The 60,948-nt window shown below is 45.2% G+C and overlaps 1 protein-coding gene across 2 annotated transcripts; it reads left to right on the top strand.

Annotated features, from left to right (window-relative positions):
- Positions 1-1,736: 1,736 nt before the first annotated feature.
- NPFFR2 (neuropeptide FF receptor 2) lies at positions 1,737-46,043 on the top strand. Of its 2 annotated transcripts, none has more exons than XM_039541328.1 (6): positions 1,737-1,818; positions 34,581-34,640; positions 36,546-36,669; positions 37,337-37,676; positions 42,888-42,987; positions 44,950-46,043. In XM_039541328.1, the coding sequence occupies exons 4-6, from the start codon at positions 37,349-37,351 to the stop codon at positions 45,794-45,796; spliced, it is 1,275 nt and encodes a 424-aa protein (XP_039397262.1). In that variant the 5' UTR covers positions 1,737-1,818; positions 34,581-34,640; positions 36,546-36,669; positions 37,337-37,348; the 3' UTR covers positions 45,797-46,043. The 2 variants fall into 2 exon arrangements, with proteins under 2 accessions (XP_039397262.1, XP_039397261.1); XM_039541327.1 differs by lacking the exon at positions 1,737-1,818 and adding an exon at positions 2,013-2,098.
- The last annotated feature ends 14,905 nt before the right edge of the window (positions 46,044-60,948 follow it).

Here is a 60,948-nt window from a genome sequence, read left to right as displayed (position 1 = left end):
TGTATAATGAAATAATATATCCTATAAGATGCACTTATTAAACTGGAGCATTGCTTTTATACAGGAAACACCCCTCCCTATGTGAGTCTAATTGCAATCCTACACTCCTTTTATTGTCTTGGCATGGATTTACCCATCTAGTGCATTCCAAAGCAGTTCACCTGCACAATGGGTGCCCATGCATTTTGTGGGCACAAGTTTTTGCAGCCATCTTGGGAAATTTGTCCTACAATAGGTTGCTGTTGTACTGTGTCTTACATCACGGAGGGCCCCACCTCCATCAGGGATGGATCCTCAAGGTGCTTCTGTAACAAAAAAAAATAATGTATTAATGTATTAGGAGAGAGACAAGATGGGTGAGATAATATCTTTTATTGGATCAACTTCTGCTGGTGAAAGAGACAAGCTTTCGAGCTAACACAAGAGCTCTTCTTCAGGTCTGGGAAAGGTACTTAGGGTGACAAAGCTAAATACAAAGTGGACCAGATAAAGAGTTAACACATGTTGCAAGTGACCATTCTAGGGGCAGTAGGCAGTTAGCACCTCTATGGCTGTAGGACAAAGTGGGGTTAGTGGGTTACAGATTGTTGTAGTGAGACATAAATCCAGTGTCATTATTAAGTCCATGATTTTTAGTGTCTAGCAAAGTTATGAATGTAACTGCCCAGGCTCGTCTTTTGAAGGTGTTTGTGCAGGTTTCCTTTGAGGACAAGGACTGAGAGATCAGATATGGAGTGATCGCTTTGTGAAAAGTGTTTGTCCATGGCTGATGGGATGATTTTGTCTTTTATCATTTTTCAGTGTGAGTTTATTCGAGACCGTAGTGATTGTCTCATTTCACTTAGTTATCGAGGCATTTAGTGCACTGGCTGAGGTACACCCATGGATCTGGAAAGGTGTGTTGTGGGGGGTATTGATCATTATAGCGGCAGAGATACATCTGCAGGTTTTGAGTCTGTTGTTATGGCTTTGGCTAGTCGTGCTGCTTTGAACTGGTGTGTCCTGGTCTGTGGGAATCTTGCTTCTGAAGATGAGCTTGGAGAGGCTGGGCAGGTGGCTGACAGCCAGAAGATGGGGTTTGGGAAAGTTCTTTCAGGATGTGGTTTATTTACTAATTATTATTGTTAGTTAGAGAGAGATCCTTCAAATTCAATATACTTGCTAGCATGTCTTGGAGGAGAGAAGACTGAGGAGGGATCTGGTAACAGTCTTCCAATATATTATTGGCTGTTATAAAGAGGATAGTGATCAATTGCTCCCCACCTCCACTGAAGGTAGGACAAAAAATGGGCAGCCTGGGAGATTAAGGTGACATCATAGGATTTTTTTTCTAACTCTAAGGGTGGTTAAGCTCTGGAACAGGCTTCTAAGGGAGGCTGCAGAATCTCCATCACTGGAGATTAAAAACAGGCTGGACAACCCCCTGTCCGGGATAGTTTTAGTTTACTTGGTCCTGCCTGAGGGCAGGGGAGCTAGTTATCAAGTCTTCTCAGGGTCTCTTCCAGCCATCCCTTGTCTGTGATTCCCTGGCTAAAGCGGGAGCTGGAGTAGTTAATGCGAAGTGGCTTTAGAAGCACAGTTGGCAGAGAGGGAAGACAGGCGTTAGGCAACCAACACCGCCTCCCTCCCTTGCTCGAGGGGCGGACTAGACCCTTGCTAGGAAGATGGGGTAGATGTTGCCTGATGTTCGCGCTCACTCTCCGCTCCCCACCGCACACCCGACTAGGAACCCCCAGCGCAGCGCAGCGGAGCGGGGCTCCGGCCACCCCTGGGTGCGGAGGGAGGCGAGCTGCGGAAGGACGCGGGGGCTGCTGCGGGGTGAGTGGGGGCTGCACCGGGCTGGCTGGGGGGCGGGCACGCCGGGCTCTGGGTCTCTCTCTGCGGCATTTCTCCGCCTGACTCCCTCCCTCCTCCGCTCCCCCAATACGGGGCAGGGCCGCCCGCCCCCCAGGTCCGCCCCTCTCCAGTGCTGCTCAAATGCCGGCCCCGGCAGCGGGGCAGGGCTGGGGGCCCCTCGGCTCGCCGCGCAGCTCCCGGGCCATGGAGCACGTGGGGCCGGGCCAGCAGGGGGACGCCGCGGAGCCCCTGCGCTGACCAGGTAGGGTGGGCCCGGGGAGCCGGCAGCCGGCCCCACGCGTGTTCGGAAACTCGGCCGGAGGAGCGCGGGGGCCGGGGCCGGGGTGTGCCTGCGGGGGGAGCCAGCGGATCACACCGGCCCCTGCCGCCGCTGGCTGGCTCCCGACTCCCGTCTCTCCGCGGCGGTGTGCGGGGCAATCCGTGCCAGCCTTGCCCACCGATCGGTCCGGCAGCGCTGGCTCGGCTCAGCGTCTTGCTGCCTGGACCCGTGAGCGGGGTCCCTCCAGCCCTGCCGAGGAACAGGTCGGAAACCCTGACAAAAGCTGGCGCGTCTGGCCATCGCCGACCCCCAAGAAAATGTTTCACGCCTGCCCCAGGGGGGAAATGGCTCGGAAGGGTCAGTGTGCCGCGATGCGTCCTTTCCGCTTCTCCTTGACACCTTCAACTTCTCCAGGTGGCTGAAGGGGGTTCACGTCCGGTAACGGACTCTGTAATTTTTACATTTAAATACAGTAGAGTGAGGCTGGCAAACTGTTATCCTTCGGGTTGATCCACGCCCAGCTTTTGTTCTACTCTAAGGAACTGGGTTTATACAGGGATACAGTTACATGGAGGTAACTCCCCCAGCGTGGCACAGTTATACCGTTACAAAAGTGCTTATTTAGGTCTAGTGATCATTGACAGAAATGAGCTATGTGGGATCAGCACTTTGATGCTGGTATATCCGCTGCCACACTAGATGGGTTGCACCCCTGGAACTACATTCGATTCTAGCCACTCTAGTTTATTTAATTGGTGCAAAAACTGGGGGAAGACTAGTCCTTGTGAGAGTGTGACAATGGTTTAAAAGCACACCTGTAGCTAGTCAGCTATGAAGAAATCAGACAGTGTGTCTGTAGAGAGCTACAATCCAAAGGAGCTGTCGGTTTCATTTCATGTGTTAAATAATATATGGAGCTCTGGGTTATCATCACCTGGACTGGCAAAACTGATGTATTTGCCTGGAGATGAACGATAATGCTTATTTGCGCCGGTCAGGCAATGTGGCTGTTTTCCTGTGCTAAACTGTGAATGGCTACAGGTGTATAGGGTGGAAATCCCCATACTTGAAATGTTTTTTATATAGGGCTGATCCTCAGCTGCTTTGAATTGGCATAGAGGTACGGGCTTGCAGCAGCAGAGGATCCAGCCCATAGATGTGCACTTATTCAGGGGCAGCTGTATTATTTACTTTGGATTCAGTAGAACAGGAGCCAAGTTCTGCCGTACACACTAGGCTTTTTGTCCTGCCACACTCGTTGTAATTCATTAAAATGGACCTATCCCAAATGTATAATGGTGCAAGTGAGCATTGAAAAGCAGCCTGGAAGACAGCCATTAAAACAAGTTGGTGCTATTGTTCTATATCATAAAACATAATACTTTGTACCCAGCCTGACATATTGCGCATTTGCCTCACAATATGCCTTTAGGGGGTGATTTGAGCATTCAGGTTATCTTCTAAATGGAGAAGAAAATGTTTTCCATTTCCTATCTTTCCTTTTATTTGCATATCCATGGTTACAAGCAGCAGGCGAAACACACCTAGCGCTTAAAGGCTCCCTTTGCTTACTATCTTCTAAATATCAGTTCTGATTACATCGCAGGAGCTACAGTGTACAGTGTCACCAAACAAAACAGTTACAGATTCTGGGCGGGAGTCCTACTGCTGTCACACTGGTGTAACTCCATTTACTTCCCTGGATTTAAGGGCACAGGTGTAAATGAGAGCAGAATCTTTCAGCAGTTCATGGACTGTCAGGGTGAACTCTATGAATTCCCTCCCCCCAGTATTTTAATCACAAGATTTCTGTGTGACTCCTTTATACAGGATACAGTGGAGATCACAGCAGAATGCACAGAAAACTGCCCACTGGTATTTTTCTGAATAGTTCCTGTTACAAACTGTTTTATAAATACTCTGGGCCTGACCCTGCTCCCATACTTAAATTGTGAACTCTGTGGGTCAACTCTCTTCACTGTGTGTGTGCAATGCCGAGTACAGTGGATTCCTCATCGTTTGCAGGGGCCTCTGGCTGCTACTGCAATACATACAGTAATAATGTTAATTGAAATTCATGGCAAAACTCCCCTAATTAATTGTCTTTTTAGTTTCTAATGTGACATGTCACTTGGTGATTTGCTCCAGGAGGAGGTTATGAGAGTGATTTGCTAGTGGATCGCGCATATGTCAGACAATATAGTGTGTCAATACGCAGCTGAGTAAATGGTAAAATGTGATGACACTTTTTGGCTGAATTACTTCTAAGGACATGGGCTGATACCTTGACACCATACATGGTTTACCAATGTTAAAATAAATTTGTATTCGTGTTCAGAATTCACATTTTAATCTGATAAGGTTCTCACTCCTCAGCTAAGACCAGATTCTGTCATCATTTCTCATGTTTAGTAGTGCCTTCCCTGGGCTTTGCATTTTGAGAGGAATGCAATTCATTTTGACAGTTCAGAATTAGACCCTTTTCCCAGCTCTGTTTTTACATAAGCGAGCCAGTGGCGCTTTTTATGGCCAGAATCTAATATCTTTTCTCACACTGAGAAGTGATTTAGTCCACAAATAGTCCTAGTCACTACTGACGTATAGTGGGACTACCCCAGATACTCTTCAAGAATAGCTGGGGTATAGCCTGTTCTACCCTCTCCTCCATTACATGCCCTCAATAAACCCCTTATGCTGGGGGATGCAGGGGACAGAGTAGATCTGTTGTGGTAGCTATACAGTGCCTGGGGACCCCCCTTATGCCAGAATTATTACCTAGGAGTGGTTCCAGCCCCTTTATGCCACGAGGGCCACAGGGCACTGCAGAATCTGAGCTCTCGTGGCATCACAACTTTTGGTTCTTAGAAACAGCATCGGGTTTTTAACAATGAAGATTTCCACTAGAATGTTTATTTCTTGGTGCATGGGGCTTGTTGGTTAAAAGTTACCTTGTAATAGCTAAATTACATCCAAATCCTTATCTTTTCACATTATATTCTCTCTCTTCCATTCGTCAATCCAAACTTATTAGATACTTTCTATAGGAATAGTGATATACACTAATATGGGACCTGATCCTGCAGCCCTTACTCCAGTGAGTTGGCGTCGTTCATTCATACTGTGTGAGTGCAGAAGGAAATGGGGGTACTTGCAGAAATAATATTTGAAAGTTAAGGTTAAAATGCTGAACATGGAACATTGTACACCTAGATCAGTGGTTCCCAAATGGGTTTGTGAACCCCTGAGTGTTCACAAAATGTTACAGGGGGTTCTTGGGGAAAAAATTCCCTCATGGTGGACAGAGTTGTCCCTAGGGACCCCGGAGCCCCTGGACTTCCAAGAGCTAAGCAGACCAAAGCAAGCAGATCTGAGGAGATTTAAACTTCAAGACTCCTTATAAGAAATGGAAAGGGAGGTAGATATTTTTTGCTGTTTTTAAAATTAAATAGGCAGCTAGTATTGTTTTAAAAATTATTATGAAGAACAAGTTTAAGCTTTGTTGTAACATGCGTTGTTTGCCTGGACTGCTCAAGACCTGAATGCTTGTGTAGGAGGAACTCTTTGAGTTGGCTTCTTAAATTCCCTGCATGTTGTTTCACATCTGATACTCCTTGATGAAACATAAGAGCCTTGTCTTATAATAGGCTTATTCAAGGTGATACAAGCTACAAAAGCGAGATCTTGGAAGAGTGTTGCCGTTTTCATAATGTAATAAAAAACCTATAATGATGAATAATAATTAATAATAAATAGTGTGTAATAAGCATGTCATAAAAACAAATTTTATATTTCCAAGATCACTGCTTTTTATAATTTATACTCTGGTAAAGGAGGAAAAACCCTGGAAATATTCGTTTTTAGGAGGGGGGTTTGCGAGACTTGACATTTTAGTGAAAGGGGTTCGTGGGTTGTTAAAGTTTGGGAACCACTGCCCTATATGAAGCTGAAAGAAGTCATTTTCACAAGGTCACCTGTGTAGCACCTGATCCTGTAAATTGCGGAGCACCTTTAATTTCCATTGACTTCAGAAGTAGTTGTAGGTTGCTTAGCACCTCACAGGCAGTGCTTTGAACTGGATCAGATCAAGACCCTATTCATTCTAAGACAGGTTCCAGTCAGCCAAGTGTAGCAAATGAGCCAAGTATTTAATGGTATTGATACAAGAGGGTTTTTTTCAGCTGCTGTATTCTGTGTTGGAAATACAGTATTATGGACATTGCCCTGTCACCTGAAGCAAGGAAAAGATCGAAATTAAACGTATTTAAATTAGAACAGGTAATGCAGCAGAAAAGGTTATGATCAGGAGAGACATGTTGATGACCTCCTGAGGTCCCTTCCAACCCTGAGATTCTATGTTTCTAGACAATTAAAAATACTATTGATCCAAACCATGCAATTACATTTTCTCGTTGCTGTCCTCAGATTACACTCCTTATAGAAATCAAAGCAGAGGGCACTTTGTGATGACTGGGGTGGAGGGTGAGAGGAGACAGGGGAAGGCCTAAGTTTATTGCTAAGTATCTTCTCCTTTGAATTTTTCCCATGATAACAGAAGTAATTAAAAGGCCATCTAAGCTAACGATGCAAGAAACTTAACTCTCCCACTACGTAGCCTTGGTTTTATCTTTCGTTAGGTAGATGACTGAATAATTACCTCCTCGGGCAAGCTGGAATTTATAGGTTCATAAGGGAGACTGATCGTGAACAACATTGGAATAGCAGATCCTGGGCTCGAAGGCCCCAATCCAGCAAGATACTTAGAGATGCCCAACTTTCAGCAGGTGAATTGTCCCATTGATGGCACAATTCACCTGCTGAAAATTAGGGCACGTACTCTAAAGGTCTCGTTGTGCAACCCTTACTTACACTGCTGGATGTTTATTTACACAAGGTCTCCTTAAAGCCAGTAGGACCACTTGCAGGAGTCTTCACCAGTGTAAGGATTGCACAATCGGGCTCTCAATAATTCGGTGCTAGGAGGAGAGTGTTTCGCCAACAGGTAGCAGGAGTGTCTATGGGAACCCCTGGTCACCAGTCCTATATTCTGTATGTGTGTCACAGGGCACACCACTCACCGCTTCCTCCTGGTCACTCTAGGTATTAGCATTTAAAGTGACCCCCCCATCTCTCTTTCTCTCTCTCTCTCTCCAGTCTGCAACTCCTCTCTCGTCCCAGGAACCGCAGCGTCCTCTTTGTGACTCAGCCCTCCAGTGTTTTCCCCCCATTGTGGGAGGAAGGGGTATACTCCTCCAAATTCTGTCACTCCCACAGTGACCCAAGCAGTCTTCCAGTTCACTGCCCTGCCTGTGCTACTTCCCCAGTGGCCAGGGACCCTCAACTCAGCAGTTCAGGGCTTTCCTCTCCTAGCTCTCACTGCTCCTTCCCTGGACCGCTTCCTTCCACTCCTGGCTCCCCTCCTTGCTCTGGGTGTACCAGCTCCAAACCCTCCTCCCTCTTCCCAGGGAGTCACTGCCCTTTCCCAACACCAGCCTGCTTGCAATCAGTCCCTGCTCCTTGACTCTTCCTTGAGGCCCCAGCCTGTGGAGTTAGTAGGCCTACCCGGCCACCTTAACCACTTCCAGTCCGGTGCGGGGTGGACACCCCATCACAGTGTGCCACACACTTTACAGTGAGACTATTTCTGTTTTAGGGAGTTTTAGAAAATGTACGTTAGAAATATTGCCATAGCTCTCCTGTGGTCAGCCTCTTCGGCTTTCTCTTCTGCGTCCAGCCTAGCCAGTTCGAGTTTGTTAACTGTTTCACTGGTACTCATTTTCCTGCTTTCTTGTGCTGGCCACACCCCTCTGCAGCTCACTGACTGGGATGCACTCAGCTCAGGGCTGCTTGGTTAACAGAGACTTTCTAACTAGCTATACCGGAGAGGTAGAAAGAAAGAAAACAATTCAGCTTGTAAATTCCTTTTGCTGGCTATTTGCTCACAGCTTGAAGCCTCCTCTTAATAAAGACCCTTGTTAAAAAAACTTAACACCTCTGCCCTCAGGCTGCTTTCTAAGCAGCTAGAAAGGAGAGGGAAAAAAATCCTACTGGCTTTTGGTTCTTAAAAAATCCCTCTCCGCAGCTCACCATGTCAAGGTTTCCTTCCCCACTCTGAACTTTAGGGTACAGATGTGGGGACCTGCATGGACCCTTCTAAGCATAATTCCTATCTTAGATCTGGTAACGCTGCCACCAGCCAGAAATTCAGTGTCTGACGCACTCCTTGTCCCCCCAAAACCTTCCCCTCCCTGGGCTGCCTTGAGGGACTTCAATTTTCTGGTGAACACAGATCCAAACCCCTTGGATCTTAAAACAAGGAGAAATTAACCATTCCCCCTCCTTTCCCCCCACCAATTCCTGGTGAGTCCAGATCCAATCCCCTTGGATCTTAAAACAAGGAAAATCAACCAGGTTCTAAAAAAAACTTTTAATTAAAGAAGAAAGGTAAAAATCATCTGTGTAAAATCAGGATGGAAAATACTTTACAGGGTACTTAGATTTATATAGCCCAGCGAAAACCCCTCTAGCCTTAGGTTCAAAGTTACAGCAAACAGAGGTAAAATCCTCTCAGCAAAAAGGAACATTTACAAGTTGAGAAAACAAACATAAGACTAACACGCCTTGCCTGTGCTACTTACAAGTTTGAAACATGAGAGACTGATTTAGAAAGATTTGGAGAGCCTGGATTGACGTCTGGTCCCTCTTAGTTCCAAGAGCGAACAACCCCCAAAACAAAGAGCACAAACAAAGACTTCCCTCCACCAAGATTTGAAAGTATCTTGTCCCCTTATTGGTCTTCTGGTCAGGTGTCAGCCAGGTTTACTGAGCTTCTTAACCCTTTACAGGTAAAAGAGACATTAACCCTTAACTATCTGTTTATGACATAGGGAGTTTTAGAAAATGTACGTTAGAAATATTGCATATTTTTTAAAGCTAAGCCTCTATTAATTTTTCACATTGTTATAAAAATCTAGTCCGGTTGTTCTGTGTCCTTATGTTAAAAAAGAACTTTCATCTACCCAGATAATCATGACGTCCTTTACAATTGAAACTGCAAATCTACTGCATGAGAATCTCATTAGAATACAACTTTTTCACTAGTAATTAGGAATACCCAAAGGCAGGAAGTGGTCTCTTGTTTTAGTAAGTGATTTTAGGCAAGCAGCAGAAGCCACTCCTTTGGTCAACTTAACTTACCCTCTTACATTCACGTCATATATAATTTGAAAGCTTTTTATGTCTACTTTAAGATGAGGTATGATGTGGAGCTGTCAGGTGGGACTTTTACCAAAGAAACAGGAATAAACACCAACACATTAAAATGACCACTTTTGAAATATTTGCATTCATTTCTGTTAGTTTAATGGTTCCATGTATTATTTCAAGACATAAACATAGATTTATTTGTGATATCAAAGCCTCACAAAACAATCTAAAGGGTAAAACAAAATCTAACAATACATCTGTACAGGTATCATTGGAATGTAATAGCACTGGTGACATTTCTAGTCAACATCATCATTGTCATCTTGTTCATCATCATGATCTCTGTCGAGAGTGCATGGGTTACCACAGCCTTCATTGCCTTGGCATGTACACAGTTCTGTGCAGGGAAGATTGTTCTGACTACAGACACAGCTGATTGTGCAGCAACCCCTACTTATACAGTCAGAAATAAGGTCTCATAGAAGCTCAGAAGCTAACTGTCCCATGAAGAAAAGAAGAATTAGCTTATCATCCACATTTTTCCATCTATGTTGCAATGGTGATCCAATATCTGGCTTACCTATGTGCAAAGACATCCAAATCTTTGTTTGCCAAGATGCTTTTTTGATATGCTCTTCAAAACTGTCCTCACATAGTGAGTTTGACCAGTGACTTGTCCTTTTTGATGGCTAGATTGAGGCACAAGCAATTCTGGTCTCTGTGGATCACCTTTTTTCTTGCTGTGGTCATACAGCACTACTACCAACTTCCTTGCTGGAGCAATTGCAGCTCGTTCATCACTATCTCCCAATTTGACAAGATCTCTGAAGCGGTAACTCTCTTTGGTTTGACAATATTAAATATAGATTCCCCCCCCCCACCAAATAGGGATGACACAGAGTCACATGCTGTCACTGCGTGTATAGCAGGAAGCATGTTGTGGAAGTCAGGAGTGAGTGCATCACAAGTATGAAGCGATGCTAGTCAGTTGTGCTGGTAATAGTGCACATTCCAATCCACGTTTTATCTATGTGGTCCATTTTTGGAAAGTAGTGATCAGCATGGACCAAAACATCTGTAATAGGTGACCTAAATATTATGGTTCCTTTGACATCAAGCAACCCAAAAGCCATATTGGCACATACAGCATGCAGAAGCAGTCTTGTGCCCACTTCCTCTTGAGTACTGTGCAGGTCTTGGGCTTCTTCAACATCTCTACCGGTGGTGGACTTTGCTATTTCACCATTGGAAAAGCTTCCAACAAGAAGGAGAGTTTGTGTTGAGAAAGCTTCTACGCTGTCAGGTGCATTTTGAATCATACATTCACAGAGGAATTTTACAAGTGACCGCTTGTTGAATGCCACGTTTAGAAACTTTTTCTATGGAGGCATAGAGCATCCACCAATCACCTGATATTACTTGCATCCAACATTAGATTCTGTCCAGTGCTGTCTTTCTGCAGTTTTCACAGGGTTACTGTTCTCATATTTGTCAAACACTTCACATACAGAGGTGGCTTTGCCAACTCCTTTAGGACCTACCTTAACTACTTAGCAGACAGTTCATGAATGTGTGGAATTTGTCTCCAGCTACATTTGTAGGACAGCCATGATATCTCTGATGTACACTGCCGACTCTTTGTTGTATGCTGTTAGCGCATGGATTCTTTTTAGCTTAGGACATCAGGTGGAAGCTCAAGTCAGCGTTGTCTGTTCTTCTTGTTCTATCAGCATGGAAAAGGGACATAGGCAAAGGTCCTATTGGGTGACTAAGAACAGTTACCATTGAAACATCATCTCTTGCTAAGGACAGGGCTGTGCAGAAAATAATTTCTTGACTGATGGCTGCTGTGATTGTCTCTCCCTTGCCAGACTTAAATTTAGTCTTTCTGGCCATGTCAGCAAATGTTTTGATATCAGACTTCATGACCGGGCTGAAGAAGCTACCTGTCCTATTAGAATCAAGTGCACCTCTCCATTTGTTTTCAGTAGAGACTCTTGTACATCTGATATTACATGCAGTCCAGTAGATGTGTCAATAAGCACCTCTGGATGTGATTCAGGGTTAAATGGGTTTGGTATATTATTGATGAAGTGGTTGGTAAAAGATGCAACATACTCTTCACCTCTCTTCAGTGCAGAGGCAAAGACTTGTTTGTGGACCTTGTCTTTACTACTACTTGTTAGGCCACATCTTTTTCTCCTAGTTTTTGCATATTCATAATATGAAGCAGTGTAATGTCATCTCTAACACTAATAGTGACCCAGGCACAAGTGTCAGTGAATTAAAAAGCTAGCTTCTTGAATATTTCAAAGGCTAGTACTGCATGCACAGGCAATTACAGATTAAAACCTTCTATGAAGACTAGATCCTACACTGTAGGCACAAAAGCTTACAAAGGAGAAGCATTACATTAGACCAGGGGAAGGCGGCACGCGAGCTGATTTTCAGTGGCACTCACACTGTCCAGGTCCTGGCCACCGGTCCAGGGGGCTCTGCATTTTAATTTAATTTTAAATGAAGCTTCTTAAACATTTTAAAAACCTTATTTACTTTATATACAACAATAGTTTAATTATATATTATAGACTTATAGAAAGAGACCTTCTAAAAATATTAAAATGCATTACCAGCACATGAAACCTGAAATTAGAGTGAATAAATGAAGACTTGGCACAGCACTTCTGAAAGGTTGCCGACCCCTGCATTAGACGTTCACGTACGTTTATATCTACCCCCTATGCAGTACAAACTATGAGTGCACAGTCTACCACTACTGGTGCCCAGCCTTCACTGTGAGACTCATCTGGTCAGCAAATTTCAATTTAAAATATAGAAAACAATTATAACACCTGTTAGATACTTTGACAATTAAGAATATGCAACGTGAAAAAGTGAAGCTGAATGAGGTTTAAGTTGAACAAGTGAAACTTTATTAAAACCCGTGCATTGCTCTTTCTGGGTAACTCCCCATGTTCCCTCTTCCACAAGTGACCCATCACTAACAGAAGCTCCCGGGAACATTGGCTCTCTGACTCAAGTTCCAATGTTCCTGATACAGTGGTTGGCTTATACCCTGAAGCAGGAAGTTTTTGGGTGGGAGAGGATTATGGGGCTCATAGTTATAAAGCAATCTGGGACGAGAGGTGCTACGTAAATATATGACCCCATCTGCTGATGCATTAAGTACTAGTCTCTGCCAGAGACAGGTTACCAGCACCTATAAACTAATTATCTAGAACTGAGAGCTATATCTCTTTTAAAGCTTTATGAATTTTAAGCTCAGATGGCCATTTCACTGATTTGGGACAATGCGTCCCCCCCGACATTGTAACTGCAGGGTTTTCTATAATGGGCTACAAGGTGGCTAAGCAAAATAGGAGTTTGTGCCGTTGTGCACTCACCTCATGCAAGCGTCCCTTGGTTGAGTGTGTGCTTGCCTGCAGTTTTTTTTCTGTTTCCTCTGCTCACAGTGCCTCGTCAGCCGCTGTGCTCGTCAGGCAGGTCTTCGATGACTCAGCCCTCCACCAAGTCAAACACAGTCCATGTGCGAAAACAAACCATCCCCTTTGGGGCACACAATCTAACTGGGCCCATCTCAGAGCCCTCAGTAATGTCCCTGGGCTTAGTCCTTTAACAGTCCAATCAGCACAGTATCCTCAGTTGGTGTGTCCTGCAGCCCTTCCCAGGCTCAGTCCTTTAACAGCCCCATAGGGCCCATCACGGTACCCTCAGCTGGGATCTGGCTAGTTTGCAAAGGTTCCTGGTCTGGAGGGGAGCAGCACCCACAGGGCTTCCTCCCTGGAGACTCTTTGCCTTTTCCTTGAATCAATAGTGAGCCCATTTCTCCGGCTGAGTCAGTCTCAGTTTGGCCCCCTTCTGGAGGAGAGGGGGTAACAGTTCCACATACAGTCCCTTCCCTGGGCCCATCTAAATTCCCTTCTCTCAGGTCATAGTCACTTCCCCAGTGTCTGTTGTGGGTGGAGGTGGGGAGGACCTGAGCCTGCCAACTGCTCCAGGCTCCAACCCAGGGACCTTTTATGTATAGCAGCCTTGTGCCATGTCCCTTTAACTAACTGCATTTCCCTGGGCCATTTCCCTTGTCTTTGTCGAGTCCCAGCAGCTGGCCAGGAGCGCCTTCCTTGCTCCCTGGTCCCTGCCAGCAACTACCTGCCTTGACCCTTGCAGCTCCTACAACCAGCCAGGAGCACCTTCCTTGCTCCCCCTGTGTTAAAGTAAAATTAGAAAAACTTTGATTTTTAAGTAATATCTTGAATATAAAGCTACATAATTGTTTTAAGTTTGTCATGTTTAGTATCGTGGTATTCGTGCGAGAAAGGACTTTTGAATGATATCCAACTCAATCTATTTCTGATGCCATTGTATTATCAAAATCTCCACCAACTGGAGGAGCTGGAGGCTGGGAGGAGGGGCAGCAAGTCCCTCCTGCCACGCCACAGAGGGTGACACCACTGAAGTTGAGTCTTACAGGTCAAATGTCACCTCCCTTAACTTTCTATCATTAACTTGCCCACAGAATTACACATGTTCCCAGACTACCACAAACCAGATACTGGCTCAGATTAGACAGAGTGGTGAGTGTTGGCCTCCAGCTAATGAGTTGATTGTAATATGTAAGAAGCCAAGCTAGAAAATGACACTACTTTGTGCTTGAGTTACACAGCCCTGATGATCTCAGTCCTTGTCTGCACTGGGGATCTGCCAGGGATGCAGCCATCATTGCGAGTCACCAAGATAGCAGCACCAGCAGAAGCCCTCAGGCTAGACAAGGAAAGCTGTGATTGGCACTAGTTGAGCTAAGCTAAGTTTCAAGCAGAGATAGGTTCCATGTATGTAAACTTCCACTTTCCTTGTCTACACTCGGCATTTGCACCAGTGCAGCTACACTAATGGCTGCAATGGGGGTAAATCCACGGTGTAGACAAGGCCTCAATGTCTTACAATATTATTACAACTGGTTTGTGACTTGTCCCTTTAATTTGATAACAGACGAGGGCCAGAGATTCCCCCTGTAGTTTCATATATTATTCTTCACTTCCCACCCACAGCTGTTGTGCTTGGTAATCTTACCGTGCCCTGTTAAACAGCTGTGAAGGGACTCCTGTCTTCATACAAAACAATGCACATACCCTCTTTTGGGATGAGAGTCCCTATATAAATGTAAGTTATTCTATTAGCTTCAGGGCTGCCATTAATATATTCAGAGTTTTAGGCTCTGTATGGCTCCATGTCTGTTCTTTTCTTATGACAGGTAGTGACACTGATAGGTTAAAATAACTTGTGATTTGCGTAATTCTATGGCTCAGCAATTTCTGGGGAGTGGTGGAAATCCAGCCATGCAGAGGAGCATGGTGCAAGCACTCCTCGCATGACCATATTCATTATGATTCAGATTTCTAGCTAGCAGTGCACAGTAGCATTGAGACTGAGGCAGAATAGAAGGAGTTTGTGGGGATACCAAAAGGGAACGTTTCATAGTTCAGTTTCATAGCACTTTAACTGGAAATGAATTTCCTGGGCAATCTAACCAGTAAATTACTTGCAAAATTGTACATCTTAAAGAACAACTAATAAAAAATGTTACTGAAAGTAGGGTTTGGTTGTTTTTTTTTAAAGCAACTTGGGAAGTGGTGGGATGATGGTGGATGGAAATAAAAGTAATGTCCTCATTTCCAGCAGCTATGTTATATTAGCTTGTGTCTGGCATATAAAATTAGTATTTTGTTGTAGAACATTAAAAAGTTTGGAGGGATACTATAAAACAAACTGTTTATTAAGAGATAAATTCAACAGCACAAGCAAACTGAAGACCTAAGTCTGTGGGCCTGACTCTCTACTGCTTTCATTTACACTTGTGCAAAGTGAGTGTGAAATGGTACCATTCACATTTGATAGCATTTCTTCCCCCACTTCGCCCAAGTGTCAAGGGCTGTGCAAGGTGCAAGGCAGTGGAGAATCAGACTGCATGCTGCATTTCTGATAGGGAGGCTCCATCTCCAGGGAGGAGGCAGTGGTTCCTTGAAATGCCATCACCAGCCTGGAGACACAGCTGACATACCTAGCAATGCCCCTGTTTTATTATGATTCACCAGAGGCCCCTGTCAACCTGGAATGTTTATAGTCGGGTGTTTGATTACCCTAGCCAAGGGAGCAGCAAAGGAAGAAGCCATGACTCCTTGTCCCTGCACTAATCCAGGGTATGTTTACACAGTTGGAAGGTGTAATTCCCAGCGCTGGTAGACATACATGTGCTAGCTCTTGTCAAGCAAGCACCTAAAATTAGCAGTGTGGCCGCAACAGCACGAATGGCAGTTTGGGCTAGTCATCCGAGTACGTACCCAGGGGCTTGGGTGGGATTGTTCTCACATAGCTAATCTGTGCTACCACCCACACCACCAGAGCCACACTGCTATTTTTAGGCTCTAGCAGAGTCAACCTATGTCTACCTGGACTGGGAATTGTACCTCCCAGCCGCTGTGAGGGCATACTCTTCATCAAGGCTAGAAGGAACGTGGCCAACCACAGACCAACCACCAAGTAACTCTGGTAGGGAAGAGGTTCCATGGCTGCAGCACCCCCTCTTTCCATTCACCCCCTGCTCGCCACAGCTGGGATCCACAGCTTTCAGCCCCTTCTCGCATTCTTTCCTCCTCTGCAATTTTGTTTAGTCACCTGTGCTCAGACTAAACAAGTAACACGTACAGCCAGATGTCTGACACTCCACCTCCATTCTGTCTCTCTTCTCCGTTTACATTGATACAAGTGCTTTGGCCTATTTTATGGTTCTTCCGGACCTTATAATTCCCAAATATTTGCCCCTGTTTTCTACAATTCATGTGTTGGATTAAATATACAAAAGTAGTATTGTTTTCGGATGAGTTCTTAAAGGGAGTTCCAGTACAAAGCATAAATTAGGGTTTAATTGGCACATAAATGGTGTGGTATTTTTTCACACAACACACAGTCAACCTGTGGAACTCATTGCCAGAGGATGTTCAGAAGGCCAAGACTATAACAGGGTTCAAAATAGAACTAGATAAGTTCACGGAGGATAGGTCCATCAATGGCTATTAGCCAGGATGGGCAGGGATGGTGTCCCTAGCCTCTGTTTGCCTGAAGCTGGAAATGAGCGACAGGGGATGGATCACTTGATGATTACCTTTTCTGTTCATTCCCTCTGGGACACCTGGCATTGGCTACTGTTGGAAGACAGGATACTGGGCTAGATGGACCTTTGGTCTGACCCAGTACAGCCATTCTTATCGTCTTAATACATGCACACTGCACCGGGGTGAATTTCACTCCACAATGAAAGGATGGAGCAGATGAAAATCTGTAATGATACAAGATGGCAAATTAGAAGTCTAACTCCCCAATCCCTGACACCAGTGGGTCTTTCGCATGCACAAGGACTTCAGCATCAGGCACTGGGAAAGATACAGGAAACAACTAATGATTGACAGTACAGCTGCTAAGGTACAAAAGCCAAATTCCTTGTTGCCAAGAGCACCTGCCGGGTGTGGGAGCAGAGCACGAAGCAGCGCATGTTATTCCAAGGGAGCTCTCTAGCCAGTAGAATGTGATGTGCACAAAGTCATTCTTTATGGAATGGCCTGGAGACAACACTGGACATTCTAAACAAGCCACTTTAACTTCATGCCCAGCACGTAGTTCTCTACAGCTGAGGCCAGTTTTTCCCTCACCGAATTAAAAAATAATTTGAGGGCAAAGGGTGGCCATAAACTGAGCTGTTCTCAAGCTGTAGCAGAAATTACAAGCAGTGTTCCAAAGGGATGAATATTTAATGAACCTCTGTCTAGGTTTTATTAGAGAAATGGGCCCATGTCTGCAGTATCCTTCTTTGGCTGGTAGATTTGCAGAGGCAATGGATGCACAAGTTCCGTTCTTCCCCAGGCCTGTTTCCAAAACACTCCCCTGTGCTAGTGCACAAGGAGCTGTGCTCTGCAGCTTCTTGTGGGGTGCACTGCCTGTGCTGATTCACACCTGCAATGGAGATGTTCCAGCCCCACAGTGTTCAGGGTCTTCTGCTGCCCTTCCTGTGGCTGAAGGATTTGGCCTCTCCTGAAGACCAAGGACCTGATCCAAAGCCTTTTCAAGTCAATTGGACTCTTACCATTGAGTCAATAGGCTTTGCCCGTGGTCCTAGAGTCTCATCCCACATACATGGACAAATTACAAAACATGCCCAGTACTTTTAAATGCTGGTTTTAGCACCATTCTGGTTATCAACATTTTTACAACTTTCTTCTAGTGAGTCCTAGTCTCTTTTGGAAAATGCACAATGTAAAGTAACAGCTCTGAAGGGTTTCAGTGGTAGCCGTGTTAGTCTGTATCAGCAAAATAAATAAATAAAAAGGGGGCGTCCTGGTGGCACCTTAGAGACTAACAAATTTATTTGGGCATAAGCTTTCGTGGGCTAGAACCCACTACATCAGATGTATGAAGTAACAAATACAGGAGCAGTGTAAGCGGGGCGTACTCACCCCTGCCGCGCCTCCTGCTGGTTGGCCGCAGAATATCCCTCGGTCCAGCCCTGGAGCGCCCTCAGCAGGCTGGTGACCCGCCTGTTCTCTGGCCCCGGCGTCCCTCCCTGGACCCGGTGCCCCCTATCTATAATTGGGTCTTGCCTCAGTAGTGGCTACTGACAGTCATGGTCTAGCCCCACACCCTGGGGCAGACTGCAGTATCAGCCTACTCATCACAGGCAATAGGGGGTTTGGACCTGCTGCCTTGTCCTACCCCTGGGCTGCCCTCTGCAACCCCCAGTACCCGTTAGCCCAAAGCTAGGCCGCAGCCTGGGGCTTTCCAGGCTGGAGCTTCCCCAGCTCCTCAGCCTGTTCCCAGCCCTGCTTCACCCAGGTACTCTAGCCTCAGCCTCTAGGCAGCCAGGCCCATCTCTCTCTGGAGCCAGAGAGAGACTCTCTGTCTGGGCTCTGGCTTTCCTGCCTCTTATAATCCCCAGGGCTTCAGTTTGGGGCGTGGCCCCAGCTGCAGCCACTTTCCCCATCAGTGCAGCCTCCAGCCACAGCTCTCAAGCCCTGCCAGGCTGCATTTCAAAGCCCTTAAAACCCCGGAGCAGGGTCCACCCTGCTACAAGCAGGTATAAATACATGAAAGGATGGGGGTGCTTTACCAAGTGTTAGGTCAGTCTAACAAGATTAATCAATTAACAGCAGGCAGGGCCGGCTCTTGGCACCAGCAAACGAAGCACGTGCTTGGGGCAGCACATTTTCAGGGGCAGCATTCTGGCCATCCTTTTTTTTTTTTTTTTTTTGCTTCAGGCGGCAAAAGCCTAGAGCCAGCCCTGGCGGCAGCAATGCATCATGCGTGGGGGGGTGCCCTGGGGCCACTGCTGTTCGCGCCGCAGCGTGTTTGCTGCCCCAAGCAGCAGGGGAAAAAAAAGCCACGATCGGTGGCACTTCGGCGGCAGCTCTACCGCTGCCGCTTTATTCTTCAGCGGCAGGTCCTTCCCTCCGAGAGGGACTGAGGGACCCGCCGCCGAAGACTCGGATGTGCCGCCCCTTTCTGTTGGCCACCCCAAGCACCTGCTTGGTGCGCTGGTGCCTGGAGCCGGCCCTGGTTGCAAAATCAAGCATTCAGAAGATAGGAAATGCAAGAATTAAGGTTGATCGGGCAACCTTAATTCAGTCCCCATGTGCATATGCATTATGATACAATATTTAATTACATGGTCTCATACCTTATTTTCCCCCACAGGACCTCTGAATGGGAAGTTTTTCAAAATTTCTGTTTTTCCTCATTCAGTGTGTGGTCCCATGTATTATTTACCACACACTATCCAAACCCTGCCTTGAATACATTATTAATTTCCTCCCAGGCATTTCTATGGTGATCTCATTAGAGTGTCTGAGTGCTCCACAAACTTTAATAAACTTATCTTCATAAGACCCTGTGAGATTAGGTGATGTTGTTCACCACAGAGAAGGAGAATAAAACAGAAGAGGGCATTTTTGTCATATATTTTTTGCAGTTGAAAAATGAGCAATGCAGTCTAGAAAAGTGTCTTCTTCAGTGATGAGTTCTGTTGAGCAACTCTCACATTACTTCTTTTGCTTTATTGCCCTTGAGTTTGCTAGGCACCCTCAACGTCTGCTGAAGTTAATTGTGGTTTTAGGTGCTCCAGGGATGAGCCATAGGGAGGCATAAGTAGCAGACTCATATTCTCCTAGCTAATCTTAGAGTGGTTTGGGGGGAGGCGCTATGCTACTGTAATAGTTGTGTAGTCAAAGCTTTGTGTCCAGTTTTCAGAACAGTATTTTTCATTGGCAAGGTCCATTCAGAGAGAGTAAAATCTCAGTTTTGCACATACACAGTAATGACTTTTGCTGTTGTTGAGCAGTGCAGTACTACCTGCATAATTAAAATAATATCATAGATAATATCTACACAGAAATTTTTCCGTTTAGTAAGCTCTATAGTTTAATGCAGAAACAGATTCTGTAATGAAATCTTTATGCTCCTGTGTAGCGTCTGAGCTCCACAAGAGGGAGCCTTTCACCTGTGGTGATTGTAATCATTGCAAGAGCAAACTTTGGGGCTACAATTTCTGGTGGTGACAGAAAATTTCTGTCTATGGAGCTTGCGCACTCCAAGAGCATTGCCAGTTTTGCACGTAAGTTCTTCAAGTCTGCTAGCAATGTGAGCCCAACCTTTGGCTGCAGCCGAAGAGAGCCCAGCATGGCTCAGAAGTAGGACGCAAAGGTGAGTCTTGCTTGTCAAGAATCACAGAAAAGTCTTCTCCAGATCAGGAGTGTCTAAATGGTCTAGGCTAGAAATCCTTTCTGACCTGCAGAGCTTTCTTTCATGCTGCTGTAACATAAGGATTTTTGAAATGCTTGGCAGGAGCTTCACAGCAGAGTTTGTTGTTTCTTTATGTTGGGTTGCAGCCCAGTGCTTCGGCTGATAGATGCTGGTAGGATACGTTTCCCTCAGATAAGTAAACTTGTAGTCAAAGCATACAATGGACAGCTTTGCTTTCATGTCAAAAAGTGTTGGCATTCTGAGTTATGAGTGTTAAAAATTTAGGGCAGACATTAACTTAACCATAAATTCCTTTATGAAATCCAAAGCCCAAATGCTATTCATACTATTGCTCTAAACATGTATACAAGCCTAACCAGTAAGCATTTACAACACCCAGACAGTAACAAAACAGTTACAAATTTACGATCATTTATACTCACAGATGGACCAGACCAGAGAAGAGTCCTTTAATCTCAGCTCACTCCAGTGTGATTGGACTAGATTTATGGCTCTTCAGCAAACATAATTGCTAGTGTCAGTAAAACCCAGTGAGGGACAGTTCATCCTTGCTACTTTTCTCATTCTAAGGCCTTCCCTTCTTACCTCCTCCTCCCACCTTTCTTATCAACAGGTTTTCTTCCGTGGCCCTTTTCTTCACATGGGCCTCAGTTTCAAGATAACATTGGCATGTGGGAAGGTTTGTGCTTACTTTTTACAAGACATTTTTTCTTTGTCTTGTAGCTACAGCCCCCCTCTCATTGAGAGAAAACTTTCCTGTATTTTATTAGTTACTTTTTAAACCACACATCTTTCCCATTCCATTCTGGTCTTCTAACTCATTGTTCTCACGGCCTTCCCATACCTGCTGATTAGGACCTTTTTCTACTTACCACCACAAACTAGAAAGCAAACATATAATTTTCTTAACCAGAATTAAGCCACCTTTAGTTCTTTCATTCCATAACTATCCCACAGAGAGCTTAGGAGTATGAGTGACTTCTAGGGTCTGCTCCTCTGGATGATCCTCCATGGGAACAAGAAGTTCATAGTGAATCCTGAGTCATCTGCCTCCTCTGGATTGTGAGGGGCGCGGCTGTGAGAGACTGGAGCCTGGTCTACACTACGCGTTTAAACCGGTTTTAGGCGCATAAAACCGATTTAACGCCACAACCGTCCACACTAAGAGGCCCTTTATATCGGTATAAAGGGCTCTTTAAACCGGTTTCTGTACTCCTCCCTAACGAGAGGAGTAGGGCTAATATCGGTATTAACATATTGGATTGGGGTTAGTGTGGCCGCAGATCGACGGTATTGGCCTCCGGGCGGTATCCCATAGTGCACCACTGACCGCTCTGGACAGCAATCTGAACTCGGATGCAGTGGCCAGGTAGACAGGAAAAGCCCCGCGAACTTTTGAATATTTCCTGTTTGCCCAGCGTGGAGCTCCGATCAGCACGGGTGGTGATGCAGTTAAAAATCAAAATAAAGAAAGAGATCCCGCATGGACCATGCGGACGTGATCGCTGTAAGGGCAGGCAAATCTGTTCTATCAGCGCTCCGTTACAGAAGACGAAATTCAAAATCATTTTTTAAATATCTCCAGACAGATGCCATAGCAGGGACTCAGCGCACTGCTGCGTGGCAAACGTAACGGAAAGCCAAAGAATCAAATGGACGCTCATGGACCGGAGGACTGAAGCTATCCCACAGTTCCTGCAGTCTCTGAAAAGCATTTGCATTCTTGGCTGAGCTCCAAATGCTTCTAGGGTCAAAAACAGTGTCCGCGGTGGGTCAGGGCATAGCTAGGCAATTTACGCACCCCCCCACCCACCTCCAGAAGTGAAAGGGAAAACAATCCTCTCTTGACTCTTTTACATGTCACCCTATCTTTACTGAATGCTGCAGATAGACGCGATGGTGCAGCACTCAACACCAACATCCTTGCTCCCCCCACGCTATGGCTGGCTGATGGTACAATACGACTGGTATCTGTCCTCGTCATCAGCCTATTGGCACATGGGGCAGTGCAAAAGGACTGGTAACCATGATGACCAGCATCTGTTAGGTCAATCAAGGGCGCCTGGTCCTAATTTTTCCTGGTAGATGGTACAATATGGCTGATAACCATCATCATCATAGCAACAGGGGGCTGAGCTTCATCAGCCCCCACCCTTCATGTGTAAAGAAAAGATTCAATTGCCCCTGGACTAGCAGCAAGATGCTGGGCTCCTCTCCTCCACACTCCTTAATGTCCTATGTGGACTATCATAGCAACTGGAGGCTGCCTTCCACTCATTTCTCACTAACAAGTATTCCTGCATTCTTTATTACTTCATCACACAAGTGGGGGGACAATGCTATGGTAGCCCAGGAAGGCTGGGGAAGAATGGAATGAACAGGTGGGGTTGTTGCAGGAGCACCCCCTGTGAATAGCATACAGCTCATAATCTATGCAGGATCTGACACAGAGGAGCTGTGCTCTCTGGTTCTCTGATACAGTGGTTCTCTAGTACACTTGCCCATATTCTAGGCAGGACTGATTCTATTTTTAGATACCAAAAAGGAGGGATTGACTCAGGGAGTCATTCCCAATTTTGGCTTTTGCGCCGCTGGCTAAGAGCAGCCAGGGGCACTTATGACAGCAGCAAATGGAACAGTGCAAAAGGACTGGTAGCCATGCCCATCTTATTACCAATTTATGGTATGGTAGATGGTACAATATGGCTGATAACTATCTCTGCTATCATGCAAAAGCAAAAGCATGCAGCTGTGTAGCACTGCTGAATCGCCTCTGTGAGCGGCATCTAGTACACATACGGTGACAGTCACAAAAGGCGAAACAGGCTCCATGATTGCCATGCTATGGCATCTTCCAGGGCAATCCAGGGAAAAAAAGGCATGAAATGCTTGTCTGCCGTAGCTTTCCCAGCGGAAGGAGTGACTGACGACATTTACCCAGAACCACCCGCGACAATGATTTTTGCCGCATCAGGCACTGGGATCTCAACCCGGAATTTCAAAGGGGGCGGGGAGGCTGCGGGAACTATGGGATAGCTAGGGAATAGCTACCCACAGTGCAATGCTCCAGAAATCGACGCTAGCCTCGGACCGTGGACGCACACCACCGATTTAATGTGTTTAGTGTGGCCGCGCACACTCGATTTTATACAATCTGTTTTGTTAAACCGGTTTATGTAAATTCGGAATAATCCCGTAGTGTAGACGTACCCTGGGGGAGCTTACTCGGAGGGCAGGGCAGCTTGAGGAGGGAGAATTGGGAAGTTCAGACTCTTGAAGTGGAACAACGAGGGTCTGCAGGTACAGAGGTTTCTTCTGAGCATGGACAGATGCTTGATGGAGCAGAGATGCTCTCAGCTTCCAATGCCTCATTATGATCTTCCATGGCTGACCTGTCATTGGGCATAAAAGTCCAGAACAAATATCAAGCAGATGGAGTGGCAGGGGATAACCACTGACCGCATCTACTGGAGGGAGCATGCTTCCACATGGCCTGTCTGAGAGATGGCAAGGGAATACAATCAGAGAAGAGAGGAGTATATCAGCCATGTTTATAATTCAGCCATTACTTTTAGAGTGAAGAATTAGTGATGGAATTTTATTTTTCTAGTTGTGACAAAACCACCTTCAAACGGAGAGGTTTGTTTGTACATTTGATAACTGGTAGTAGCACTCAATTTACCTCACTGGGGGTTCACCAGTAAATGAGTTTGATGTTAATAAGAACAAACACATACAGCTTCAAAGGAAAATCAGCAACACACAAAGTAAACCTCAAAGCTCTCATTTGTTTTTTTCCCCAGGCCGGATTCTAACTGCTAGTGCATTTTAATTCTTAAGATAATTGTGCTGTGAAACAGTTTCAGAAAAACATACTGGCTATTTGGTAAGATCTTTTTTTCTCAATTCTTGAAAAGTTTTATAAATTTCCTTCTGACGTTTCTCCCCTTATGTAATATATAAATCATTATCCCAAAGATCTCATTTCATGTCTGCTGATACATAAAGAAGGAAAATTGTCTTAAATATGACACTACAAGAAGTCCTTGACCAAACAGGTTACTCTGACTTTTTCTATCTGAGCCTTTTTAATATGATTTTATTCATTTATTAAAAATGTAAGTGGATATTTATTGTTCATGAAAGATATGCCACAGGGATGGGTGCTTTGTAAGGACCAGACTAGAACAGATCACATTAGCAGCCCTTGGGACTGAAGTTCTCTGTTCATGCAGCAAAGAGTGGTTATTAGCTGTGCAAACGTCCCCACATCATTTCCATCCCCCCAAACTAGGAAATGCCACTCCTGTTCCAGTCTATATGGCAGTTCAGTTTCCATAGCTCCCAAATCCTGGCTTGTCTGCTCAGGGTACTGAGGAAGGTGTTAATTAGTGAGAAAAAGCGTATATGGCTACTGTGTTCATAGTATTCTATTCATAATTTTCAATCTCTGCTTCAGAAAAGTAGTCTGGAAGGTAATCTCATAATCAATTTCTCACAATTATAGCAAGTGACATTTAATTAAAGAGTAAAACAAAATGGTCTGAATAAGAACAGATAAAATCCAATTTTTTCCGCCAAGCACTGAGAATACTAGCAGCTCAGTGAAGAATTATTTTTTTCACTTGTGTTTGAATTTTGTGCTTGTGAAAGTGAAGGTCTAACAGGGCTGGCTTGAGCCAGGGATCTTGGTCAAGTCCTCATTTAATGTGATCCTAGCTCTCGTTAACATTAATGGGGGTTCCACACCTATCCTGTTAGATTCCTTGACAGCACAAGCAGGTGCCAGGCAAATTTCTCAACAGCTCTGCTAGTGTCCCTCAGTTGGATCTGCAATACTCCTGCTTTTCTTGTCTTGAGCTTCTTTTCAGCAGACATGCTAACCTGAGCTAAAGCGTATAGTAGTTTTGTGATGTTTATAAAGAAAAACTGAAAGCAGACCATCAAACTCATTTTCCCAAGGGGTCCATGTCAGGCTGGAATCCAAGCTTCAGAAGGCAAATAGGATAGTCCATTAGCTTACAGATCCAGTTCATCCCCTGAATTATCTTTGTGTCATGGATTCATCCATCTTCCTAAAGATTTACTGGACTTTACAACTACAGTAGAACCTCAACGTTATAAACACCAGATTTACAAACTGACTGGTCAGCCACACACCTCATTTGAATCCGGAAGTGCACAATCAGGCAGCAGCGGGTGGGGTGGGGGGAAGCAAAATCAGTATAGTACTGTATTAATTGTAAACTACTAAAAAAATAAAGGGAAAGTTTAAAAAAAAAGATTTGAGAAGGTAAGAAAACTGTTTCTGTGCTTGTTTCATTTAAAAGCAATATTTTTCCTCTGCACAGTAAAGTTTCAAAGCTGTATTAAGTCAGTGTTCAGTAGTAAACTTTTGAGAGAACCATAATGTTTTGTTCAGCATTATGAATATTTCAGAGTTACAAACAACCTCCATTCCCGAGGTGCTGGTAACTCTGAGGTTCTACTGTAAGTGGAAAATCCCTTGGTAATTTCAGTTTTCCTATTTTAAAAAAGAGAAACCATTCGCTATAAATTCTGTTACACACAATGGCAACTCACAATGCATGTTTTGCAGAACCCACAGCTGGATCTTGATCTGTCAAACAAGCTGTTTGACAGATCAAGAAAGGCAGAACTTTATGACAGAGCCGTAACAAGGAATTTTTGTACCCGAGGCAAGGGCTGGCTCCAGGCTCTTCTGCGGCAATTCGGCGGTGGGTCCCTGAGTCCCTCTTGGAGAGAGAGACCCACTGCCGAATCGCTGCCGAAGAATGAATGAAGCGGCGGCGGCAATTCGGTGGCAGGTCCTTCCCTCTGACAGGGACTCAAGGACCTGCTGCCAAATTGCTGCCGAAGAAGCGGTGGCAGTAGAGCTGCTGCCAAAGTGCCGCCAATCGTGGTAGAGCTGCGCCCCTCCGCTTTGCACACCCGAGGCAAGTGCTGAACAAACCTCGCCCTTGTTATGACACTGCTTTATGACCCAACCATCAGGCAACTGAAGTCTCTGCCTTGGTCCGTTAAGCATTGCCCCCTACGTGGTACCACGGTAGCCTTTTGCAATACACCTCACTGAGAGAGGACAACTCTGCACTTGTTCTCTGATCAAGACTGAGCAGGTTTCCTTACTGGCCAGCACCTCTCCTTCAAGGTTTCAGGGTTCTTTCCTCCTTGGACACCAGCTGCTTGAAAACACCCACACAACAGTACAACTGCTTAAATCAAGATTTATTAATTCCATTTTCTCTCTGTTGTTATAGCAAAAACAGCTTGTTTGACAGATCAAGATCAAACTCCCCACAGTCTCCACTAGCTGAGGTACTCTGAGCTTACTTAAAGAAAAGAAAGGCTCACATGTTTAAAGAGCAAGTCCTGGCTCTGACCTCTTCTGTGAGGTGTGTGCCAGACCCATCTTATCCAGAAAGCAAGAATTTCCCTCCTCTCCCATAAAACCTCTTTCTCAAGGCTCCAGTATTAAAGTTCATTATCATATTAGGTGAAGCCTTCTTTTTTTCCCTTCCAAAGCATTTTTTTCTAACCCTACCTTCCCCCGAGTCAGGTTACTCTCTCTCCAATGGGCATTTAGACATAAGTGTAGCACCTCACGGGTTGTTTTACGAGTCCCTGCCTAATCCATCAGGTTGCTTATTGATCGGTCTCTTCCATTGTTCTTGGGGATATGTATTTCAGTCTGGCTGGGGGGATATATTCTAAATCTAAAACTGTCATCTTCCTCGGCTATCAGGTATTAATTGGTTGACAGATGGTAATCAGTCTGTCTCTGTTTGACTCTCCGTAAACCCAATCCCATGTCCTAGCACATGCGGTGTAGTCAAGCACATTTTCTGCTTTCTCTGGATCTTGGCATGATTCTCACATGCCACCCCTGTTAACTCCGTGTAGGGAGGTTTCGTCGGGGAACCACACCACCTCCCTTAGTCCCTGCACTGGCCCCTGGGGAATCAGTCGGGCCGCAGGAGTCCTGACTCAAGCCGTCCAGCAGGGGCTGAGCAAACATGGGTAACCGTTAGCAGTTAACAGGCCCAGGCCCTGGGGCAGGGCGGGGCAGAAATGAGTTCAAGGCTCAGGCCCTCAAGCAGGGGCTGAGCAAACACAGGTAAATCGCACACCCAGGCTTCAGGCTCCAAGCAGCTTGGGGGAGGAGGAGATGGCCACCCATTGGGTGGCAGGGGGGACGCAGGCCCTCCTACTCCACTGCGTCCCAGCCTGGAGCCCTAGCAGCGGCAGAAGACCCGCTGCTGAGTCAGTGGGGATCCCGGCCACAACACACTGACATGGGCTCCGGCAGTGCTGCAGCCAGACTAGGGTCGGCTGCCCCGGGCTACTTCCCAACTCCCCCTCTGGAGCTACCTGTGTCAAGGTGATGTCCTCAGGGAGGTCGATCACCATTGGCTCCTCGGGGTAGCTGGCGAGGGGTAGACTTGGCAACTCTCCCACATGCTGGTCCATGTTGAGTATCGGCCGGTCAGGCCAAACTCCAGGTCCGCCACTGGTTGGGGAGCTGGAAGCCTAGAGTGGCTGCACTTGCCGGACCATAGAGGGGCAATACAAGTGCAGTTGCCCAGAACCGTGACACGAGGGTGCTGGGGGGTGTCTGGGTAAGGTGGGTAGGTTCTGGGGTGTTTGCTGGTTATTGGGTGGTGGAGTGGGTCTCAAATAGCTGGGAGTTTCTGGGTGCTGCTTGAGGGTAGCGGGGCGCTTTCAGGGGTGGGTGCATGTATGGCTCAGGTATGCGGGTGGGTCCTGGGTGCTGTTGGGGATGGGTGGATCCTGGGATATGACAGAGCTGGGGTTGGTGAATGGGTGCTGTCTAGGAGGAAAGCAGAGGTCTGTCTGGGGGGGCTGAGGTCTCTTTGGAGAGCAGGGGCCTGCAGTGTAGCTGGGGGTAGTGGAGCCTGGTCTGGCTGGGCTGCAGGGATCTTTCTTGTGGTCTGGAGTTTGGCTGCGGGCAGAGTGTCACCGCCTGGGGGCCGGTGTGCCTGGGGCTAGTACTGAACCCTTTCACCTTCTGTAGTGGGGATGGCAGACAGGAGACCTGATGTCCTGAAGCCAAGTTCCACAGCATCCTCCAGCAGCCAACAGTGGGCTCTGCAGCTTCTGCCTGCATCTCAGCCAGACGCCCGATATTCAGACTGAGATTTGGACAGGCAGCTGGGCTACCACTTGCACGACTGTCACATGAGATATACCTGGGAGCCCTGACCTCCATTCTGTGTGTGCAGAGGGGCTTGGACAGCATGTGAGAGAGGATTCTCCCCCGGCCCCCCTCCATCCCTCACATGGTCCAGGGCTCAGGATTTGAGCCTAGAGTGCTATACACCTCTTAAAAGGGAGTGAGTTATCATTCCCAAAGCATTATTTAATACTGTGCATTAGATTCCTAGGACTTGAAAGGTTTTTTTTTTTATTCATAAACTTCATTCTTGTCTCATTCAGAATTTCATTTGTTTGCTGTTTCACTGTGTTCAATGGGTTGTTTGATTTAAAAAAACAATTGCATGTGATAATTGGGTGCAAATAAATTCTGTCTTTGCCAATTTTTTTTTTAATTTCAGTATATCTCCAAACAAAAACTCTTACCTGACTATAGTTGCCTATGGTGCATCTACACTCAGACAAAGTAATTTACTGCAAGTATCTTATCTATAAAAATCCATTTCTTATCCTTCCAAAGCATGGCTTTGTTAAAGTCCCAGGGCTGGATCTTCAATTAACATAAATTGGCCTCTTTGCATTTAATTCAGTGGAACAATGCTGAGGATTTGGCTCTCATCTTTCACAGATTTTCATTTTGCATATTAAAAAAATAATCTCTCTGCCAATTCTTCCTCCCTTCTCTGTCTCATGAAATTTAAAGGCAGGTAATTATGCTGCCATCTGTGCCCTTGTCAAGTGTTTTTTTTAAAGTTTGCAGTGTTGTTGTAGCTGTGTTGGTCCCAGATATTAACGAGATAAGACGGGTGAGGTAAAATCTTTTATTGGACCAACTTGTGCTGGTGAAAGAGACGAGCTTTCTAGCTGCACAGAGCTCCTCTGCAGCTCCTCAGCTCTGTGTAAGCTTGAAAGCTCATCTCTCCACCAACAGAAGCTGGTCCAATGCAAGATATTACCTCACCTGCCTTGTCTCTCTGTTTTTAAAATAGATCATTTTTATTTATTAACTCATAGAATTTATGCATCACATTATGATATTTTCCTGTTGCTCAGATGACTTATGCGTCTGTCCTCTCAGCCTCTGCAGGTTCCTTATCCTTGTCTATTTTAACTAGCAAGGCCCATGTCCATGCATAAAAGATTCCTTCATGTTTTCCTCCTTCATGCCAATGCTCTCCTCCATCACTTTCAACCCAACAAAGAGCTCCCTACCACACAGTAGTCTCCAAGCTGTGGAATTAATATTCCTGATTCATATTCATTATTGGCAACCTTAAGAATAACAACACTATTCACGGTGCCACATTCATCTCAGACCAGCTACAGAATAGGCAAGAATGTCATTACCTTCAAACGTGCTTTGACTTCATGAAGTTTCTCTTATTATTGTAATTCATCTTTATAGGACACGAAAGATATATACGTAGGGCTGTACCGGCCAGTACAATGTCAAAGGGCCCTGTCCTTGGATCCAGTCAAGCAAAGCCAAGCTCAGTCCAGGAGCTGAGGGACAAATGTGTTGTATGCCCCTGATCACTGTGGTTGAACTGGTTTCAAGAGCTGGTCTTCACTGAAAACTTTTATTGGCCTAGTTACATCGTTCAGGGGTGCAGACAGTGCTAGGTCAATGGAAGAATTCTTCTGTTAACCTAGCTCCTGCTTCTCGGGGAGGTGGATTAACTGCAGTGGTGGGAGAACCCCTCCCATTACTGCATGGAGTGTCTATACCAGGGGTAGGCAACCTATGGCATGGGTGCTGAAGGCAGCACAGGAGCTGATTTTTCAGTGGCACTCACACTGCCTGGGCCCTGGTCACCGGTCCGGGGGGGCTCTGCATTTTAATTTAATTTTAAATGAAGCTTCTTAAACATTTTAAAAACCTTACTTACTTTACATACAACAATAGTTTAGTTCTATATTATGGACTTATAGAAAGAGACCTTCTAAAAACGTTAAAATGTATTACCGGCATGCGAAACCTTAAATCAGAGGGAATAAATGAAGACTCGGCACTCCGCTTCTGAAAGTTGACCCCTGGTCTATACTGAAGTGCTGCAACTGCGCTGCTGTAGTGTTTTAAGTGTAGACCTGGCATGAGTTAGAGTAGCCCTGACGTTGATCTAGCAGATGCCCAGCTGAAGTGCCTCCCCACAAAAGGTTACTGTGTCAACTGAGGATGCCTGGAGCAGTACAGGACTCTGGCCACGTCTTGCCCAACATACCCTCCGTGCTGCAGACTCAAAGAGGCATTGGGCTGGTTATACTGGCTCTGTGCTACTTGGGGACAGAGGTGCTGGAACTAGGGATGCTGGGTGCACTGCCGTGCGCCCTGGCTTGAAGTAGTAACAACAAACGCCCAACACATGTTTTCCATCATCAGCACCCCCACTGTAAAAATTGTTGCAGCACCCCTGCTTGGGGACTCCCCATGCGCTACAGAAATCCTTAGTTGGCCGTTTAGGTCAGAGCAGCACAAAGCAGACTTCACATAGACCAGGATCTGGCTCAAGCTCCCTGGCCCAGGGACATTCTATCTAAAAGCAACACAAAACCTCAACAGCAGGGCAACAGTGAGAGGGAGAAGGGCACTGATATAGCAGAGGGGGAGGCTGCCTTTTGGAAGTGCAGTTTCCCCCCGGCTTGAAGTTGTTTGTCTCACATAATTCTTCTTTGTAAGTATATTAAAGTGTTATTATGTATAGCTGGGAGTGTCTTCCAATGGTGGGCTTCAATGAGAGGATACAGCTGGACGAACGCTGCAAAACAATTCACTGTGAATTAGCTTCTATTGTGTTTCCACCCCTTTCTGGGTTCACTTCCCTTGAACAGTCCAGTGAACGAGTTTACAGCCAGCCATGTTTGCTAAAGCTGCGAATTTGAAACAAATATTACAAAATGTTTGAGAAGAGTGAATTTACAATCTATAATATTCACCCCAGGAAGCTGATTCTAAGGCTTTGAACTCATCTAACCAGGGAATAAGAAACGTACCATGGTGGCTACTCCAGAAATCTGACTCGCCACCGGGTTACTGCAATTTCATGCTGGTTCCAGCAGAGTTACACTGGCATAGAACTGGAGTAGTAGAGAGGTGAAACAGGCCCTAGATGTTCAGTAAAAACAGCCCAGATTTTAACTGTGGAATATTTGCAGCCAATTGCTCCAGAAGAGTTAGAGTACAGACCAAAACTTAGCCCAATTTATTTGGGGGTATTTATTTGGGGAATAATTTTGGATTCACACACATACTTGAAAAAAATCACTGTCTATGGATAATTCATTAAAAGACAGGGAGGTAGAATCTTGCGGATGTATGGGAAGGGACAGAGATGTGCGTTTGCAGGAAACAGTGCACTAGATAGACATGCCTATCAGTGTAGCTTGCTTTAGTTGCATGCATTAATTCAATTTCCCCATTGATTAAGGAGTCATACTAATGACAGCAGAGACTTTGTACTCACGGGGTATGTCTACTTTGCAATTAGATGCCCGTGGCTGGCCCCTGCCAGCTGACTCGGGCTCGCAGGGTTTGGGCTAAGACCCTGTTTCATTGTGATGTAGGTGTTCAGGCTTGGGCTGGAGCTCAGGCTCTAGGACCCTGTGAGGTGGCAGACTGAACCCAAATGTCTACACTGCAGTTAAACAGCCCTTAGCCCAAGCCCCACAAGCCTGCGTCAGCTGGCACGGACCAGCCACGGGTGTCTAACTGCAGTGTAGACATACCCATGGACCCAAATTCTCAGTTGCCGCACTCCTTGTGCAGTTGTTTGTAAAACCCTTCTAAATCAGAATAGTAGCATTTTGCACTAATATAAATGACAACATAGGGCGCAGAGCAATGGCACATCTGGTTGACAGACTTTCCTCTTAATTCTTTCTCTGAAATGGCAGGGAGTTTATCCCCTACAATCTATAGATCTCTGGAAGAGCCATAGATCTGCTGAAGGCAAGAGGCATCTGCACACAACTCTCTTTTCTCTGCAATGACGACATCTCCTCCCCTACCCCTCTGCTGCTCTTTGATGGCAAAGATTCTCTGGGAGCCATGCAAATCAGGGAATACAATATAGCATGAAATTCATGCCATTGCAAAAGAGCAGTGCAAGGTCTTTGCACCATTGCAGTGTTGCCAGCTTTCCTGATATTTGGTCTTCTCCTTAAAGCCCTAGTACCTGGGATCAAGTGATTCTATAAGAATCTCAGCTTTCTTTTAAAATAAAAAGTAAATTTCTAGTCCTCATGGTTGAAAACTTGAAACAAGTTGACTTCAGAGGCTCAAAACCAGAAGGCAAATAAAAAGAAGCAAAAATGTATTATTTTTTAAAATCTCATGGGTTTTTGGGGACTGACTTCTGCTTTTTAAGAACACTTAAGCCTTCCAAATAGGCTGTGAGTCTTACCTGATGCAGCATCTTCTTGCTGGCCCTCCGCATGGATGTGAATGTCTTACATTTTGATTGCACAATCCTGTTAGCTTTATAAAGGTATGTTGCAGTGCTTTGTTTACCCTGCAAGACAAATCGGTGATGCAGCATTGCTTACACATGCTGCTTCATTTCTTGGTGTTTCATTTACTTTTCATTAAGTATCTCAGTGAGTCTCAGCAATCTGTAATGTTGGTAGCTGGGCATCCCCACAGGTTTGTCTTGATTAGTAACAAAATGAAGCCAAATACAACTTTTAAAACAAATCAGGACTTCCCACCAATTTTTGGTGTTTCCACTGGGACAGAATGTGTCCTTATCTTAATCAGCCCAGCAGTGGAATAAGATCCCATCCCAAGTCACGTATGATCTACCCAGAGCCTGGCTCTGAAGGTACATCTATACTGCACAGATCTTACGGTGGCATATAGAGGACATGCACTGCATGCCCCTAGAATGATTATAAATAGCAGTGTAGATGGTGAGGCATTGCTTAGACGAGTAAAGACATGTTTGAACCCTATGGGTTCAGCTCTCTCTCTCACAGCTCTCTCTCTCTTTCTCTCTCCATGCCCAAGCCCGTGCCTTCTCTGTCTACACTTCTATTTTTGGCAGTGTAGTTTCCTGCTGCCTCCCTGCTGGTAGCCTTTCCCCATTGCAGGGAGCTGTTGGAGCCTTTCCCTTGCCATAGATCAGAGCTAGCATGGGAATTTACACCATTCCAGCTCTAGTATACACATCTCTTCGTCAGAACCCTGCCTTGAGGCCAGTCCTGGGTGTCATTATTTGACAGTGTCTATATTCACACTCTGACACACTTTTAACGCTTGTGGGCCCATCACAATTCTCCATCAAAAAAGAAGATCCAGCCAGCATTTCCCTTCCCTCTCCATGACTAGTCACACTCATGGATGCTCTCAAGTTCAATTTTCGACCCAGTCAAGAGAAACAATTATTGGAAGTGTCTTGAAAGCTTCCTTTCCTATTATTTTTGTGTCTTGTCACCTATTTTAATATGAAGTTAGTTGGTCTTATTAAAATCAACACTGCTCCTTTGACCTAGTTAGATATGCCTGTTCAGTATATAAATAAATAAGCCTGTTTTAATTAAATTACTTCCAAATTGTCAGTTGTACGTTGGATAGAAATCTGACCTTATTCAGTATCTAATTTAGTTGAGTTTCAAAGTCTCCATCGAAGATAAAACCAAGAATCGGTTTAAGCCACTTGGGTGCAGAAAAGAGGTTAGGGCCTCTGGAGTCAATGTAGATGTCACGACATCAGTGTACGTGTAATCTGGTGACTAATATCCGTTTTACATGGGTTGTGTCACACAGGTTAAGAGTCTCTGATATGGGTTAAGATTATGATTAAGAATGTGCAGGATCTCACAGTTCTACTGGATCTAGAGGGCAAAAAATATCAATATATAAATGTGAAATATAAAGAAAGGATGAATCTAAAATGTCTGCACAGTATAACTCCTCAAGAGTTGGTGAAAGTGTGGTGGAAATATTTCGTCAGCTGCATTATTAATATTTGTTTTGTCTTTCAGGTTCAAGGTGAAGAACAAAAATCTTTCCTACACAAAGATTTTTGCTTTTCCCCTTCTTTTAATTTTATTTATAGTTTTGTATATAAGAATAGGGCCAGCAACAGAGCTACACCTATTTACATCAGCTGAGGATCTGGCCCATAAAGCGTTATGTACTATTGGGATATATGTTAGGCAGTGATCTAGAAAGTTACTTTCTATATAAGACATATAATGCAAAAGGGTTTCATAACAAGATTTTCCTCTTTTTCTCCATTGGAAGTCTTTTCTGAACAAGGCTGATTTGCTGTGGGACTTGGAGCCTGCTTTTCAGAGGCAGTAGGTAAGTACCCACAGTGCTCACTGTCCGCCATTTTGGTTGGTTTGGTGTCCACTCATTTCTTGAGATGTATGGACATGCAAACCTGGGGAACATCTGGGTGAGGTATTGTAACTGCACTCACCAGGCAATCCTCTTGTTCTGTAGCAGTCCTTGGCCTCACATTGGTTGATACTAGCTCCCACACAGCACCTGCTGGGAACAGTCCTTGCAGAGCCCTGATTTTTGATCAAATGATCCCCTTTTCCTCTGAAGTTAATGACCCCTTCCTCTCTAAGATCAATGACCGGGTTCCCTGACTTATGAACATCTGACAAAAGCATAGCCCTAAGTGTGCAGTCTCTGCCACCAATTACACACATGCAAAGTGAAACAAAGTTTGAAGAGAGAGAGACAAAAATCTCTAAATAAAAATTAAACACGATAAAAGCAGAGCTGGGCTAGCACTGAGAGAATTGTGAGCAAGCGAGGCTCAGCTCTTGTTTACAAAGGAGTAGTTAAGCAACGGAAAAGCTAACACGTTTATAATTTCCTTGTCTCTCTTTACAGCTGCACAACTCCTGTGAGTGGCATCCCATTTTGGTGTGCTATGGGTGGAGCATGGGAGGGTTCTACCTCTTAGTTTTTTCTATTCTGACTAAATCAGTCTAAACACTCAGGGCCAGCTCGTGAACCCCTTCCTCACAAAGCAATTCCACTGATGACAATGTCACTCACGTGAGGAATGGCTTTACAATCTGTCCTTAAACCCCTACATTCTATGCCCCAATATTTAGGTGGGACCAGAAAAAAAGCACTTCAAACATTGATGGAAACAAATAAGGGGAAAGACGTGTTTTAAATCCCAAGCGCTTTCTTCTAGTTTGTTTGCAAAATATTATGGTTCGTGCAGCAACCTTGTCATAGTAAAACTGAAAAATATGTTAGATCAAGTTTTTGCAGTGTGAAATTCTGGAAGATGTTCTGACGTTCCAAGGCAGGTGAATGGTTCAGGTGGAAATGTTAACCAGCTGCATTTGAACATGCTCAGCCGCACCTATCTATTGAGCTACCATCAATACAGTATTATTACTGGGATTCAGTGGCTGAGCTAGCCTGTGATCCCTGACGCCTTCGCTCAGCTGAGGGAGCTGGGTCACAATCTGGCTTACAGTGTTATTTTCAGTAGGTTACTGTGTGTGTAGTTTGATGAGTGGGTTCTTTGGGCTGGGGTGGGGAAGAGAAAACTGCACAGATCACATTGCCTCTAAGGGCCACTCTAGAATAGAGTTGTCTCTAACACGGTTGAAATATCTGTGGGCAATGACTGATACAAGTTTGACGCTGTCAGACTCAGATGCCCATGTCACCAAAACACTCCCACCTCATTTCTAATACTAACAAACACTGGCACTCTACAATTCCTGGTTAGTCAAATCTACTGCATTCCAGGATGATGCAGAACTCAGTTAAGTTTTCTAATATACCCAAGGAAGGCACAAAGATGGGAAACATTTTACAAGCAAGCAAATTAAAAAAAGCTCTAAGAAACATAATACAGTATTTATTATTAGTATTTATAAATCGTATTACAGTCGTATGTAGATGCCTCAACCCTGATCAGAGCACCACGGTGCAAGGTGCTGTACAAAGACAGAGTGAGAGATGATCTCTGCTTTAAGGAGCTTACAGTGCAAATATATGAGATGGACGAAGAGTGGGAAAGGCAGTATTATCTACTTTTTATAGATGGGGAGCTGGGGCACAGAGAGATTAAGTATGACTTATCCACAGTTACATTGGAAGTCAGCGGCAGAGCCAGGAAATGAATCCAGATATCTTGAGTTCTAGGCCAGCACCTTAACTGCTAGATGATCCTAAGCACAAAATATGCATTTCCTGGTTTAAATGTCTTATTTCTTGTTAAAGGACAGAAGAAACAACAAATATAAAGTCTCCGTGAGTGAGAGAGAGAGAACGGTGATTCACTAATACTCTGCACCTGAAGTGAAACACAAAAGATCAACAGTCTCGCAGCTGCCGTTGCAAACAGGTAGCAACTTCTCTTCGTTGGAAGGTGCAGCTCACAGAAAACAGAATGACCACATCCCCTTTTAGACACATAGCTATACATACCGCTGTAGAAATATCCTGACATTAAAGGCTCATGATATCTTATGATCTCCAGTTGCTGGAAACAAAAGCCTCATCCCATTGGGAAGGGAGGATTCCTAGATTTCTAACGACTGAAATCTCCTTACTCTAGCTCTGAGAGGTGTGAAGTACCAGCTGGAAAGGCCCACATTTTTTAAAGTGGCCATTAATTTTGGGTGCCCAATTTTAAACACAGCCCGTTGAGCGCCTGCAGAAGCCATGTCTAAACAGGAGGCCCAAGCTGTCTCAAACTGAACACCCAGAAACCACAGCACCCCAGTTAGTGAAGGAAAGAAGGAATAACTTCTATGGTACATTGTATATTTTGAAAGAAAAAGCAGCAGCTGTTTGAGGCTGCTCAGACGATGGGCTGCTATAATCAGTCCTGGCAAATATATGTAGGCAGAGTACAGGTGCCAGATGTGGTGTATATATAATTGTTTGTACAGGTATTACAAGATTATAATACAGCAGCAGTGCCTATTTTAATGGGAAATGGGCACACGGATCGCTTTAGGCAGCTTTCAGGCATATTATAATATGCTCTTTTTTTTTAACCTTACAAGGCACAATTCAATATGGATGAGAAAGTGGATTCCAATTCTTCAGTCAGTTGGCCTCACATATGGAGTTTCAATGGCACATACAAGTATCCATACCCAGACCATAACATTTCCTATGTGGACTTCTACCTTCATCAGCCACCAGTGGCAGCCATCTTCATCATCTCCTACCTCCTCATCTTCCTCCTGTGTATGCTTGGCAATGGAGTGGTTTGCTTCATTGTTCTGAGGAGCAAGCACATGCGCACAGTCACAAACCTCTTCATCTTGAATCTGGCTGTCAGTGACTTACTGGTGGGGATATTCTGCATGCCCACCACTCTCCTGGATAACATCATAGCAGGTAGGTGAACCCCAACCCCACAATGATAAAAAGTCAGCATAGCTAGCTCTTCACCACCACAGCTAAGGCGCATCTGTTTTCTCAGGTACCTCAGGCATTCCTAGAAGGCCAGTACACCATTCCAGTGCACCAAGTGTACAACGGCAAAGCTTTGTTGACTTCAGTTGACAAAAATCTGGTGTAAACGAGAGCAGAACCAGGAACAGAATAGGAAATAGCCTGGCAACTGTGCGTGATCAGTTGGCAAATTTTGACTTTTTATATTGACTATATTTATATGCTAGATTTTTCATGTGGTTAATTTAATATATATATTTTTCATTTAAATAGGTATGGTCATCCCTGAACCGAGCTTGTTTTGATGTCAGACATTGGACACAATTACACAATGTGATGAGCATTAGTGGTAATAACTTTATACATTTCCTCCCCACATATTTTTTTGACAGGTGTCCACACCCAGTGCTGTGATATAAGCCTGTGTTAAACTGCTCACCTTTCTTCCCCTCAGCCCCCTTTTTGTCACATAAGTTGTCTGTATGGATTTCAAAGTCCCAGCTACCCTTTCTGAGGCCCATCAGTATCATTTTTGGACAGGTGTGCATTTATGGTGCCACTCAGCTCTTTTGAGAAAACCGTATTTTTTAAAAAAATCTATTCTTATGAGAAACATAAAACATAAAAACAAACATAAATTTCATGCCCTTTCCTTACCTTTTAGGAAAATGTGCTTTTATGCAGTTAGCATAAATCTGAATATATTCAATTAAATCATTGTATACAACTACTAGTACAATTCTAAATCAATTACATAAATGCAGAAAGGCTTGATGACAGAGGAATAAATGGGAAATCATATATGTTTCATGCATTTTACCTCTTTTCAGATGAAATTATTCTGGTATGCCACTAATAAAATTCTGTATAAATCAAATTAAATAAATGCACAGAAGCTGCGGAAGAGTTTTGGGAAAAAACACTCCTCATTTGTTGAGCCAATCAAAAAGCATTTTTAACCATCTTTAATGGAATTATACATCAGAGCACGTTCAAATGTACCACATTTTCCTGAGTCAGCGGGAGGTTCTCTTTAACCCTATGGCTTTTTATGGGATTATACATAGTAGCATATTAAAATGCAAGTTAAAATTTAAATACCAAAATCAGAAGACGCACACATCTATATTTCTTTATCAAACTTTTAAATAAAACCTATATACCATCTACTAGTTAGCCATATATGTTTTTTAATTTTCAACCAGGAATAAAGTTTCCTCTTTCTAATTAAATCCCTCAAATAGCTGTCTTTAAAATCTGGTAGCACCTGTCTTTCAAAACTGGTAGAGAACCCCTAGAGGTATCACAGATTTAATCTCTATTCATATTCCAAATTAATACCTTTCTTATCTTTTTACATTTATTAGAAATTAATACCTATTGGGTTAAACTGCATAAGAGGCCTTTTAATTTTAGTACATTTTTACCTAATTAATTGCATAGGATATAAAATACTCTATAGAAGCAGTTTATAAGTATGTATTTCTCACCTGTCATGGAAATTTATCATTTGTGAATTACGAAGAATGTATTAGTTTCAAGGACACAGCATAAAGAACCCTTGCTTCCGGAGTTGTGTTAGACTAAAACAAGCATACAAACAAAAAACTCCAATATTTTTGACCAGTAGCTATTGACAAAAGAGCCTGTCTAGCACTTGTGTACCTATCAGAGGAATATTCATCTAGATTTCTGTATCAAATTTTAAAAATCTATTTAATTTCAAATTATTTTAACAGATATAATGGTATGCATAGTACGTGAGTAGTGCAACATAATGGCTCTCAAACCACATGGGATATAGAGACACAGCTTTGAATTTGTCCAGTTAAGACCATAGCTCATTATATGGGTTGTATTACTTCTAAGACATTGAATAATAGGTGTTTTGTTTTTTAAAGATAAAACAAGACTTTGTGTTCCAAGTATCCTTTATTTTATGTTTCATCTAAGCTCCCACATGCATTTTGTATCTCAGAGCCTGCCGTCATTTGAAGAATGACTACATAGACTTTGGTTTTGTTGTTACTGGTTTTAGTTTTCTGAATGTATAAAATAAAAGGCATCATTATCTTGTTTTTGGCCTAATCTTAGCCCATACACTAGTGTACAATGTTAAAATAGTAGAGGAATTTTTACCCTGATTACTGAGCTAACACCAACTTTGCTGCTATCGTTAAATGGAGATTTAAACTATAATATCCACCAAAAGGAGCACACATCTACAGTTATCTAACATATCTAAATAATTTTTTCCACACATTCCTTCTTACATGTTTATTTAAAACTAATAAAGAGTCCCTAATGGTATTACAAGCCCTGAGCCTCCCACCCCCAAATATTCCTATATTTCTCCCACCGACTCATAAATGTTATGTATTTATTCACGTAACTTTGAATTATTGGAAATTAGCTCCTTTGGCTCAAACTATGCAAGAGGTCTGTTAATTTTGCATAGCATTCAAAAAACAAGAGAAAACAAACAAACAAAACCTCTTGCAGACAGTTTACAATGCTGCATTTCTTTCTTATATTGGATGTAAGTTAAGCAAGTTTAATTTCCAGGAGAATACAAACCCTTCATTCACAGAGGTATCTGATAGTAAAAAAGAGCCAGAAAAAAAGCAGCAATCCATAATTTTGTAACAGGTTGAAGCACAGAGATAAAAATGTTATTTGTTGTTCATTAGATCTCTGATGAAACATCAAAATGTTTATCAGAAGGAACTGGAGAGGCTGGAACATCTCTTACTATCCTATTACCATCAGATATCGCAAAAAGAAGGGTAGGGAAGTGAAGAATGGGAGTTTGTGTGGATGACAGCTGTTGCAATTTTTATCTCTGTAGTTCAAACAGATAGATAGAAAAGTATAGCCCGTGAAAAAACTTTCATGCTCTTTTATTGCTATAATACATCTTTGTAAATCATAGAATATCAGGGTTGGAAGGGACACCAAGAGGTCATCTAGTCCAACCCCCTGCTCAAAGCAGGACCAATTCCCAACTGAATCATCCCAGCCAGGGCTTTCTCAAGCCTGACCTTAAAAACCTCTAAGGATGGAGATTCCACCACCTCCCTAGGTAACCCATTCCAGTGCTTCACCACCCTCCTAGTGAAAAAGTTTTTGCCTAATATCTAACCTAAACCTCCCCCACTGCAACTTGAAACCATTGCTCCTTGTTCTGTCATCTGCTACCACTGAGAACAGTCTAGATCCAGCCTCTTTGGAACCCCTTTCAGGTAGCTGAAAGCAGCTATCAAATCCCACCTCTTCTCTTCTGCAGACTATCAATCCCAGTTCCCTCAGCCTCTCCTCATAAATCATGTGCTCCATCCCCCTAATCATTTTTGTTGCCCTCTGCTGGACTCTTTCCAATTTTTCCACATCCTTCTTGTAGTGTGGGGCCCAAAACTGGACACCGTACTCCAGATGAGGCCTCACCAATGTCAAATAGAGAGGAATGATCACATCTCTCCATCTGCTGGCAATGCCCCCACGTATACAGCCCAAAATGCCGTTAGCCTTCTTGGCAACAAGGGCACACTGTCAACTCATATCCAGCTTCTCGTCCACTGTAACACCTACGTCCTTTTCTGCAGAATTGCCGCTTAGCCAGTCGGTCCCCAGCCTGTAGCAGTTCATGGGATTCTTCCATCCTAAGTGCAGGACTCAGTACTTGTCCTTGTTGAACCTCATCAGATTTCTTTTGAAATGAGGGGGTTGTATGCTGAATCCTGGAAATAAAACTTCCTTCTCAATTCACAAATGATGAATGTTTAATCCAGGTGTGACAGTCATGGAGCTGCTATATATTAGGCTATGGATCATATTTTAATAATTATATGACTATTGTAAGTGACCTGGCCAGTGAGGTAAACTTGCTGTATAATTATGAAAATTTGGAAAATCCATGCAATATAATCTCATCACTTACCATTTATTCTTCTGACCATTTGCATTTATTTATTTAGATTTGCATTAGTTGCATAAAAGCATATTTTCCTAAAAAAAAAAAAAGGGATATTTTTATTATTTATTTATATTAAAGATTCAGAAGGATACATTAAATAAATATAAAAACCTCTTTGTTTTTCAAAATGGTGAAATGGCAGTGAAAGTGCACACAGGTACAGAAACAATACTGAGGCACTTTTGAAATTTAGGAAAGGGCTGGAAGGACCTTTAGAACCATGCAGCCAGCTCACTGGATAAAAAGAGGGTGGGAAATGGGAGGGACATGCTGTCTAAAATGAGCTTTTGATTGGTGCATTATTGCAGTGTCGGACATGGACACTTGCCAACAAAAACATTGTGATGAAAGGTATAGAGTTATTACTATGACTATTTGCAATCAGTGTTGGGAATTAAACGTGTTCAGAGTGGTGAAGGAGGCAGTCTATGTTAGATGTACAGTCACGCTCCATTAGCCCTACTCACACTCAGCCATTTGTAAGGGGGCTTGAAGTAGTCTTTGCTGGTGGAATTTACATGCTGAGAAACCAGAATGTGTCATTTAAAATAAGACATGGTCGTCTTCAACACACATCTTCCTATATCTTGTCCTTATTGCTTTTCTTGCTACATTCCTCCTTTCCACCCCTTGGCACGTGCGTTTTCCCAGATTAGATGTCATTACTCTCAGTTAGATTCAGTAGACTCTGTTGGTCAAATTCAGAGAGGACGTGTAAAGGGTAATGTGTAAGTTGGTAACCAGGAATAAGTTTAAGTGATTAACCAATTCTAATGAGCCTAAGTTGATACATACTGTGGGGGGCTAGGACAAGGTGAAAGTTATACCTCTGTAAGGTAAGGTCCCTGTTTTATATGGAAGCATGTGAGACCATTGCAGCTATAGTGTCTATCCTCCTTTCCTCTCACGTGATGCTGCTTTAACCGGTGCTCAAGCGAATGCTTCAGATGCATGTGTGCTGCTATCAGGGTCATCAGAAGAACATTTCTGCCCCCTTTATTACCTTGTGGTGGGTCACTGTGGACCATCATTCACCTGCACGTGGACAGCATTATGCCTTGGGGGGAGCACTTCAGCTCTGGGACTGTTCTGGGAAGGATGCTCCTTGGCTGAGCCTTCAGCATTATAGTGAAAAGGAGGCAATTTACCTTTCTAAGGTTATTTCAATTTGTACCTTCCAGGCTGGCCCTTTGGGAGCATGGTCTGCAAAATGAGTGGGATGGTCCAGGGAATCTCTGTCTCAGCCTCTGTTTTCACTTTGGTTGCAATTGCAGTTGACAGGTAAGCTGATGTAAAGCTCTGAAACCAATATTCATTAAAACCCCCCCACAAATATATCCCGGGATCCCCAGTATATTTACAATTACCAATTCATCCTCATTACATCCTGATGAGATGGGGTGTACTGTGCCCAATTTAAGGATGGGCAGAATGAGGCACAGATAGGTTAAAGTGTGGCCATCATCATTTTTCCCCACTTAATTTCCATAGAGGAGCAGGCACTGCAGGGGAACCCCCTTAGCGTGGCTTCAGCTCTCCCGCCTGCTGCTTGCAGAGCTGAGAACGACGGGTCGATATTCTGAGCCTCGGGCACTCTGATCTGCTGTTGAGAGAAGCGAAGCCTGTGAGTCCCCATCCCCCATCAGAGCAAGGAATTCACCCATCCCGGTCTGGGGGGAGAGCCCTGGCGGAGACTGGCAGATCCTGTGTCTGCTACTCTCCCTTCAGGTGGCAGATCAAAGAGCTGCTGGGACCAGAAGGGCCCCTCCCAGGTCTGTAGCAGCCGCAGGAGGGGTGACAATTCTGCGATCAGGGTCACAGGACTTAGCCCATTGGGCCACTCTAAAGAGCTCCTCCTCCCTCCCAGCCTGTCCATCTTTTATGAAGGATGCATCTCTTCTCCCAACCCGCAGCCAGGCTGCGCTGGGTTCCTCCTGGGGGTAAGGGAGGATGTTATAAATGTTCCATCCCAGCCTCTACTTCTGCCTCTTCAATGCTGTGGGGAGGGTGCCCCTCCCAGAATACCACTGGGGGCAGATAGCCAGTTGCTCTGCCTCAGTCCCCTGCTGCCTCTCTCCTCTCATTTTGGGAGCAGGGGTATGTCTCTCCCTTCCTGCCCCAGATTCCTGGCCGCTTCCTTCTCCCTTCGACGCCACCTTTGCCCTTCTTTGAAGCAGCTGCAGTCTCTTCAGGCCTCACCCCTGTGGTGATGTCGGAGTCTGCCTAAGCACGAGTTTGGATTCAGTCGAGGATGTTCAAAATTAGCATAAAATAAATGTTTTTTCAGTGAAAGGTTGGCCATTTGCTGAGTCTGACCCTTTCTTAATGGCAAGTGATGTCAGTGAGTAGGACCACATTTGATGTGACTGTCCGGTGCCGTACAAGAGAGACGACGCAGAGCTGTGTATACAGTGTTGCATCTGGGGGCCTGGCCCAATGATCTGTCCAATAGATCAAACCCCCCATGTGCAGCATGGTAGAAAATTCCTTGTTCTGCGAGTACTGTAGGCCCAGCGAGAGAGGCTGTTTTGCAGTGGAAGTAAAATGTTTATGAATCAGCCATTCCAAAACTGTGGTCCATGTGCTACCAATGCCTACTTCGCTGGTGGCCGGCAGAACTGATTGGTCACATGGTGCTGGCTCCTCCTCCTTATGTCCAGCTGCTAAGTGACATTGAGACACCTAAAACTATATGAAATACTTTCCTAATGCCACCTTTCCACATCAGCAGCTATTGCCATTGCCACAGGGATGTTATTCAATTGTCATTGGGCAGGGAGGTGGCCCAGCCAATTGTGAATGGGAAGGGAACTGTCTATGAGGCAATTTCTCTACTGACATATGGACCACATTGTCAAGTTTGAGGACCCCCTGTTCAGGGCCGGCTCCAGACCCCAGCGCGCCAAGTGTGCGCTTGGGGCGGCGTGCCGTGGGAGGGCGGCAGGCGGCTCTGGTGGACCTTCCGCAGGCACGTCTGCAAGAGGTCCACCGGAGCCGCGGGACCGGTGACCACCAGAGCGCCCCCGCGGCGTGCCGCCGTGCTTGGGGCAGCGCAATTCCTAGAGCCGCCCCTGCCCCTGTTACAAATCATGGGCCAGTGACATCAGTCAATTGATTTACACCAGCTGAGGCCCTCACTGCACATACGTATTTCTTATGTTTAAAATAAATGACTGAACTGGGTTTTATTGACATTGGTTATGTGGCTTTTAGATCTATTCTCTGGCATTCTGTTCACTGCAGGTTCCGATGCATTGTTTACCCGTTTAAGCAGAAGCTCACCACATCAACTGCGGTTGTCATTCTAGCAGTCATCTGGGTTCTGGCTATTGCCATCATGTGTCCGTCTGCAGTCATGTTGCAGGTACAAGAGGAAAAGTATTTCAGGGTGATCCTTGGCTATAGCAATCAAACCAGCCCTATCTACTGGTGCCGGGAGGACTGGCCCAATCAGGAAATGAGAAAGATCTATACAACGGTGCTGTTTACCAACATCTACCTGGCCCCCCTTTCACTCATCGTCATTATGTATGCCAGGATAGGGATCGCGCTCTTCAACAAAGCGGCACCTGTAGGGGGAAAACAGAGCCAGGAGCAGCGCCACTCCGTGTCCAAGAAGAAGCAGAAGGTGATCAAAATGCTCATCATTGTGGCTTTACTTTTCATCCTGTCCTGGCTCCCCTTGTGGACTCTGATGATGCTCTCAGACTATGCCAATCTGACGGAGGTCCAGCTGCAGATCATCAACATTTACATCTACCCCTTTGCTCACTGGCTGGCCTTTTTCAACAGCAGCGTCAACCCGATTATCTATGGCTTCTTCAACGAGAACTTTCGCCGAGGCTTCCAGGCAGCCTTTAAGCTTCAGCTCTGCTCCGGGGAAATGATGCGCAGGGAGTTCTACTCCCAGCGGGGCCAAAGCAATGCCATATTACCGGCAACCACCCACCAGCTGCTGGAGGACCAACCTTCTCAAAATGCCAAGGATGAGGAGAAACCAATTCAGAGAGGGAACTGGATGAACAACAACCAGCAGGACTTGATGATGGAAGACCTAGAAAAGGCAACCAACGACTATGGAGTAAAATGAAAGTTGCCATGAACTGGTTTATTCCTCTCTTCCATGGGAGAGTCTGATGTGGTGTGAGGTTCACATGATTTAAGCCAGGGGTCGACAACCTACAGCACGCGAGCCGATTTTGAGCAGCGTGCAGCTGCCTACCGTGGTCCCGGCCCCCAGCCCCACTCAGCCCCCCCTGCCCCACCGCTTTCCCCTGCGAGGGCAGGAGGCAGAAGCTTGGTTCTGCGGCAGCCAAGCTTCCCCCTCCCCCGCTTCTTCCCCCAGCCTGGTGCTTTCCTGCCCCGCCCCCTCTCCGTCCCTGCATGGCCCTAGCGAGGGGGAGGGGGAAGAGCGGCAGCCTGCAGGTAGGGACAGGGCCTTGGGGAAGGGGGTGGAACAGGGCACATCCCTTCCAGCCCCCTGCCATGAGCCACTCAGAGCAGGGGGCTGGGAGCACCCCCACGAGCTGAGCACCCCAGCCCTCTGCCCTGACCCCCCCACACACTCAGCCTCCTGCCCTGCAGCCCCCATATCCCCAGCACCCTTCCCTGACCCTTGAATCCCCCCACATGCCCAGCCTTCTGCCCTGCACCCCCACACTCCTCTGCCCTGAACCCCCCACCCCAACACACACCCAGCCTTCTGCCCTGCACCCCCACACCCCTCTGCCCTGAACCCCCCACCCCAATACACACCCAGCCTTCTGCCCTGCACCCCCATACCCCTCTGCCCTGAACCCCACCCCAACACACACACCCAGCCTTCTGCCCTGCACCCCACACCCTCTGCCCTGAACCCCACCCCAACACACACCCAGCCTTCTGCCCTGCACCCCCACCCCTCTGCCCTGAACCCCACCCCAACACACACACCCAGCCTTCTGCCCTGCACCCCACACACTTCTGCCCTGCACCCCACACCCAACACACACCCAGCCTTCTGCCCTGCACCCCAACACCCCACAGCCCTCTGCCCCGAACCCCCCACCCCAACACACGCCCAACCTTCTTCCCTGCACCCCCACACCTCTCTGCCCTGAACCCCCCACCCCAACACACACACCCAGCCTTCTGCCCTGCACCCCCACACCCTCTGCCCTGAACCCCACCCCAACACACACACCCAGCCTTCTGCCCTGCACCCCACACCCTCTGCCCTGAACCCCACCCCAACACACACCCAGCCTTCTGCCCCGCACCCCCCACACCCCTCTGCCCTGCACCCCCACACCCCTCTGCCCTGAACCCCCCACCCCAACACACACCCAGCCTTCTGCCCCGCACCCCACACCCCTCTGCCCTGCACCCCACCCCAACACACACCCAGCCTTCTGCCCTGCACCCCACCCCTCTGCCCTGCACCCCACCCCTCTGCCCTGAACCCCACCCCAACACACACCCAGCCTTCTGCCCTGCACCCCACACCCTCTGCCCTGCACCCCACCCCAACACACACCCAGCCTTCTGCCCTGCACCCCCACACCCTCTGCCCTGAACCCCACCCCAACACACACCCAGCCTTCTGCCCTGCACCCCCCACAGCCCTCTGCCCTGCACCCCACAGCCCCATCCTCTGCCCTGACACCCCACAATCAGCTTTCTGCCCTCCACCCTCCACCCCAGGCCCTCAGCCCTGAACCCCCACCCCAATACACACCCAGCCTTCTGCCCTGCACCCCTATAGCCCCAGCCCTCTGCCCTGACCCTTGAACCCCCCCACACCCAGCCTTCTGCCCTGCACCCCTCACACCTCCCAGCCCTCTGCCCTGACCCTTGACCCCCCACAGCCTTCCGCCCTACACCCACCACACCCTCCAGTCCTCTGCCCTGAATCCCCCCACCCCAACACACACTCAGCCTTCGGCCCTGCACCCCACAATCCCATCCTTCTGCCCTGAATCCCCCCAAACCCATCCCTCTGCCTTGCACCCCCACAGCCCCAGCCCTCTGCCCTGACCCTTGAACCCCCCCCCACCCAGCCTTCTGCCCTGCACCCCTCACACACACACCCAGCCCTCTGCCCTGACCCTTGACCCCCCACAGCCTTCTGCCCTACACCCCCACACATCCCAGCCCTCTGCCCTGATCCCAGAACCCCACCCCAGCCTTCTGCCCTGAACCCCCTCTCCCAGCCCTCTGCCCTCTGCCCTGACCCCTGAACTCCCCGCCCCAGGTCTGAAGTCCCAGCCGCAGGCCCTGCTCAGTCCGCTGCCAGCCTAGGTGAACAGAACCCCAAGCTGGCAGCGAGCTGAGTAGGCTGGCAGCGTAACATCAGCATTTTAATTTAATTTTAAATGTCGCTCCTTAAACATTTTGAAAACCTTGTTTACTTTACATACAACAGTTTATAATATCCACTACATGCATCTGACAAAGTGGGTATTCACCCACGAAAGCTCATGCTCCCAAACGTCTGTTAGTCTATAAGGTGCCACAAGACTCTTTGCTGCTTTTACAGATCCAGACAAACACGGCTACCCCTCTGATACTATACAATAATTTAGTTATATAATATAGACTTATAGAAAGAGACCTTCTAAAAGCGTTAAAATGTATTACCGGCACGCGAAACCTTAAATCAGAGTGAATAAATGAAGACTCGGGACACCACTTCTGAAAGGTTGCCGACCCCTGATTTAAGCCCTCGCTGGCAAAAACAAAACAAAACACATCTTAAGATGTTGTTATTGTAAAGTATGTATAACTTGTAGAACAGCTGGTTTCTTGGACTAGATATGAGGCCTAATTCTGCCCCCCTTTATACCAATGTAAGTTAGGAACAACTCCATTAAAGTCAGTAGCATAAACATGGTATAAGTGAGAGCGGAACGAAGACCACTGATTTAAATGGAGATGCTCCTGATTTACATTTGGTGTATTGGGGAGCAGAATCAGGCCTGTCTTGGTTTAGGTTTACACTGTTCTCAGAATAGGTGAAACAGGGTTGCCTAAAGTTTGTTAGAGAAATGTTACAGCATGTAATGCTATTGCTCTTAATCCATACAACAGTTTTGTCAGAGTAGAATCTGAAGAGGTTATTGATTTATTTAATATCCACTTAGATGTTGGGGTTTGGACTGGGTGCGAATCGTGGAATGATTCTGGTGGAACATTTTCATTATTTTTTCATTAGCCAATTTTGGACACGATCAAAATAAAATGTTGCAGATTAGGATGGTGGTTTATGAGACTAATGAAAAATCCTCCACTTTTAATTGAACAGTGTCCATTTTACAAAGTCAGGATAATCCAACAAACCCTCATTTTTACAAGTTAGCTGTTGAATTCACTTCATTTATTAATAGCCCCTCCCAGTATCATTGTTTTATATTTATTGCTCAGGCATAATAGCCTGTTCCTGAAATCATTCATTCTGCTATGTTATCATTACCATCAGCTCAAATGTTAGAGATCTGCTTAATAGACCAGCATTAATGTTTTAATACCTCTGAATATAGAATATTGTGCCACCCAGCTTCCAGGCAAATGTGTAATTTGTATTCACAGTGCTTCTGGCCTGGAGATGATGTATGCTGCCTGGTTTTTAATTTTTTTTTTAATATATCTGCCTGTGTGAACTGGTGTGAGGTGTGCAGCTTCTATGGCTTCTTATTTGTTCCCCTTTCTGGCTGATTCTTTAGTTAATTTTGTGATTGAACTGTCATTCAGTTTGCCTGTCTCTCAGTCTGAGAAATAAAAAGGATTAAGGATGTGAGAAATAAAAGAAAAGCTGCTCTTATGCTGCAGTTTTGGTGGGTTCTCAGAATCTTGTTCTTATATTTTTTTCAAATCTTCGATAAAGAAATAACTTGCCAAAATTTCGTGTCCAGCGTCTAAGCTGATGGTAGCTATTCTACATACCATGACATCATTGCTTCACCAAGAGACAGTATTTTAAGGCTCCGATCCTCCAATCAGATCCGCAGGGGCAGAGACTTGCACCCCCCACACAGAGCTTCACTGAAATCAAAGCACACATGCTTCTGAAGTCACTGGGGTTCCACATGGACGCAAGGCTCCATCCACACAGAGCTGGGGCTTCACAAGGCAGACATGATGAAGGCCTATGGAATAATAGAGAGTATCCACCTATCAATGCTGAATTGTTCCCAGTGGTTAGTCCAGGCTGGAATATTCATCACAATACAGCTATTTTTGGATGAAACTTGACTGTTTTTAGTTCATGAAACCTCCACACAGCTTATAGGAATCAAAACATTTCAACTAAATTTCACATGAAACATTTTTCCACAATGTTTTTTGGTCAAAATGAAACAGCATTTGGGGATTTTGAAGAAAAAGCAATAACAGCTCTAATTTTGCAGGTAAGATTTCATGAGGCATTATTACTAAAGCTAGGATTTTCAAAGGAGCCAATAGGATTTGGATGCCTGACACCCTTAGGGTCCTTTGAAAACCACAGCATAAAGGCTTGACTGAAATCCAGCTATTAAGGCCCAGATCCTCACATTTACTTAGCCATTTATTGATTTCAGTGGAACATAGGTGCATAAATACCTCTGAGGATCTGGTCTTATGAGCCTACTGCATTCCTTCAGCCCACTACTCTTTCCTTCATTAACTGCACTTTTAAAAAATGGGCTTAGGGTTGCCTGGCACGCTTTGTTCTTCACGGATTCCTGAGGCTTATTCCTTTATACTCGACAGGCCAAATTACGGCTGGCTTAGGGTGAGCTGTTTATTGCATGTGGACTGGTTCATATTCTCTGAGTTGCGGGTGAACAAAGGTGTGGCATGTGTGTTAGGAATACAGCTATTTCAGGTGAGAAATACCCTGAGCTTCATCAGTTTCTTACCCTGTTTGTATTTATTATACCTGAGAATGTCCAAATCATTCAATGTATCTCCAGAAAGAAAGAGAGTGCGCTTGTTGTACAGCAGCATTATTATTTATTAGCCATGAGGCTGAGAGACAGATGACATTACCAAAGGGAGATACAACCTCTGTGCCTTCAAAACTATAATCAAATTAATGTGCCCAGTTTAATGGTATAAACGTTCAGGCCTACATGAGTTAATCCTGCTACATTTTGATACAAGAGTGGCATTCAGTAAACTAATAGTTGAGATGGACGTTGCAGTGGCTTTTTTCTGACCTAGATGTTTTTGCCACAAGGTGCTCCTTCTTAAGTAAGGCGGTGATTCAGCAAAGCATTTAAGTACATGGTGAATTTTAAGTATGTACTTAAGTCCATCCCAGTTTTCAGCAAAGCACTTAAGTGTGTGTTTAACTGAAGTCTAATTGAAGTCAATGAGGTGTGCTTTACTGAAACAGGGCTTAGAAAACAGATGCTGACTGCTGCTATTGGTTTAGAAGGTTTACCCTTCATTAAAGGACATGGTTCACAAAGTACATAGCGTCTACTGCTTTGACTTACCTAAAAAGTAGAGCTCTACAGAGAAAGGAAGTTCTGTTTTGTGAGGGATTTTTATATTTCAAAATCTGGCTTTGTTTTGAATTGGAACAAAACCTGAAAATGTAGAAATTCTGCACAAAGGAATACTTCCCCCCACAAATGTGTGATGGAGTGTCCACCCCACACAGGGCCTGAACAGGCAAAACAGATCAATTAACCCTGGAGGGAAGCCAAGGACTGACAAGGCCTAATGTCTGATAAAGCCCAGCCATGGGAGGAGCTGGGATAGGCCTATAAAGAGAGGAAGAATTGTGCTCTTATGTCTTACAGACTCACTCGTCTACAGAGCCAAGACCAGATCCTGCTCCAGATGGGCTGGAATCTAGAGTAGTGAGCAGGCCAGGGTTCCCCTAATGGCCACAAGGAAAGTGGCACAGACCAGGCAGTCTAACAGAAGCCTACCTGAGACAGTTTGTCCAGTGTGCCTTTGTTACCCCCACAAGAAGAGGACAATAGTGACTGAGTTATGAAGAGAGAGCAACTGACTCCAGAAAGAGAGAGAGAGACACACACACACACATATATATACACACACACATATCATGGTGAGCAACCAAAGGAGGGGGCGTCAGATCAGCTGAGAAATATTCTGCAGATGAACCTCAAGGAAACAGCTCCGCGGTGAGTAGTTAACCCATCACAGAATTATTAAAACATTTAATTTCAACCCAATCCAACTTTTAAAAATTGTATGTAATACAAAATTTTAAAAACTGAAACAAGAAGCCGCTTCAAATTAAAAATTGAAACATTTCATTCCGAAGATGTATTGCTGTAACTTTTTTTAAGTTTGTTTTTCTCGTAAATGAAATTTTGGCAAAATCAACATGCTTTTGTGAAGTACTTCGATTGCAATGGAGTTGCATTTTCAGACCAGCTCCACTAAAAAGGAATATATTACCATCCCCAAATCATCACACATCTGGCCTGTTTTACTGCTGATAATCCATGGCACAGTTAATCACATTCTGATTTGGGGGGGGGGCAATTCAGGTAACAGTGAATTAGCATGCTTGGTTACATAATTAATACCAAGCAGTCTGAATTAATTGCCATATAGACCTTAGTTCATCTTCAATAGATACTAAATGTACTGAGCATAAAAATTGGATACTTCATGGATTTAAATGTTATCAAAGGATAAATGGGTACGTGCATATCTTAACTCCAATAAGCATCTGTTTTGAGATGGTCCTGAATTTTGATTATTATTTTAAGACCCTTTCTAGGGGCCAATCTTCCTTTCACTGAAGTCAATAGAAGTTTTACCACTGACTTCAGTAAAAGCATGACCAGGTCCAAGATGTCTAATATATTAAAGGTCAAGATTCTCAGAAGTTGGTGCTTAAAATTAGGTGGCTTAATCCATATTATGTATCTAAATAGGTGGCCTGTTTTTCCAAAGAGCTGAGCACCTTGCAGCTCCAAATGCTTCCACCCAAAGTTCTGACTGTTCAGGTATATGGATTTGGTGTAGGTTTATCTCTGGTATTTAATAGCTGATAATTCAATGTCAAGTGGATTGTCATGTTCCTCATTCATACCATATGCTCCTTTTTGTTATCAAACGTGTATTGGGAGTTAATTCAACATAGTTCCTTGCTTTAACTGTTCTCTGAAGTTTAGATTAAGAGTGTCTCGTTAACATTAATGAGTTAAGTATCAGAGGGGTAGCCATGTTAGTCTGGTTCTGTAGAAGCAGCAAAGAATCCTGTGGCACCTTATAGACTAACAGACGTTTTGCAGCATGAGCTTTCGTGGGTGAATACCCACTTCTTCGGATGCAAGCAGTAGCATTCACCCACGAAAGCTCATGCTGCAAAGCGTCTGTTAGTCTATAAGGTACCACAGGATTCTTTGCTGCTATTAATGAGTTACAAGCCCACAAATAAGAGGACTTCTCACCTCAAAGTATAAAAATCTACCTGTCATTTAATCGCTGAGAATTTATAGTAAGTGATAAATGTTCAGTTACAGTATTAATGTCTTGCATTTGCTAAGGAGTTAACAAGCAGAATTAGAACCACTACATTTCAAGTTTCATTGGTTTGCAAATCATATGCTCTCAAACATTTATAATATCTCAGCAGCACGTATTCACTGTCAATATTCACATACACCATGATAATTTATCTTTTTAGCATCTGACTATAGCTAGAGAAAATCTCTTCCCCCCACCCCCATTGTTGTTAAAGTGACATCTCCAATGTTCGTGTTAGGGAGCTGCGGGGAGCGTTTGGCATTGCTGAAAAATTAGGACTTTTAGGCCCCAGTGCTGTGAACGCTTCGCTGTGAGTGGAACCTTCCACCCCCAAAGAGCCTCCCTGCAGGCTTTGTCCTCCGGCATGGAGAAGTCTGAGGATCAGAGCTTTGTTCAACACCTAACTACAGCTTTCAATGACTTACTTCAGGCCAGGGCTGCCCAGAGGGGGGGGGCAAGTGGGGCAATTTGCCCCAGCGGCCCCGTGAGCCCTGGCCCGATGGTGGTCTAGGTCTTCGGTGGCATTTCAGTGGCGGGGGGCCTTCAGTGCTGCCAAAGACACGGAGCGACTGAAGGGCCCCCCATTGCTGAAATGCTGCCGAAGACCCAGACTGCCACCGGCTGAGTACAAGTGCCGCAGCTCCCCCGCTTTGCCCCAGGCCCCCTGAATCCTCTGGGCAGCCCTGTTTCAGGCACCTGAATTTGAAAATTTGGCCCAGTATATTTCGATTTGCCTTGTGTAACTATTTTTTTTTAAACCTGCCTATAGCCATTTTAAGGGTAGGCACTGAACTCTAACTACCCAAGCTATTCAAAGTAATGACATGGTTATTGATTTTTATGATGATTACTACTTCATCATTTTTATGTTTCGTTTCACGTTACTGTTGTATGCAGTGCCATCGCTTTGCCATAGCAGAGTGGAATGCTGAGCTATTGGCTTATTGCCAAAATCGGTACTACTGTAAAGCTTCTAGAGCGTCGTATTACCCTCCTATGCACCTTTGAAAAGAAAGTCGATTTAGGATGGAGGATAAAATACAGGAATTCAATAGCATCCCCCAACAGATAAACTTTCCTATTATTTTTTTTAATCTTTTTTGGCAGAGTATAGCCACAAATACACACAGAACTTTACAAAACCCAGAGCAAGGCATGTATCCTGCAGCAAAAAGCTCATTGACTGACAGAGCCGAGCCAAAGGCGAGACACGACTACAATATAAGTGAAGGAGCGTGTGAAGAAGTTATTGGTGAGGATAATAAGGGATGAAGGATTTCTGGAAGACATGGCTTATAAAGGGAGATGGTGCTTAGCAGACAATAAAACAGAAACTGTTTCAAGTGCAGGAAGCTCCATTACTGGAGGCACAAAGCAGACGTGGGGGGAGGCACAGGGATGATAGGAGATTTACTACCAACTCCAGTTCTCATAGGTCTGGTCTCAGCTCTCCGGGTGGGAGAATGTGACTTGCTCCATAGCTGTGTGCATGGGAGTATTAGAGGACAGAGAGCAAGAAGACAACATATGAGATAGCAATCTAGTGTCAAGAGACTGTTGCTGAGGAAAAGGGAGGGAGGATTTCTGGAAGAAATCTAGGGCACTGAAGCTGAGAACAAGGAACCTGATTCTAATGAGGGGAAAGCCAGAAAGCCATAGAAGGAGTGATGCAGTCAAAATGGCAGGCACAGATGCCTTTACCAGTGGTGTTTTAGACTGTCCAAAGGGGTGGAGACGTTGAGAGCCAGGAGAGGAGTCATTTAAAGAAATCAAAGGGATTCTGAAAATGAAATCACAGATGGGGGTGTGTGTGTGGGGTGGGGGGTATGCATTAACCTCAGAGACTCTGCAGCCTGAAGTATTGCATCTGTAACTTGTAGTGTTTTGGGGGTGGGGATGTGTTGGGAGGGGGAGTTAGATCTAATTTTCTGTCAGACCTTCAATATTTATATGAAGAATTGCTGTAGGGAAGACATTTAATGCTAATTTTGATTAAAACTCCCTTGACGAGACTGAACAACAAACCATTTCAGTTGTTAGAAGAAATCTGCTCCGAACAGCTGTTGGAGATTTGGAAGCCTCTGGAGAAAAATCTTACTTTCTGTTCAGAATTTCATGACACTTCACCCAGACTAGACAGGACATTATCACAACAAAATAAACGGCATTTAGAGAACAGAATTCCATCAAAACAGGGCCCTACAGAGACCTGCTGTGGTGCACTCCACTAGCTCGTGCCACAGCCAAAGTAAATCTGAACAAAGATGATGATGATGAGAGGGAGACAAGGAAGGAGATCAATTCTACAACATCCTGGTCCTTATATGGGCATGGAGTGGGAATTGTCCTTTTAACACAAAGTCCCTGATCCTGCAAACTCTTAAGCATGTGTGTAAGTTTACTCACATGAGTCATCCCATAGCTTCCAATGGCTAAGTGACCAAAATTAAACATGTGCCTGAGTGTTTGCTGATTTGGGGCCTTAATGTCTTTCCCACAGACTTTGATTTTTTATTTAATTTATTTATTTATTGATTGTATGACACAGACAAGTCAAAGGCAAAACAAGACCTAAGATAAAATACTCCCACTCACTGCCCTCACAGGCCACGCGACCCGGGAGCCTCTGCACACACAGCCTCAGGGAGGGCGGAGGGAAGGGGGGCACAAGGACTAGAGAGTGCAGTGGGACCAAGCAGTGACCTGCAGGGAGGGGGAGCAGCAGGGCTCCCGGCTCAACAGGCTGGGGGAAAGATGAACCCCAAACACCCCAGTGGCTGTCAGCTACCTCCTGCCTGTCAGCTTTGCTCCCTGCTCCAGGCAAGCTCTGCACAGCAGTGAGGAGGAGCCGGAGCAGGAAGGGTGAGCACGCTCCTCCAGGCAGTAATGGCACTTCCATCAGCTCTGTTGGCTGCCTGCAGCACTGCTCCTCTGCCGCCAGGAACTCTGGGATACATCTGGAGGACTTCCAGGACCCGAGTCAAGCCGAGGCCGCGTGCACACAGGAAAGCAACAGGGCTCGAGCCCTTGGTCCCAACTTCACAGAGGCTTGGACCCTCTAGCCCTGCAGGGTCCTGGGACCAAGCCCTAGATTAGCACAATTGGTGTATGGACACAAGGGGGTTTAGGCTTGAGCACAGGCTCATGGCTGTGTACGCATATCATTAGAGAATCTGGCCTTAGGAGCCTTGACTTTTATTAAGACTCAGGAACCTAAGTGCCTAAGTCACATTTGAAAATGGAACCTAGACTTCTAAACTATTTGGGCACGTTCGAAAAATTTACTTCATCTCCTGTTATGTGTATGTATAACCTAGCACAATGGGGCCTTGATGCCAGCTGGGACCTCAGGCACTGCTGGAATCCAACTAATAATAAATAAACAGCAACACAAAAATTACCCTCGACACTTGCTTCTCATTGACAGGGGAGGAAGAGAGGGAGAAAATGCAATTTTTTAATACTGGGAAATGCCCAGATATAATGGTGATGAGAGCCATATAAGTACCCATGTAGATAAATAAATAATAGTGATACTTGCAGTATATTATTCAGAGATGCCTCTGTGTGTTCTAAAGCATTTTAGACAAGGTAGGGTCCCTGGAAAAGATTGGCGATATAGGTAGAACTCAAGCTTTGTGAAAGCCTGTCTGTTTCTCTGTAGCTAGCAGCTGTTTCCTTTAATACATGCTTCCTGATTAAGAGAGACTGACATCTTTTCATCCAAATCCTAGCTAGATTCAAAATAAAATGAAAACCAATATCTTCAAAGATCCAGTGCAGAATACTATTTCAAGTTATCAGTTTAAAAAAGAATAGTATTGAAACAAATGGTCTCAACATGTCCAAAACAAAATTCAAACAGGTAAAACATACACTTCAGGTTGTGTTTACAGTTCCTCATCTCACCACCACTGCAAATTGCAATGCACTCATTGCCTGGCAAAACTGATAACTATGCACCTTTGTCATCATAGACAGCAGCACCTGTGATTCATGGTGCCTTGAACTTTTCTGTCAGCACCCAGGAGATACAAAATTGCAAAGAAAAGCATCAATGTCAGAAAAATCAAATATACAAGCCTAATTTCCATGTATAAATGTAACACATAGCCAGCATGTTCAATGTTCAAGCAGAGAGCGGTTTCTGTTACAGCACCCCCCAAGGAAGTCCCTGCGTTGCTAGATGATAATTCGGCCATTAACATTTAGAAAACGACTAAACGCTATTAAAAAGATATGTTGCATCTCTAAATCGCTTGTGTGTGTGTGTGTGGCATGACAGCTTTTTGTAGCATTAATATAGTTTCAAAGTAAGAATGAATCCATTCCTCCATACAGCATGGAAAATAAAGTTCTGAGTATAGTAATAATGACAAAGACGCTTCCACCTCAAGCTGTGACCCTATCCCCTATAAATGAAGATGGATTGAGTAGGGTCTGTACTTGGATGGGAGACCTTCAAGGACGTTACAAGTTGTGCTGTAGGATGACACAAGGGATTTTGTAAGTGGCATTTTCCCCTTTGTAGGAAGTACAGCGCCAACATTCCAGCGTGGTGTTAGGAGACACTGTTTCTAGAGTTTAGAACTGAGCTGCTGGAAAGACGTCTGACTTTCAAATGAAATGTAAAAACCAGAAGGCTCTGAACAGTCATTGGCCAAGTCTACCTGGGGAGGTTGCATTGGATTGGTTTGTTAGCTCTAAATGCAGTGATTTAATTATATCAAACTGAAGTGCATCCACATAACTTTGTTATGACAGATTTAGATACTTTCCTTGTTGGCCATTGCATCTGCACAGCTCTGTGCTTGCTTGAATTAATCACCACTCATCATTCTGGGAAGCTATCCCACAGCCCAATGCTCCACCGCTCAGCTCTATGCACTCCTGGTGCATTGTGGGATGCCTATCAGAAATGACAGGAATTCTGGGAGTGGGGATCAAACTAAAACTCCCATGATTACTCTCCTGGCATACATCAACATGGCCAATTTTTGAACTGCTGTCAGGGAGCATGGGGGACATTCTGACCATGGCAGCCATTCAGACAGACGGGATGGCAAGCCTGCATTTGCAGTTGGGCAGGTGGATGGATTTGGCTCTATGGTTTCGCAGAACTGTTGATACCATAGCGATATAGCTAAGGGAGGACGCTCCCTTCGGATTCTTTGAGACTGCTCCAGGAAACCATCCCTCCACAAGTCTGCCTTTGTGGCCCTCGGCTGGGATGAATTCACTCATTCCTGGAACTGATCCTCTCTTGACTTGTTCTGTTTGTTTGAAGTGGAGTTTTGTCAGCCTCTCTATGAGTGATAACTCCAATATCACCTGAGGTGTGGCATTGCCGGTGCTCATGGAAATCAGAAAAAGCAGAAGTACTTGTTCCATTCCTAGTCTCCATGCCAACAATGATAAAAATGTATCCTTTCCTATATGTTTGAAATACCATTCCCATCTTCTCTTCCCACTCTTGGGTTTGCTTCAAGAGGATAAGACAATCTCCAAATCACCTCCCCATAATACAGGCCCCCGTAGCAAAGGCTGGGTGTTTGAGTGGCCATATTGGTTTCAGGTGCGTGGGGAGAAGCAGTCAGCAGGTTAATAATTGCATGTGCAACTTGGCAGGCTGTTCGTACACTGGAGGATGTTACCTTGAGGGAACGGGCAAACCATGAAGATAGGCACCATTTACCAGGACGGTGTGCCCACCCCCTAGTAGGTGTGGGGATGGAAAGGAAACACTAGCTATATGGGCAGCCCTAGAGAGCTACTTTGCCTTGCAACGTGCATGCCAAAACAGAGCACCATCTTTGCCTCATGGTCTCGTTTATGAAGCCTACAGTTCAGCATAAAATATGCTGCAAAATTAATAGAATGCTGCAGTAGTTGTTCTCATCCCAAATGCCTCATAGCGCCTCAAACTCTGTCTTTTGAAATGTCTCTGTAGCATGATTTGGGCCATTTCCCTCATGAAAGCTCAGCTTTGCTAAACGCCCAGTGCATTAATGAAACGAAGCCAATATAACTTACTATTGCTTTTCTCCTTCTGTAGGTGCTGCTACTATAAACTGAGTTTGATTTTGTTACCCCCATGGTGCTGACACCTTGAGCAGCCAGAGGAGGAGGAGTGGATGAGGGAGGCTGTGTGGTGGGAGGATGGAGTGGGGGGAAGCAGGACAGCAAGCAGATCAGGAAGGGAGTTATGGGGGCAGCAAGTGTGGGCGATGGTTGTGGATACTGCAGGGAAATAACTTTAAAGCATTAAGTGTCTAGTGAGAACACTATTTTCAGCACGCTGGAAGTGGGGGGAGAGGGTTAAAATGCCAAGCAGGCAGAATGAGATGCCTAGCTCTGTCCAAAATGGCAGCACTGGGAAATTCATTGAAAGCCCCATAGGCAGTTGCTTTATAATACAGGACATAAAATTAGCTGGTACAGCTCCCATTCTCTCCATTGTCAGGCTGGATCCTGTCAGCAATCCAGCACAGCAGTTTCAGTGTGGGTGCCTATATGCAGTTCTTGTGTAATCTTCAAAGTTGGGGGTCATATCATTCTTGGCAGCCCTGATAAATCTCCTGCTGATTGGACCCCATGGCATCAAGGGAGTTTTGGTGGGTTTTTGGATGCTGGCCATTCTGTCTGGGGTGCTTGGTAGGTAACTATCTAGTACAGCATTTGTAGGTTCAGTGGTAGCATTGCTTGCACTACAGGTCCTCATAGCATGGGCAGGAAGTGGGAGCATTACCCTAGCTCTTATCCTCAGGTACTTCCACCGGAGCTCCTTTGCTTTGACTCGGCATGGAGATTAGCTCTGGGAGTGCCCCCTTGCCTTCATTTACTCTGACAATGCCCTGTAGATGTCTGCATAGTGGTGACTCTTCTCCAGATAAGACCAAACATAGAATCATAGAATATGGAAGGGACCTCAGGAGGTCAACTAGTCCAACCCCCTGCTCAAAGCAGGACCAATCCCCAAGTAAATCATCCCAGCCAGGGCTTTGTCAAGCCTGACCTTAAAAACCTTTAAGGAAGGAGATTCCACCACCTCCCTAGGTAACCCATTCCAGTGCTTCACCACTCTCCTAGTGAAATTTTTTTTCCTAATATCCAACCTAGGTAATAATTGGAGATATACCAATCTCCTAGAACTGGAAGGGACCTTGAAAGGTCATTGAGTCCAGCCCCCTGCCTTCACTAGCAGGACCAATTTTTGCCCTGATCCCTAAGTGGCCCCCTCAAGGATTGAACTCACAACCCTGGGTTTAGCAGGCCAATGCTCAAACCACTGAGCTATTCCTCCCCCCTGCCTAAACCTCCCACACTGCAATTTGAGACCATTACTTCTTGTTCTGTCATTGGGTACCACTGAGAATAGTCTAGATCCATCCTCTTTGGAACCTTCTTTCAGGTAGTTGAAAGCAGCTATCAAATCCCCCCTCATTCTTCTCTTCTGCAGACTAAACAATCCCAGTTCCCTCAGCCTCTCCTCATAAGTCATGTGCTCCAGCCCCCTAATCATTTTTGTTGCCCTCTGCTGGAATCTTTCCAATTTTTCCACATCCTTCTTGTAGTGTGGGGCCCAAAACTGGACACAGTACTCCAGATGAGGCCTCACCAATGTCGAATAGAGGGGAATGATCATGTCCCTCGATCTGCTGGCAATGCCCCTACTTATACAGCCCAAAATGCAGTTAGCCTTCTTGGCAACAAGGGCACACTGTTGACTCATATCCAGCTTCTCATCCACTGTAACCCCAGGTC

The sequence above is a fragment of the Mauremys reevesii genome, linkage group 5, assembly GCF_016161935.1.
Source record: "Mauremys reevesii isolate NIE-2019 linkage group 5, ASM1616193v1, whole genome shotgun sequence".
Lineage (NCBI taxonomy): Eukaryota > Metazoa > Chordata > Testudines > Geoemydidae > Mauremys > Mauremys reevesii.
This window is presented reverse-complemented; position numbering and strand designations above follow the sequence as displayed.

What these genes read in the sequence shown, in the direction of transcription:
- NPFFR2 (XM_039541328.1), top strand. Translation starts at nt 37,349, where the DNA reads ATGGATGAGAAAGTGGATTCCAATTCTTCAGTCAGTTGGCCTCACATA. An exon ending in CCTGGATAACATCATAGCAG is followed by an intron (nt 37,677 to 42,887) that starts GTAGGTGAACCC and finishes TGTACCTTCCAG; the next exon opens with GCTGGCCCTTTGGGAGCATG. An exon ending in GTTGCAATTGCAGTTGACAG is followed by an intron (nt 42,988 to 44,949) that starts GTAAGCTGATGT and finishes TGTTCACTGCAG; the next exon opens with GTTCCGATGCATTGTTTACC.